This window comes from Canis lupus, chromosome 25, assembly GCF_011100685.1.
Source record: "Canis lupus familiaris isolate Mischka breed German Shepherd chromosome 25, alternate assembly UU_Cfam_GSD_1.0, whole genome shotgun sequence".
In the NCBI taxonomy this organism is placed as follows: Eukaryota; Metazoa; Chordata; class Mammalia; order Carnivora; family Canidae; genus Canis; species Canis lupus.
The window spans coordinates 16306015-16378103 of NC_049246.1; the positions used below are offsets into that span (position 1 = coordinate 16306015).

Genomic DNA, 72089 nt, shown 5'->3' on the forward strand with positions numbered 1-72089 from the left:
ATTCGTTACCTTTATACTAAGTCAGGCTTTTGAATATCAATTTTAAATAATCTAGTGCCTTTAAACTAATTTCCCCAATTATAACCTCTGTCCTCTAATCCCACAATAGCCAACCTGGCTGCACATTGTAATCCTCTGGCAATTCCTCACACATATGGATTTCTGGGACCCACTCTGAGCTAGCAAATAAAAGCCTCCAGGAACTAGACAGTACTCTTGTTCAAGGGTGCTTCATACAGAGCTGGCTTAGCTCCTGAATTAAAATGTGAAGCTCCCTGGGCTGTAGAACAATACTCTAGAACATTTCAGAGAGTCCGTATAACACCTTAGAGAGCCTAGCACAATGACGAAAACAAAACATGAACTTTGGTAGGTAGCAGAGGTAGGAATATAAATAAATACTTTACTTCTGGGTAGCATGAGTAGTAGAAGTAGTAGAAGTATTACAATAAAGAATTGTAATAATACAGTTCAAAAACTAAGTCATTAGAGGCAGGGTGAAGTTGGACCTGTGGGAGGGAGTGGTTGGCTCTACCTGGTACAGGTATATCAGGAAAGGCTTCCAAAGAAGATGACACGGCAGGGCTAGGAGAAGGAAGGCAGCATTTTCTAAACAGACAGGACTTATATATCTGCACCAGCACAAAGCATCACCATGAGTGTTTAGATGTTAGAGGGGGGCTTTTTGTTTACAGAGACCATGATTTATAGTCACTATATTTTTTAAAACTAATATGCAAATTTGTAAATTTATAAATGCAAAGCCCCAATATTCCATAAGCTTTAAGTTCCATTTACAAACCTTTTTTTTTAGGTTTATTTATTTTTTTTAATTTCTTTAACAATTTCTACACCCAATGTGGGGCTCAAACTCAAAAGCAAGAGTCGCATACTTTTCCAACTGAGCCAGCCCAGTGTCCTTCAACTTAGAAATCTTATAAGCAATTTATAACCAGTGCTTTAGAACTTAGTTCTATTCTTTCATGCATTTCAATATCAAGTCTAGAATCCATTGTTAAACCACACTCTTAAAATTTTCAACATAAGATACATTGGTCAAATGCTCTGAATATCAAATTCTCTGAAGTATTACATACACTTTGGATACCAGAAACATAGATTCTCTCAATGGTGGCAAATCGTCCTTACACTCAAGATAAATATATGAATTTCTAAAGGTAGTTTTACTTATTCAATTCTTAATTTACTTATTCAATTCCTTCTAGGAATTGGAAATCTACTCACCTATGAAGAGAAAAGTTTTGTATCTCTAACAGATGAGGAGTAAAATGGAGAACCTGGAGCCCCATATGCACCCAAAATGATTTTCCCAGGACCATAGAACTGCATGTTGAGCCCTCTTATAATGAAAACAGTAGATTGTTTCTAGACCTTTGCAAACAAATTTTTTGATTTCAGTCTCCAGCTCTATCCTGGTCACCACCAACTTCCTTCAACTAATCTCTTTTACTGCCTGAAGGAAGTTATATTCTTTTTATATGTTTACTGTCTGGCAAGACCACACCTTGACTGAGGTCGCAGTACTAAATCATGCTGATGACAAAAAAGACAAACACAGCTTCTGTTTCAGAGAGCTGGGCCAGGTAGGGGAATCGTATGCTAGACTTCAGGACCCTAAACCCCAGTCTCCCTGGGAGGAAAGATGCTTAAAACAACTAACTTAGAATAATGAGGCATATCTCAGGGTAATCGGTCTTATTATTCCATACCTACCAAAGTGGTGAAGTTAATGCCATACCCACTAATCCAACATACATGAAAAATTGTATTATTGCAATATTTTGAATAATACTAGATTTAGAACTCATATAAGAGAATATGTAGTCCCAAAGGATGCCTAAAATAGGAAAATTATTTTTAAAAACTCTATAAGATTAGTTCTCAGGGTGCCTGGGTGGCTCAGTCAGTTAAGCTCAGGTCATGATTCCCAGGGTCCTGCGATTGAGCCCTACATTGGGATTTCTGCTTGGCGGGGAGCCTGCTTGTCCCTCTCCCTCTGCCTGCTTGTGCCCTCTGTCTGTCTCTCTGTCTCCCTCTTTCTCTCTCTCTCATTCTCCGTAAAATAAATAAATAAATCTTAATTTAAAAAAGATTAGTTTTCCCACTTATATATGCAATAAAAAGAATATACTTCCTTCCTTGAAATCTGAAATTTAATGGGTTTTCGCAATGTCAATGATGGGATGTTAGCTTTGCCCATGAAAGATCTATTTTTCCAGGAGATCTAAATGAACTCAGCATTCACTTCTCAAAAAAGGAATTGATGCAGCTGCAGGGCTGTAGATAAAGAAAGTAGTCAAATTTCTCTTTTTTAAAAGGTTCATGGAAAATACTAATTAGAAATATCTTCAGATCCTAGATTAGTCATTACATAAGACTGCAAAGATTTTCAAATTATTATTGTCATGCCACAAGTTAATAAGTACTAGAGAAATGAGGATGATGATGATATGTGTGTGCTTACAAAATAATTACTCAAGGGCTGAATGGTGGAGTAGCTAAATATGATTACGAACTTTTCCACTGAGGGAAACTTCTCCAACCTCATAGATAGGTAGGGTATTAACCACACCTGGCAATGCAATTGGATTTTAACAACTATAACTTAACTTTATGCTACATTGAAATACCAACACAAGACATTGGAGGGTTCTTCTATGGTTATGGACTTGTTGAGTTTTTTTTTTTTTTTCTTTTGTTCTATCTTATTTCCCCTACAGTCACTAAAGACTCCAGGAGGAGTTCTCCTTCTGAGTCAACTGACCTAATATCTTATTTGGGATTGAAACCCAAAGTCACGAGTTTTAACAATGAGGGGCCCTGTTGTAATAGTCAAAGTATCTGGAAAGGAATATCTTTAAAGTTGTAATAACAATTATGATATTGATAATTCAAAAAATAATTCCACTTGCCAGAGTTAAGGAATTCCTTGGTTACTGACCACCACCTAGGGAGGAAAAACTTGGAAACTAGAAATAAGTAGCAAGTGGAAAAATCCAGAAAATAAATAGAACCTCCAATGATCTGAGGGAAGTAATGAGAATGCACCTTTCCAATCCACCTGAAAAAGATTTTAATTCACCCAGTTTCCTGCTATCATACACTAGATAAAAGTGGTGCCAACCAGAACCTGGGCTCTCTAACTATTTTCATTGTGCACATTCTTATCCTTTCAAATAGGATAGCCTCCCCCGATTTCCTCACCTCACATAACCTGAAGCCAATATATTTCCTTTCTTATCTACTGGAAAAGAAACTGTATTTATTTAAAAAGAAAGAAGAGTTTTGTGACCTAGTGAAATCACCTCTTGGGGCCATTTTAAATTTAGCAAAGAGAAAAGTTACAGTGACATGTACCTTGCTGTATAAAACTGTGTCATAGCATGCATTCCAACTCATCCCTTTTTCTGAGTGCTTCATTGCAAATGCAGTACAATTATTTCAGTTGACTCTATGTTGAGTGCCACAAAACAGAGATTGGAAAGTCATAATGTTCTGGGAGCATTTATTGAGGTACTGTTAGCTCCATCACACTATATAATAAGTGCTAAGATGTTGTTTATAGTTTGAGATAGGGATTGTCTCTACATACAGAGTCCCAGTAATCCAGAGTGAGGCAAGATGGATGGATAAATATTAGCACTAACAAAGGCAGTCTATCTATATAAGTCCATTTCCATTTCTTGCCAAATCCTCATTTTTATACATATGTACATATAAACACACATTAGTAGGGAAACACATTTGCCACATGAGAGATAAGAATATTGGGACCAAAAGTGCTTAGTCAGGGAACGTTTCCAGGATATAAAGTGAGTTCTGGATGGTGTGCCACAGGACAAAAATGTTTGGCAGGATGGAAGATGTTCATGGCACCAGAGATGGTTTCTATCCAGCCAGCTGCCGCTATCTAGCAGATTATTTACTGTTGAAAGTTCAAATTCTTTTTACATCATTAGCCCCAAAGAGTTCATAGTATATAGCAAGTGCCCTGGACAAATGATGTGAGGGCTGACAGGTGGACAATTGGAAAGTAGTGTAATGAAATTATTTCAATCCTCTGAGTCTGTCAACATCTTTTAGAAACTGGTTGCTTATCAAAAATGTGCAAACATTAAAAATACGGGTTAAGACTAATAAGACTATCCTGTTCTAAGACTAATGGTAGTGGCCAAAGCTACATGAAAAGGTATAATGGCCACTGTTCATGACATGGACACAAAAAAATTGTACGGTCTCTGTAAATGTCCCTGACCTCACAGAGTCATTTGTCACCAACCCAGCCTCCATGGCTTTCATCCCTTCTTGGGCTTATTCACATTTTCATCTTGTTCACATTATTTCAGTTGACTCTGTTGAGTGCCACAAAACAGAGATTGGTTTGGTTTTGGTATAATGCCTTTTAGAAGATGACTAGTCATCCTGTAAAATATAAAATATCAGTTTCCCTAAATGTCCTGAAGCTTCTTCTTTCAAGCTTCTAGAGAATCTCTCACTTAGGGGACTTACGGCACACACTTACAGCCACGATGAGAGGCACACTGATTACCAGCACTGGCTTTGGATTTCAATGGGTTCAAATCTCACTCCTGTGCTAACAACTTGGGAACCTCTAAAAGCTTCAATAATCCATCTCACAGGACTGTAAAAGAAATGATGTGCCCAGTGCTTGTTAGGGTGCTTAGCACATGTAGGTTCCAAGAAATGGTACCATCTGTTGTCATGGCTTATTATACAAACCTATTCTATCCTCTCTAAGTTGGGAGACCACACATCCTGGTTTACCCTCAACAGTCCTATTGTCCCAACATACTATTAGTAGTGCCCCCAAACTTACTCTCAAAAATATCCAGGTTTGTTTGGGTTTTTTTTTAAGATTTTATTTATTTATGAGAGACACACACAGAGAGAGGCAGAGACACAGGCAGAGGAAGAAGCAGGCCACATGCAGGGAGCCTGATGTGGGACTTGATCCCGGGACTCCAGGATCACACCTTGGGCCAAAGGCAGACACTCAGCCTCTAAGCCACCCAGGCTTCCCCTCTGAGTTTGAACAATATATTCACTCTAAACTTCCTAGGCTTAGGAGACTTTCTTCCACCGTGTTGTCCCTGTCTGTGTACAAGGTAAGTGTCCTAAGAGCAGAGTTTTTTGTTTTTTGTTTTTTTGTTTTGTTTTGTTTTGTTTTTGTTCTCTACTGGATGGATGCCCAATGCCTTGTATATGCTGTTACACTACCATTGTCATTTCATATCTTCAAAAAGTTTAAACTTCAGCAATCTTATATGGGCTCATGCAATAAATGAAAGAAAATATCCCTTGGTTGGGAACACACAGGACAATGAGCGATGGGAATAGATGATCACATGTGCAGAGTAAGAACAATGTTTTATTAAACATAAAAAGTAAAAAAACAAAACAAAACAAAAAAAAACATAAAAAGTTATTTTCTACTTGAACAGGTTAAATTTCCAACATACATCTTGATCTTGTCCATTGGCTTTCTTGATCACTGAGCTTTCAGGATCAAGAAAGAAAAAAAATAGTTCCCAGATTTTCTTCCTATCATGATCATAACTAATTATCCAAAGGCATCATCATCTTAGGAGTCTAGTGTGATTAATTTTCAGTGACTCTCACCCGTGCTCCTAGCTTGCACCTTACTACCTGCCACAGAGATTTTCAATTGTGAAATTTAGAAGAATTGTAGAAAACATAAGGAAAGCCAGACTGGGGATGGGTAACAGTTGCAATGTTCAAAAAGAGAGATAGTCGGTACTACGAACTATAGAAGCTGATAAATTTGATGTTCAGCTTAGGAAATATTTTGAACAAATTAGTAAATAAATAATGCTCAATAATTTTAAAATAAAGAGATATTCATTGGGAGTCAGGAAGCATTCAAAATAACCATTTCCTAGAAATTCTCCTCACCTTTCTTCCTCTCCTTTTCTTGCTCCTCCTTCTCCTTTATTTTGAAAATTGCCTGGAACATAAAAGAGAATGCTATAGATAGCACAAATCTGTATTTAAGGGTCACTTGACAGAATGATACCAATGATGCCTTACTATGTCATAAGAAGAATTATTGCTTGAGTTGTTTTTTTTTAAGATTTTATTTATTTGTTCATAAGAGAGAGAGACAGAGACATAGGCGGAGGGAGAGGCAGGCTCCCTATAGGGAGCCCGATGTGAGACTCCATCCCAGAAGCCCAGGATCACAACGTGGGCCAAAGGCAGATGCTCAACTCCTGAGCCACCTAGGTACCCCTATTGCCTGAGTTTTAATGTTTTTGTGTCATGATGGAATACCTGCTCCAGGATTATCAATTAATAAATTGATTTAACAGAGGGAGGTCTTTGAAGTCTTATGACCCTTGGTCTTGGTTCAGTCCCCTTCAACATTGTCACCCATGACTTGAATGAAAACATGAGTATAGGCTGATTGAATGTGTTTTTATTATTCCTTATTTTCTGAGGAAAATGTATTTAAAGCTATAAATCTCCTTCTAAGAACTGCACTACCTGTGTCACAGCTGTGCTATTTGTTCTATCCTGAAATTTCCCTTATAATTTCTTCCTCAAGTATTCAGATTTTCTCAAGTTGCCAACATATGAGACTTCTCAGCTATTTTTGTTATTGATTCCTTATTCTCCTACTTGTGTAATCAGAGTTTATATTATGTGTGATCATGTTTCTCTAAAAATTGTTGAGGTTTGAGAAGGTATGTTCTCTATTTGACGAAAGTAATTTATACCGATTATGCATTCAACTCCACCACCTGTTAATTTTTTCCAATTGATATATCCATTCCTAATTGTTGATTCATCTATTTCTCCCCATAGTTCCTTCAGTTGTTTATTTCCCCAAGGTAATTTTTTAATGCACACATATACATATTTATTATCCTTTTTTTTTTTTTTATGATAGGCACACAGTGAGAGAGAGAGAGGCAGAGACACAGGCAGAGGGAGAAGCAGGCTCCATGCACCGGGAGCCTGAAGTGGGATTCGATCCCGGATCTCCAGGATCGCGCCCTGGGCCAAAGGCAGGCGCTAAACCACTGCGCCACCCAGGGATCCCTTATTATCCTTTCTTAAAAATGATTGCTTTTTATTAATATATATTTCCTTTACTTTGTACTGATCTCATCATCTTTTTCTATCCCTCTAACTTTACTGTTTTTTGTATAAGTATTAAATTTTGTTTATCCAATCTGTACATTTTTACCTTTTGATTCCTAGCCATCTTCGTTCTTATTTCATTATTTGTCATATTTTGCTCATTTTCTCCTATCAGTTTCTTAGGCTTCTCCATAACTAAAGCTCCACCTTCCACCCCATTCCTTGATGAAGTGGTAACATAATAGCTCCAGTCCCCACTTGACTCTTCCACTCCTTCTACTCACCCAGCCATGTTGATATTGTTTCAAAAATCATTATAACTTTGGATTTTTAAAAAGATTTTATTTATTTATTCATGAGAGACACAGGCAGAGGGAGAAACAGGCTCCCTGTAGTGAGCCCGTTGTGGGAGTCGATCCCGGAACTCCAGGATCACCACCTGAGCCCAAGACAGATGCTCAACCATGAGTCACCCAGGTACCCGCCCCCTCCCTTTTTAAGATTGCGTTGGTTTTGGTTTTGGTTTTTGTTTTTGTTTTTGTTTTAATTTTAACAGTAATCTTAACTTTACTTCCCATCTAATAGTGCCTTCAGGGACCTACTTTTTTTTTTTTTTTAAGTGTTTCCTCAAGGAAGATTCTTAAAAAGGGTAGTTGGTAAAATTTCTGAAGCCTTGCTTATCTAAGACTGTGCATTTAAATTGATAGTTTATTTAATATAGAACTCTAATTAGATGTTAAAGTTTTTTAACATTTTAAACACTTTAACGTTGCCTTTCTCACAGAACTTTGATATGAATCTGATCCTTGTTTCCTTTCTACTACAAGTGTTGCTTTTTATCTCTGGAAGTTTTTAAAAACTACTTATTGTCTTTGATAGTCTCACACTTCATTACAATGTATCTAAGTGTGCGTTTTTTCTTAGTTTACGGCGTTCTAACAGTATTTACAACTTGAGGTCTTCCAGACTTCTGTTACAGTAGGAAATAATCTGTTTCTATAATTTCATTTTTTTCTCACTTTCATGACCTCTATTATATTATGGCATTTTTATGTCTATTCTTCATTTTTTTTAGCAATCCTTTTATGTTTTGCCTTTCTCTGTCCTGTCGTGATGCCTACTGAAAGGATTCCTTGACAAAATATCCCAGCCAATTAATTCATTTTTATGCCTTATTCACATTCTTCCATTTGATTCATCTACCATGTGCTTTATTTCAACCATTATATGTTTATACTCAGTGACTCTAAATGACTCATTTTCTAATTCTTTTTTTATTCTTGCTTCATGTTCCTCATATAATCTCTTATCTCTTTTAAGGTACTCATTATCCTTAGTTTCTGTTCTTGTTCTTTCTGATTTCTTAATTCTGCTTAATAACTAAGTTTGTTCTATTTGTTGTCTTTTTTTACAGAGATTTTAATCCTAAACTATTTCATTATTATCTCCTGTGAGCATGTATTTCCTGAGGGTGTTAGGCATCTCTTAAGGTAATGTGTACCTGGAGGAAGGAGATAAATTCCAGGCTCCAGCCGATGCACTTCTGATGACTTTGAGAAGGAAGGAATTCTCCAGGAAGGAGAGCCTCCTGTGTTTCAATCTAAATGTTCATGCTGACTCCACTCTATTTCAGCATCATCTCTTTAGCGTCCATAGTTGCCCAGCCCACAGGGAGTAGAGAGGTGAGGGTGGAGGAAATTGCATAGAATTATGAATTAGCCCGAGCCTGATAGCACTCCTGTACACTCTGACACCGGTCTTCTCCCCAGCTGTCCTTTCCATTTTACAGTGCTGATGGGTAGGCAGCTGTCTACCCAGAGAAATTTAAAATGTACCTGCTGAAACTATTTTGCCTCAGTGAAAACTACTTTGGGCTGATTTTTATCTCTCTCATACCAGGGCTTCGTTTTTGTCAAGTTTCTATTGTTACTTGGCAGAACCATTGGGCTCCCTCTCACCTGTACCTACTGCATGCTGGACTAGACTCAAAGAAGTGAGTCAGCAGCCTGTGATAGTTTGCTCTTCTGTAGGAAACACATAATCAAACTTGCAAATTATGGATAAGAATAACAAACAGAAAGGATATCAGAAACAGAATCCCAAATTATCTTAGCAGTATGGAGAAAGGAGTTAAATTGTACCAGATGGAATATAATAGAGATAAATCCTGACCAGCACTTAGCTTCAGCAAAAAAGAAATAGAAAAAAGGAAGGAAGGAAGGAAGGAAGGAAGGAAGGAAGGAAGGAAGGAAGGAAGGAAGGGAGGGAGGGAGGGAGGGAGGGAGGGAGGAGGAAGGAAGGAAGGAAGGAAGGAAGGAAGGAAGGGAAGAGGGAGGGAGGAAAGAAAGAAAGAAGAAAGGAAGGATGTAGATGGGAATAAAACAAATTTTACAAATACAGGAGCATGGAGACAAGATTAATCATAAAAAAACTTAAGAGATTGAAATTACCAATAACTTTGACAAGGGTCAATATTTTCTAGTGGTCAAACAATCCTCAAAGTCTTAAGCAACATATTTTACAGTGACATCCATAGGTTGCTCTGACCTTATCAGTAGAGGTCATTCTGGAGAGTTGTATTCAGCTCTGAAAAAATAGGCTTTAAAAGGTATGCCAACAAGATGGAAAGTGAATAGTGGCCATTTTTTTTAAGGTTTCAAAACCAGATGACCTGTGAAGAAAGTTTTGAAAGAATAAGAATGATCAGTCTGAAGAAAAATTTTAGGGAACATATCATGGCCAAATCTGAAAGAGTCATTAGAAATTGAATGTGCCTTCGGTGGATTGAAAAAAGAAGGATAAATGAAGCTATTGAATATAGATTTTACTCAATCTAAGAAAGTATTTTTCTAGCCTTTAAGTCACCTGGAAGCTATAACTTTTCTGTGTGTAATGGTAAGTTTTCTACTGCTATAGAGCAAAGAGGTTTTTTGTTTGTTTGTGTGTGTGTGTTTGTGTTTTAAAGAAACCTCAAAATGAGGTCAGAAAAAAAAAAAAACTAGGTAAAAGCACAGGTAGAGAGCTAAGCAAAAGATATTTAAGATTGCTTCTAACTCAAGAGTCTATTATGCTTGTGCCCCACAATTAATCGTCAATAATAGCTAATTTTGTTGAGTACTCACTCTGTGTTGGGAGCTGCTTTCAAGACCTTACACTTATTAACTCATTTGATCTTTGTGATAGCCTGATTAGGCATGGTCTATTATTATTCCCTTTTACAGATGAGGAAACTATGATGAAGAAGGGTTCAGAGACTCACTCATGTTTGTGTGGCTGCTATAGGTTGCAGCCACATGTCTACCCAGGCAACCCACACCCTCCAGCTTCATAAGCACCTCATACTTTGTCTTGGTAATGTGCATTATGTATTGACTGCTCATGGTAGGCCCTCAATTAACTAATTCTTTTTATAACCCTCAACTCCATCCCTTCCTTGGGATAATTGTCAATTAATTCTTTTAAAGATTTTATTTATTTATGAGAGAGAGAGAGAGAGAGAGCACAAACAGGGAGAGTGGGAGAGGGGAAAGCAGGCTCCGCTAAGCGGGGAGCCCAATGCTGGACTGATTCCAGGACCCTTGGATCATGACCTGAGCCAAAGGCAAACACTTAACTGACTGAGCCACTCAGGCGCCCAGTCAATTAATTTTTAAAAGTATATTTCAATGTAAACAAAATGGAGCTGTAATGCTTTCTTAATGTCATATTACCACACATTTCCCTGGAGCTCCCTCAAAGTGCTTTGTGCTTTGCAGTATCCACTTGACTAGCTTAGGACTTTGTCAGAATCCTTCTCAGCGCTTTGCCTTTTCTGAGCCTCTGCTTGCCAAGCATCTCAGAATGAAAATTTCCAGGTGTTTGGGTAATTTAATAGTCAAATTTCTTAATATTCTTAATCCAATTCTGGAGAGATGAAATGTTTCTATTCCATTTCCCTAGCATCAGCTCCCATGGCCTACTTGAAAATATGGCATTCCCTTAACTTTCTCCTTTCTCAATTAATGAGATGCAGTACATAATGGGACTGACATTGTGTCTAGGCACAAAGACACACATCTCAACCAAACTGGTCGTCCTGTTTATTACAATTCAGTGGCTTCCTCTGCAGTAAGAAAGCCATGCAATTCACAACTCAAGCCTGGTTCTCTTATAATTTTTGAATAGACTTTTCTAAGCATTAATAAAATTCTATTTAAATAATATTTAATATTATTAGATTCTTCTAGAGCATGCAAAAGAGATGCTGACAGGAAATCACTGATGAGATGACGATGCGTTAGTTTAAGATTTCAATTAACAAAAAGGCTGATGATTTTAGAAGAAAAAAAATTACCCAAGTGTAAACAGTGAAACCCACACAGGCTAAAATGCCGAATTCAAACTAGAAATTAGGTATGCCAAAGATTAATTCAAGGAGCACCTTACAAGGGACTCTGAAGCCAATAATAAAAGGTTCTTAAAGTAACGAAGGCAGAAGTCCAACAAGAGAATCATTGCAACTACTTTTGATCCTAAGTGCAAAGGATTTGCTCAAGGATTAAAAGGAAAGGACAGAGGTAATTAATTCTCAATTTTGGTTTATTTTGAGGAAGGTATTAACACATCTCCATATCTAAAAGGAGGAAGTATTGTTTTGAGGGAAGAGCAAGGATTTGGGATTCAGACCACCTGAGTTCCGATCTTTGCTCACTCGCTGTGATTTTAGGCATTTTATTTAACCTCTATACACCTCACTGTTTTCATTTGTACAGTGGATAGAATAATGCCTTTGTCATTGCTAAAGTTTGTTATATAAGTTGTTATAATTTGTAGAGTACACATAGGAAATATCTGGGATGCTGTAGGTGCTAAATGTCTGGTATGCTGTAGGAATGAGTAAATATTTCTGGAACTAAGATTTAAAAAAAATTGTTGAGTTCTGGAACATTTTTTATTTTGAATAATGTTAATTTTTCTATTCATGGTAGGGAGTGTGGAGGGGGGGGATGTGCGGGGAAAATTTACATGATGGTATAAAAAGATCAAAGACCCGAAAGCAAGAATGAGAGAGCATATTTAGACAGAAGAAGGTAATCAGCCTGCTCCATGTATATTGGAGAAAAATGAACCTACTTTTGATATTTAAGATTGGCCTACACCATAGAGAACTTTGAAAGAAATTGAGATACATAGTATTCTGAGGCTGAAGCAGCATCTGTAACATGAGGAGTACATGTTGTACACCTTAAAGTAATGTAACATTCTGTTTCACTACACTCAAATAAAAAAACTAACTAATTTTAAAAAGAACTGCAGTCACTGGGATGTTAGAAAACTAAACCGTGCTAAAAAAGAAAGGTATCACATATCATTACAAAAATCTCACAACCAGAAGATGGTCAGAGTAACTTTCTGCCTGTGAAAGGTGTCCTGAAGACTCAGAGACTTACACATACAGAAATCAAAATCTGAACATGGATGGTTGGCCTGAGAAGTAGACAACATGCCTATGAAACATTTAAAGAAGCATTTCTACTAGGTGATAGCAGCATAATCTGCATAAAAATTTATATGATGCCATATTAATCAAGAACCCTTGAAGAGATAACTATCTTTGAAGGCAGGGAGGGTTTGTGTACTTAATTTACTTCAGCTTTCAAGATACCCTCAATATGCTTCTCATCAAGAAGTTTGGGAGTTTTTTCCTTGTTGTTGTTAATATTATCACACATAGGTGTCACTGACGTGGCTAATTGATTGAACCAAGGTATTCATTATCTAGTGCAAAGTAGCACTTCAGCTTAGGAGGTAGCCACTTAAAATGGTAAACAGCTTTTGTATGCAGGCATCAAATGTGGCTGACCTGAGTGTCTGGCTCACATCTTTTCAGGAGGAGGCAGTCAAGCTGTCGGCCAGCACTGCAGTCATCCTGGGGCTCCACTGGGGTTGGAAGGTCCTGTCCTGGCCCCTCACATGTTCTAGCTCCATGCCCGTGCTCACTCCTGTGGGCCTTGTCCAAGCTTCCCTCACCATGTGGCAACTGGTCACTCCAAGTCAAGCAATCCAAATGGAGAGCAAGAGAACGCAAGAGAAGCAAGACAGAAGTCAGCTCCATGAAACCTAATCTTGGAAGTGACATGTCATTCCTCGTGCTATAGTCTTCCCATTAGAGGTGAGGCTCTAGGTATAACACACCCTAAAAGAAAAGACCTGCACATAGGTATGAGCAGGAGGAGGTGGGATCATGGGGGCCTAGGGAGACGCCCGTCACACCCAACTTCCATTCACAGCTCCCTTCCTTCAAAGCTACATCCTAACTGCGATGGGTTCTGGGTTAAAATTCCGGCTGTTGAGGGATCCCTGGGTGGCGCAGCGGTTTGGCGCCTGCCTTTGGCCCGGGGCGTGATCCTGGAGACCCGGGATCGAATCCCACGTCGGGCCCCCGGTGCATGGAGCCTGCTTCTCCCTCTGCCTATGTCTCTGCTTCTCTCTCTCTCTGTGTGACTATCATAAATAAATAGAAATTAACAAAAAAAAAAATTAAAAAAAAAAATTCCGGCTGTTGAGACATTAGCAGTAGCCTCCCTGTGTCCCTGAGAAGCTTTTGCTTTGCTGATTAAATCCCTTGCTCTTTCCCTTACTCTAGCTCCTCTTTCTGCTGACATGGTGGCTGAATATGCAGCAGCGACCTGGCAACCGTGAGAAAAAAAGACCAGAAAAATGAAATCATCATTGGCCTTGATGTCACTAAGCTGCTGAACAAACGCCAGCAGCCACTTACCTCTGGTCTGCTTGTTTGGTGAGAAAAGCTTCTATTTATTGAAGTCACTCTAATTCGATTTTCTGTTATTGAAGCAGAAAAGCCCTGCTGATTTATATGCTAGGAAACTGTCTTATGTTAGAAAACAACACTTAGGTATACAACGGGACTTTGCAGAGAAGTGAAGCACATGGGTTATAACTTTTATACAACCAGGAAATTTAAGTTCTAATTATTTATTGCAATAAATGTTTATATGGGCATTCTCTGCCCTTTTCTTCCTTGCTGGGCTCATAGGGTTATAATGCTCCCTTCACCTCTGAATGAATCTTCAGTCCACCCCTCTGTCTGACAAATGGATCCCACCCAACCTCCCAGAGCTGATGAACAGAAAAGAAAAGAAATATGGAATAAAACTGACTTAGCTGTCATGCTGGACAGATGTTTCCAATTCTTTGCTGCTTCCCATCCACAGGTGGAATCTTTGACCCAGCCCCTTGAATCCGGGCTAGTCTCGTGCCTTCTCCTGACCAAAGGGATGGGTGGAGGGCACAGTGTACCAACCTAAGGCAAACAGCAATCGTACAGGCCTGGTTGGATGCTGCACAAACCACATGCTTAAGGTAGTTCACAGTTTCGGCATTAAACAATACCACATGTCTTTCAATAATGTCACAGCTCTGTAGAGCTGGATTTCTACTGTTGGTGTGATGAAAAAACAAGCACAGTATGAAAATCAGTGTATAGAATGGCAGAGTCCAATATGAGTCTGAGGTCTGAATGGTTGTGGCAGTGCCCAGCAGGCAAGCCCATCCCATTAGCAACTGGCCATGGCTATTTAAGAGTGAAGTAAAAATGTTATTATTTCTTTTGATTTATGGGCAGCATTTGGCAAATGGCTACTTTCAGGACATAAATATTTATTACATTATTTGGACTGAACTACTTAACAAACAGAACTGTTGGGTATTTCTTTTGGTTCAGGAATGTGTTCTGAAAAAAAAAAGAACAAAACTACTAAGACACTAAGGTGCTGCAAATCAAGAAAGTTTATAAACCTCTACATTAATGAATGAGGATATAAGGATGGCAGCCTTTTATTCGTGAGATCAAGTCATTACATATGGCAAAAAAGGAATCTCAAAGAAATGTTTTTAAAATCATCTAATCAACTTCCTCTTCTATCAATACCCAAACAGAATCTTGTACAGCCCAGGTGCTTGATAAGTGTTTCTTAAAGAAATGCTTTAGTTGAACAGATCATTAGAAATCTATAATTATCAAAGACAGCCAAATACTCATTTTTCTGACAACACAGTGCTTGAGTATTTAAGTGCTTAGGGCTATGTTCTCCCTTACTCCTTCTCTGTAAAACCCACATCGACTCAACTTGCTTGAATTCAATTCCTAGTGTCAAATCTCAGCCAAAGATGTTGAAAGCTGTGAATCGTGCCGTAAAGCTCTTGGGAAGACATCTTCGCATATTGTTTCTGAAATGCCCAAGGTTTACGAGTCGTATGTAAAATGCCCTGACCCTCAAGCCCTTCTGTCTTCTGGTTCTGTTGTTCAATATTACCCATCAGGGACACCTGGGTGGCTCAGTCAGCATTTGCCTTCTGGCCGGGTCATGATCTCAGGGTCCTGGGATCAAGCCACACATCCACACATTGGGCTCTCTGCTCATCAGGGAGCCTGCTTCTTCCTCTCCCTCTGCCTACCACTCTGTCTACTTGTGTTATCTCTCTCTCTCTCTCTCTGTCTCTCTCTCTCTCTGTCAAATAAATAAATAAAATCTTTAAAATAAAAAGATATCCATCAAAGCTTATCAGAATTTCAAACCCAAATGATTTTGTTCCATAGGTAAAAGGAAACACATACTTGGGTGAAACTGATTCCACTCTATATCTAAAAATTTTACCTAAATTGATTACCCAGGAGTTCATTCTATCACATGTGTCTCTATTTACTATCATTATGATATTGCACGTATTACACAACTGCTGTCCATTTTCCATCTTGATTGTTCCTTGTGACATGGAGAAAGTGAAAGAACTCTGACCTAACAATCAGTAAGGGCAGCATGGCACATATTTTTTGGATGAGTCAAAAAAGTACATACAGTTTCTGAATCTGACACTTAATCCTGTTCACAGGCTTTCCTCACTCATCCATCGAAACCTGTCCCAAGGAATCGAAAACACCCTCGAGGAAACAGGTAAGTCCAATGCTATTTACTCCCACAGTTAAGCTCCTATAGAGGACTTGAGATGTCTAATTTTTCAGGGATGCTCCTAACCCATCACCCATCACCTAGGCACACCTTCTCTGTGACATTTTGTGGGACTTTCTATGGCATCTATCTGGTGGCTTTGACATCGAATTCAGAACCCAACACTAGGTTATCCCAACAAACTTCAGTTCTCCCATTCCATTCATCCAGCCAGTCCAGTTCTATCTGGTCATCACTCATGGAGAAGCTAAATGCTACATCTTTACTTCCTTACTTCTATCATGCAAGCTCCTAAAAGCCCATTTCCTTTGGCTTTCTCCCCAGACTGTTTGAAAGATGTCAATTATTTTAACTCTACCACATTTACTCGTGAAGCATTTAACCCACTCTGAAAGTGTTCTGAATTTGGCCTCGGCCTGCGCACACATTAAATATGTAATTCATGTAGTCTTAGTAATCTGGTGTTTATTATCCAATTGTAGGTGCATCTTCTACCACTTAACCTATCAATTTTTGATTCCCTTTTCCACAGAAAAGGGAGGTGAAAAACTGATTTTTTTATTGGCTTAATGAATACTTTTCAGAAAATAAATAAATAAATAAATAAATAAATAAATAAATAAATACTTTTCAGTACTGTTAACCACAATGACAAGACAGTATAAATTCTGATTGAGCTCTCTACATTAAAAAAGGGGGAGAGGGATGGCAATTGGGGAAACTATCCAAATAACTAAGGATGAAAATTCTGCACCATGGAGTGCACAAATTTGCCATCCAAACACATTTTAACAAAACACTTTGATCCAACTATCTGACTATTCACAGGTGGTGCTGGCATCCATAAACTACCAGTAAAATAATTTAAATATTTTACTTTTGACCCTTTCTCTTGGCATTCTGACTTTTCTTCCCATTTGAAACGAGTGGATTTTTGTGGCCCCTTCTGCTTTCCGTTCCTCATTCCGCCTCCCTCTCTTTCCCATAATGAGATGGAGAGTGAGCTGGGAGTTCTACACACTTCTCCAAATGGCTCAGTCTTAACTCCAGCAGGTCCTGGACTTCACCTGTGTGGCTTTGATCTTGACCTGATTTCTCTGAAGTAGAGGAAAAAATTTTTGTTTCTGACAATGGAGATTTGAACTGCATGAAAATAATATGTCTCAGAAGTTCTTGCTCAAAAAAGTGCTATAAAGATGCTTTTTTTTACATAAGTGGAGGTCTTACCCTATGTATTTTGTATGTACTCTTCACATACCTCCTATGCTGCCCTAATCTGTGTTCATACTCATCAAATTCTCTACCTCCTTGCTTTTGAAATCTAGCGGCCCTTGACAAAATTCTTTCTACTCAGATTATAAGGTTCCTTGAAAAAATATCAGCATCTATCCGAACCTTCTTGGCACCTGGGTGCCGGCTTAGGGAGGGTGGGGGCAGGTGGACATTTCCTTTGCTTCTCTCTCCTCTCCAGGCCCAGCCCCCAGGCCAGTTGTCCCTCTGAGAGTTGTACTTCCCAGTGGCCATGCATGCTGGGACAGCCATCCCGAAATACAAAGAGAAAAACCCATGTCTCTGGGCAGGGGAAACAGGAAAAGAGATCCCTATGGTTTGAAGAACTTGGGGAAAATGCTCATTACTTTTTTTTTCCTTTTTCCTTTCTTTCTTCACTGTGCTGAGGGCAGCCTGAGACAACTCAATCTGAGGAAGGACAAGGCAAAAGATTTGAAGGGAACTGGAATTTCTGGACATAAACTGACAAAACACCCTGAAAGTCCAAGAGTGTGGAGAAACCCCTGGGAGGGAAGGGCTATTAAAAGTGTCCCCAAAGAGAACCTGGGTGGCTCACTCTTGAGCATCTGCCTTTGGCTCAGGTCATGATGCCAGGGTCCTGGGATCGAGTCCCCCATCAAGCTCCCCAGGGGGAGCCTGCTTCTCCCTATGCTGTGTCTCTGCCTTTCTCTTTCTGTATCTCTCATGAATAAATAAATAAAATCTTTTAAAAATAATAAAAATAATAAAATAAATAAAAGCATCTCCAAATCCTGTGCATGATCCAACAGCTACCCCAGGCTCCTCCAAGCCATATGCACACAGAGCAGACTCCTCAATGCATAGCAAATGCTTTAAAAGCCAAGTACAATACAAGCCACCACCCAGATCCCAGACTAACCCCTGAGGGGAGCCGGCATGGGGTAAACCCAAATACCACAGAAAAGGTTTTGCAAACTGAACCAGTGTTTGAACCAAAGCCCAAGGAAGGTGAGACAAAACTTGTGGTCTCAACTGAAAGGGGCTGATTGCCTGCTAAAATAAATAATCAACAATCTCCAAAAGATATAAGTAACCAGAGTCTCACAGCACAATATTCAAATGCCCAGGAAGTGCTCCAAAATCATTCAGCATCCAAAAAAACAGAAAAAGCTGACAAATTCCTAGCAGGGAAAAAAAAAATCAGTGAAAACAAAAAACAATCAACAGATGCCCAGATGTTGGAATTATCAGACAAAGGTGTTAAAGCAGCTGTTATAATCATCTCCATGAGGTAAAAATGCATAGTCTTGAAATGAGGAAAAAAATAGAAAACCTCAGAAGGAAGTAGAAATTATATTTTTTTTTAAAAAAGGAAAATTCCAAACTAAAAAATAAAATATTTGAATAAACAACTCATAGGCTGGGTTTAATGGCAGAATGGAAATGACAGAGAAAAGGGTGAACTTGAGGATAGATTAATAGAAATAAAACAGAAAAAAGCTGGAAAAAAATAGACAGAGTATCAGGGTTCTGGGAGGGGCCTCCCAGATATTTTTTCCAAGTACATGAAAATCCCTGTTCACACAAAAACCTGTATGCCAATGTTTACAGCAGCTATATTCATAATCACCCCAAACCAGAAACAAACCATCTGTGCCTCCGCTGGGGAGTAGATAGGTGTGCCGTGGATCCTGCCTGCAACAGAATACTCAGCAATGAAAAGGAACAAATAGTGAAGTCACAACCACTTTGATGAATTTCAAATGCCTTTAGTCTAGGAGAAAAAAGCCAGACTGAAAGGCTAGATGCTCTATGACTCCATCTATATGACATTTGAGAAAATATAAAATTATAGGAATAAAGAATAAGTCAGAGATCGCTAGGGGTTTGGGATGGGAGAAATGGCTTCCTAAAAGCATATATAAAGGAATTTAAGGGGTGAGAGAATTGTCCTCTCTTTTGACTCATGGTGGTTACACACCTCTGTAAATTTGTCAAAACTAATAGAGTTGTTACATATATATTGCATGTATATGAAAATTTTCTTATAGGAATTGGTTCATGCAATTATGAAGGCTGAGAAGGCCCATGATCTACCACCCACAAGCTGGAGATCCAAAATGGCAGGGATTAATTCAGCCTGAGTCCAAAGATTTGAGAACCAGGAATGCTGAGAACAGGAAAAGATGGATATCTTAGCCCAAGTATTCAAGCATGAAGGACAGAATTCTTCCTTCCTCAATTTTTTTGTTCTACTTGTACCCTCAAGGGACTGGATGATGCCCACTCACATTGAGGAAGGTAATCTGCTTTACCAAATTCACCAATTTAAAGGTTAATTTCATTTGGAAATACCTTCACAGAACACCCAGAAATTAATGGTTAGCCAAATTCTGGGCACCCTATGATCCAGTTAGGTTGACACATAAAATTAATCATCACAACTATACACCAAAAAAAAATGAACTTTACTATATATCAATTTTAAAAATAAATTGGAAGTCAATGGCCATGAGCTCATCACCCTGGAGTGGTTTCTTCTCTTGGCTGATGAAATCATTTAATGTCTTTTGTTCAAGATACGCTGATGAGCTGGCCATCATCTTCAGCATCTGCAATGCTAACACTGCACAAAGATCTGTAACAGATGAATTTCATCGTCATAGGAAAAATAGCTTGTGAAGTCGAGTACTTACCACAAGCCTCAAAGAGGCAAACCTCACGTGTCTGAATGAGGTTTGAAGAGCAAGTGGTTTATCTTCCCTGATTCCATTTTCTTGCTACAAAACAAGGATCAAAACCACAAGGTCATTGTGAAAATGAAATGCATGCAGAAAACCTAGCATAATATTTGACATGATTCGACTTAACTGAGTTTCATTGTTATTTTTGGTGAGATACCTTTCAACTCACTTCTCCCTATAGGCCCACTGAGGCCTTGCTCATTCCTAAAGGCCAAAGCATGAACTCATGGGTGTCTATTGATTATTTTGTATCGCTGAATGGTCCCAGAAACAGTATAGTCATCTCAGGACATCCTAGAGATCCCACAAGAGGCTAAAATAATTCTAAAGACCTTACTTCCTAGATCAGGTCAACAAAAATAATCAGATCCATCAGAACAGAAAACTTTTTTCTTTTTAGTTTATTTATGTGTTTATTTATTTATTTGAGAGAGAGAGAGAGAGAGAGAAAGCGCAGGAGAGCCTGAGAGGGGGGAGGAGCAGAGGAAGACGAAAAGGTACAAGCAGACTATGCTGAGCACAGAGCCTAAGAGGTGGGGCTGGATCTCAGGAGCCTGAGATCACAACCTGAGCTAAAACCAAGAGTCAGCCACTTAACTGACTGAGCCACCCAGGTGCCCTAGAACAGAAAACTCTTGAAGTCAAGGAGAGCTTCCATACTTTCTAGCATTCTTCATTTAGGTAGAATTAATGTATGAGAAGTTGCACATATTTAAGTGTCTGACTAGATGAATTTTGCATGTATAACATCGTCATCACACTCAAGATAACATCCCTTATGCCTTTACAAGTTCCCTCATGCCCTCTGTTATCCACCCCCACTCCTGTCCCCAGGAAATTACTGATCTCCTTTCTATTCTCTAGATCCATATTTGTTTGCATTTTCTAGAGTTTTATATATGGAATCATACATGATGCACATTTCTTTTCGGTCTGGCATTTTAGGATGTAATCCTTATGGTGGCACATGTCAGTTGACTTGGATGGCTACATGGTAGCTGTCTGCAGATTTAGCTGCTACAAATAAGGCTGCTGTGAACACTCCCATACAAATCTTAGTGTGGACATTTCCTTTCATTTCTCTTGGAGAACTCCCTGGAGTGCATAACTGGGTCATATGGTGGGTATATGTTTAACTTTTCACAGAACTGTCAAATCATTTTCCAAAATTGGACATACAGTTTTACACTCCTACCAGCTGTTTATGAGAGTTCTGGTTGCTCCACATCCCCAGCCATCGATATGGTCAATGTCTTTCCTTTTTAGCCATTCTAGTTCGTATAAGTTGGTATCTCATTGTGATTTTCATGTATATTCCCTTAATGGCTAATGATATAAAGCATCACTTCTTTGGCAAAGAATTTGCTCCAACCTTTTGTTCATTTCCCCCCTAGATTCTTCATATTCTTTTTATTTTTATGTTTTTCAAAACAAGTCCTTTGTCAGAAAAGCTTTATGATATTTTCTCCCAGTCTCTAGCCTCATTTGTTATGTTCTTAATAGGGTTTTTGAAGAGCAAAAGCTTTTGTTTTGTCTTTTAATTTTTATGAAGTTCAATTTATAGATATTTTTTCTTTTGTTTTTGGCTTTTTGAACTTCTTCAAGAAATCTTTGTATAACCCACCATCACAACCATTTTCTCCTTCATTCTCTCCTGGAAATTATATACTTCTACCTCTTAGACTTAGGTTCATAATATTTTGGGGGCCCCCACATTTATACACAGTCAAACATACTCAACAAAAGGTTGTTCAACTAAAAAGCTTGTAAGAGTTTTGGGGATAATGACCTAAAAAGAGATGAAAGACAGGATGGAAAAGTTAAGGGAAATGAAGGAAGGGGGAGAAGACAAATGTCTGCTGTTACTAATACATTTCCAGCCAGAACAAGAATGATCCCCTGGGAGACTCCTAGACCAGGACCCCAGGAGGGCTGTGACCAAGAGGAGGAACAAGACACAGGCAGCCATGAGCCCAGGGAACGACCCTGTGGCATAAGCCTGCTCATTTACATACCCATACTGAAAGGACCAGAACTGCGCTTTTGAAGAGGTGGATGAGAAGTCTGAGTGCGTGGAATGATTGAAGGCTTCAGGACACCAAAGCTCCCTTCAGCTCCACCCTTCCTCTGCTGGGCAAACTTCCAGAAGGACACACTTGCCCTGCATTACAGCTCTGCCACTGGCAGGATGTTTTCCAGGAAGGACATGTTGTCTGGTATTCTTTTTTTTTTTTTTTTTTTTAATTTTTTTTATTTATTTATGATAGTCACAGAGAGAGAGAGGCACAGAGACACAGGCAGAGGGAGAAGCAGGCTCCATGCACCGGGAGCCCGATGTGGGATTCGATCCCGGGTCTCCAGGATCGCGCCCTGGGCCAAAGGCAGGCGCCAAACCGCTGCGCCACCCAGGGATCCCGTTGTCTGGTATTCTTTTATTGAGCACCTGAGGCCCCAACATGAAGGTCTCAGGAGACCAGGGGAAGGCTTCTTTTTGCCTTCAGGATGAAGTTTAAAATCCTTCCAGAGGTCATCAGGGTTCTAAACAATCTGGTTTACTGTGGCTGCTCCTTTCTTTCCTCAGCCCTCCACCCACCAGCCTGTCCTCTAGGTCCCAAGTTGGCCATACTTTCCTTCACCCCCAGTCCTTTCTCCTGTTCTTCCCTGAACCTGAAATGTCCTCCCCCACCCAAGAACTCTCAGGTTCCCTTCAGATCTCAGCTTGGTGTCATTTCTTCAGGATGATCTCTCTAGACATGTCCTCTTAGATTCTATCCACCCCAGCAACATGCCCTTGTAGCACCTTTTGTGTCTCCTTCATAGCACTTGTGACCATGCTTCATGCGAGGAGCTATTTGGTCACCATTAGACTGTAAGCTCCATGTGGGAAGAAAAACAATCCCCACTATCCTGCCTCCAACACACTTCTGGAGCCAATTTGTGCTCAATTATTTGTTGAATGAATATGTTGAATACAGAACCTAAAATAGTCAGACATAGTTAACAGGAAATAGTCAAAGTATTGCCACAATAATCTGTATTATTTTTTAAGATACTTACTATATTGTTATAAGTCTGAAACTCAAAGTACTTGAAAATCACTGGCTGCAAATATGGATGTCATAGAATCCTTGGATCAGCCAACTGTGCTGCAAAGCTTAGTCGTTACAAATTAGCATCGTGGGCACTGGTTCAAGGTCAACCATACATGACAGCTCGAGAGGTCCCCTAGGAACATAAAAGAGTGGATAAAAAAGGCTAAAAACCACAGAGAAATGTTGGCACAGACAGTGGGTCCAGAAGTAACATCACGGTGATGCCAGGATTCAGAAAAGCAGTAAATTTAACTATTCAATTCTTAAATGAAATCAGTTTGGGGGAGGGGGGTGTACTTCACAGAAAGATTGTGTTCTCTGAATCACCCCCCCCCCTTTTAAAATTATGAAGCCGCTTTTCTTTACTATAGAACATTCTGAAAATAGTCATGTTTGCACAGGCTTTCAGTAGGTAATTTCTTCACCATTGAGTCCAAGGGAAAAGAATTTTACCTGCATAAATCTCTACCAAAATCTAAGCCTTGAGTTGCAAACATGAGAGAGAGAAAGAAGAGTAAATGCTTTCTTTGTCGTTCTCCAGTTATTTAGGGAGAGGAAGGCAGCTCTTCTTGGCCTTTTATGTGAGAGAGGTAAATGTATGATGCCTCGTATAATGCTTAGCATTTTCTCTTGGGCAAGTGTTGAGTTTTGCTGCCTCTGAACTGAAAGTAAAGCCAACTGTCACAATATGGAGCTGAGAGGTGCAATCTGAAAGAGAAACGGGCTTATCATGAGCAACGGGAGTGGGCAGTGGCCACAGTCCACATCACAAAGGGAAGATAGCCTCTGGAGGATGAAAGAGAAACAGCGGAGCTTTTAAACAGAAGGAAGGAGGAAGGAATTTAACTGGAGTGTAATAACCTCACATGTGTGGTCTGATACCTCTTGGGGAGATTATCCTCAAAGCAGTGTCAGGGCACATTACTGCTCTTCCAGGGTAACTTCCAGCTGCCATCCGATGTCACAGGAAAATCATAAGCCTTTTTTATTCTTTCACAAATTGTACAGCAATGTGTTGAAAATGACATTCTCTCCTCCAGAGAAAGGAGAGTGTTCTCTCACGGCTGTCCAACTTCACAGCTTTCGAGACACGGATCCAACGTTTGGTGCCCGAGGGAGGCCACTTAGAAACATGACTCTCTACAGCCGATGGCAGATCCTGGGCAGAATAACAGAGGGCAATCATGTGGTTTAAATCAATCCAAGAGCAGTAATGTTTTCATTGTACACAGAATGGGTGAGTAAGGTGGCTGATAGGTGGGTTTTCCAGATAAATGAAGATCCCTCCTCTCTCCAACACCAACGCAGTTTTGTTCCATGCATCTTTGAGAGAAAACTCTCCAACATGCATCAGATACTTCTGGAAGTCTTAAAGAAAGGCAGGCAGAGACACATAAGAGAAAATTACGGGATTGGGGGTTTGGAGAATTTGCATTTCAGTATGAGCTCCACCACTCCCTGGCTGGAGGTACATGGGTATAGCGTTGCCACTATAAGAGGATGATAACATCTAATGTGTTTAATAATTAGCGATAGTGCACTTTTATTGAGCACCTCACTCCATGTTAAACATTCTTCTGTGTGCTATGCATGTGTATGACCCCATTACTGCTGAGAAGGTGCAGTTAGCAACTGAGGCTGAGAGGAGGGGCATAAGACCCAAAGAACACCAAGAGGTTTGCAGCTTAACCAGGCAGTAGGATCCCAGAGCCTGTGACTTTAGCCAGAACACCATCTTCAGCTACCTTAAGTGACCACAGTTTACATAATATATGGAAGGTCAGAATCTTTTCATCTGTAAAATGGGGATGGCAGTAGAATCTAAGCTACTTAGGGAATTAAGTAAGTGGGTCATGCTTAATATCAATCACACCCTAGAGGGCACCCAGCACATACTAGCTAGTTCTGTTCCCTTTCCTTGGGAGTTAGACAAAGCTGCTCTTGAGCCCCAAACCTTACATGTCACTTAACCCAAGCACCTGTTACACCCCGTGTGCTATGAGTTGTCACAAGATAAATAAAATAATGCATGTGAAACACATGCCATGAGCATTCGATGACCGTAAGTCTTTCCCACTGCTGACTGATATCCCTGAATGACACATGTGTAAATTTCAGATTTCAAGAAGTCTCAAAAGTTTTCAAGAACTTTTCAAAATTTTTCAAAAAAATTTAAAAAATAAAAAGTCAGAGAAGTGAAACTCTCTTTTCTCCAAAGTTTCATCATTTCTCTGTATTTCTTGTCTTAATTAATAGCACCACCCTTCTCCATTATCAAAACTAGGAGGACTGTTCCATGAATTTCTAGTGGTGTCCATGCCTCATATTCAGCTCATCACCAGGTCCGGTCCTACCCACCACAGCTCCTTCAGGTCCTTCATCCTCCCTAACCTGCATCATTGCACATTCTAAAGTGCCTGCCTACCTAAAATGTTTTCCAGCTCCATTCATCCTTCAGATGGCTTCTTTTGCTCTTTCTAGAACCCAGATTATTTTGTTTTGAGACTTCTGTGGCTCCCCACTGCCCATGAGATAAAATCCAAGAGATTTAGCATCTCAATCCAGAATTTCAGAACCTCTAATCATCTGTCCCAAACCCAGTCCTTGCATCTAAATTTCCACCAATCTCTTACCAACAGCTGCAGATGTCCTGCTCTTTCCCACCTTCTTGCCCTGGTTCACACAGCCTCTTAATCTGGACGCTCCTCTTTCCCTGCTAACCTCCTAAGAAGGTGTTACTTATCCTCAACAGTCAGCTAGACTTGAGACTTTTCTCTCATACCCTTTTTTATACAGGCCAATACATAGGCAATTTTAATTTATAATACAGGTCCTTTGTTTCAAATAAGATGAGAAAATGGCATAAAACATGCTCTGCCCTCCATCCACTTTTAACAGTTAACACTTATAAAAGTTAATGCTTTTTAACACAATTTATCATGTTGGTATTAGATCTCTTTAAAGAAAAATATTACAGATTCAGCACAAAGATCCCCCCTCTACCTTTTCCTTCCCTCCTTACAGATACAAACTGTTCTGAAGTGTGTATGTATCATCCCTATGCATGCTTCTGTACATTTTTTATTTGAATATACCCATTTACATGAATTAAATAATTATTTACCACTTTGGGGAACAGATCATGCCTCAGAAAATTAGAGATGCTCATTTTGGAGACTTAATTCTATTGGCTGATTTTATCCAGAATAACTCTCCTTGTGAACACAAAAAAAATCTGTAAAAGCATTTATTGAATTATTGCTTGTAACAGTGAAAAAAACTTTAAAGCATAACTGCCTCTAAGTGAGGGCAATGAATGGATAAAATGTTATTTTCTCATACAATGTATTCCTTAGAGCAATTAATTTCAGTAACCCAATTTTTATTATTATCAATCAACAAAGACATAAGCTGAAAACGTAATATCAAATGAAGTAAAACAAGTCATAAAAGATATATGATACAGGATGCCTTGTTCTTTTTAATGGACTTGCTCAAATTTAGATGATTAACTATATGCTAGCACCTTTCTGCCACAGTCTTGGGAGGTTAAGGATATTATTTTCTATCTACCATGTTTCCTTGTTATTTTTTTCCTTGACTTTTTATTTTTTTAATTATTTTTTAAAGATTTTCTTTTAATTTATTCGTGAAAAACACAGAGAGAATGGCAGAGACATAGAAGGAGAAGCAGGCTCGCCACAGCGAGTCCAATGCAGGACTCCATCCCATGACCCCAGAATCACAAAATGAGCCAAAGGCAGATGCTCAACCATTGACCCACCCAGGTGCTCCTCCTTGTCTTGTTAAATGTTGTTGAACTGATCAATTTTACCCTCAATTTACCAACAAATATTTAAGTTCAACTGGAACTTAGACTGATTTCTTGGTGTGCCACCTTTTTTTTTTTTACAGCCTACATCATATTTTTCATATCACATTTGCAAATCTCCTGAAATAATTATTTTATAAAATATCTGTAGTTGGTAAGTTTTGTAAGGCTTTTTATTACCTAAAATTGTTTTTATTTAGCCTTCACACTCAGATGACAAAGTAGGTATGTGATAGATATGTGATAATTCTGTATTTTGAATTGTTTTACCAAATTACTTTGAAGATATTGCTTCATTGTTAGCATCACTATTCTCTGGTATCAGTGATGAGAAGTCTGATGTTCATCTGATTCTCTTTAGTTTTCAGTTATCTAACTTTTCTTGGTGGAAAAATCTTAAAATTACTTCTTTGTAATTTCACTAGACTGTCTAGCTGTGCATCTTGCTTTGTTGATCTTGTTGGTTTCAAGTCCCCTTGCATCTCAAGAACCATGACCTTCTTCAGCTTCTAGAAATTTTCCAGTTCATTCTGTTTGTTCTCTTCTGGAACCCACAGCTGGATGTTTCACTTCTAGATCATCTACCATATCTTTTAACTGCCCCCCCCCATTTGTGACAACTCTCCAACTTCTTGTGAGAGTGAATGTGTCTTCAGAGGATTTCAGTCCATTCTTTGAACTACCCACATTGATACCAGGTGGAACAGAGATGACCATTGCTACTCTGCCCTGTCCAAACTGTAGATCCATGAGCAAAATAAATGTTGTGATTGTTTTAAGCCACTTACTTGTGGAATAATTTCTTAGGCAGACATAGTAAAAGAAGCAGTCTTCCTGGGTCTCCTCTCCTTAATTTCCAGATACTCAATGCACTCATGCTTTTCAAATATTTTCCAAATACCTGTCACACCAGTTGTTTCTTCATACGCCCCATGAGTAAACAATGCCCTTGCTTTTAAAATCAAAATGTGCATTACAAAAATCTTTGGCAAAATTTGAAGTCAAGATATCCTCAGGCAGAGTTTTGTCAGCTCCAAGTCACCACCTACCCCTTCCTTCCATCCTTCCTTATCTCATCCACAAACCAGGAAGCAGAAATCAAAAGCTTCACTCTCAGCATCTGAAAAGTCGATGACCTTTGACTTCAGCAGCCCATAGCCACTAGAAAGCCACAACTACAAAACCCTTCCAGAGCAAGGGCAAGTTACCGTTTTTTTCTTTTCAAATTGTAAAGTAAACTGTTTATGATACCTAATGAAATACCCACTGCAGTGTTAAGGAAACAGAATGTTTTTTGTGAGAGATAAATCCTGATGAAAATGTTTCTTTTAAGCATTTGGTAATTCAATCATGCTAAAAATTAAGTTCCTTTCATGACAAACACATTTTGTAGGGAAAAGGAGATGGGAACACAAGGGTCCACTTTCATAATTAAATCACCATTCTTTATGATATTGAGATGCCTATCTGAAAGAGCCAAACAATCAAACTAGCCCTCTGTGATCATGTAAATAAAAATAAGCACTTGATGGAATTCAACTGTCCTGTTCATCTTTAGGAGTTATTTTCCTTTATTTTTACTGAATTCAGTCAAATAGTTTGTGTATGTCATCACAACCAGAGAATGTGTCTTCACAAGACCAAAGTAAATCATGAATCACTAATTCAGAGGGAGAAAGAAAAAACCAGCTGTTCATCAGCATGATCATTGATCCACTGAATCAATTATACACTGAGGTAAAATCTCATAGGGCAGAGAGCATAAAAATTTTCTGCTATAGACATCCACAAGTCACTAGTAAGTCTTTCCCCTTACAAATACTTCCTATCGATGGGAGAATGATCTCAATGATAAAACTCTGAAGAATTGCTATCTCTGAAGCCTTAGATTGAGCATGCTCCAACTTTGAAACAGCTAGATTTTACGGCAGAATCAAAAGCAAGAAGCTTAGAATTCAATAGGTCATTATCATGTAATTATTTTATAAAACAATAAATGACCTGGTAAGATATTTGTTCTAATTTTCTAAAATTATGTAGAATTTGGGAACTTGAGAGTCTCCCCCAAAAAAGTATAACTTAACTCTAAGAGAAGCAGCAAATTCTCCTGGAAACCACCACTAGATTACAAATAGAGGTCTTGGCACAGTAGTCAACCACAGGACAAGAGGAAGCCACCATTATCTGGGCAAGTTTCCCCAACTGTGAAATAAAAATGATAGTATTTGTTCTACTAACCTTACAGTGATATGAGAAATAATGAAATTATTTTGAATTTGTTGGGAAAAAAAGATATTTTAAGATTTAAAAATAAAACCTTTTGCCCATTGTATGCAATATACTACAAATTATAGTCATTCACATTTTAAAATCAGCCCATGACCTGAGATCTCTCCTTGCCTGGGAAAAACCTTGGGATTTTCAGTATATCAGCTTATTTGTGTATGTGTGTGTGTGTGTGTGTGTGTGTGTGTGTGTGTGTGTGTGTTTGGCAGAGGTGGGAGGGTGCCCTATAAGAGTTTCAGTTTTCTTGGCTTGTAGAAGCTGCAGCAGCTGAAAACTGTCAAAATTGTTTAGATATGTGGATCATCACCAGAATTCAAAGAAAACATAGCTTTTCCTAATGAGCAGAGGTAACAAGAGCCTGAGATATGGAAAATGCTCTTTGATTTGGCCTACAGAGGAAGAAGAAAATTTTAAAAGCCTTTAATGCACTGGAAAAACTATTACTCACATGAAGTGCTCACTCTCAAAAACTGAAGGGATTCCCTATGCCTGGGTGGCTCAGTTGGTTGAGCATCCAACCGTTGGTTTCAGCTCAGGTTATGATCTCTGGATCATGAGATTAAGCCCCATGTTGTGCTCTGTGCTCAGCGGGGAGTCTACTTAAGCTTCTCTCTGTCTGCCCCTCCCTCTGCTCTCTCTTTCTCTTGTTCTCTCAAATAAATAAATAAGATTTTTAAAAAGCAAAAAACAAAAAAACTGAAGGAACTCACAAATACTCATCACTTTGCAGAAGGTTCCTCAAGGGCTCTCCAGAGTTTAGAAAGAAATGTGTCATCTTTCCTAAGACCCATCCTGAGGAGTTGAGCTAAGGAGTTGACTTGAAGAATGAAGCTTCTTCATTTCTCCCATCTGGGAAGACCCATAGTTTTCCAGCAATTGAGCACGCTTAGTTTTCCAAAGTTTAGGGTTCTGTAATCAATAAAAACGCAAAATATTTCTGCAGCGGAACAAAGGTAATTAAGCTGAGTGGGGGAGTGCCTGCCAGAATCAGGGATAAAGGAGAGTTGAAAGAGAGAGAAATAGAGAGAGAAAGAGAGAGCATAGTTTATCAAGCTAGCTCTACCATAGAAATGATGTTAACCTTGAACATCTTTGACCTAGAATCATTCCTCTCCTTCCTATTAATTAAAAAGATACCTCACTGAGGTGCTCAAAGTGCGTTGAAAGTGAAAAATGCTTTGTGAGATGTTAATAATGGTCACCACCAGCAGCAATTTTATAAATGAAGGGGTGCTTTGCTGTGTATCTGAAACTGACGGTTTCTGTTTGTATGACATTTTGACCTCATCAAATATCCAAATTTTACTTACTTTTCATTGAGTAAAGTGTTAGGTTCTGCTTCAAAGGGAAAATTCTGGGAACATATCAAATGTTGAGATGGATCCAAAACCCTTCAGAAATATTTTAAATCATGGAAATCCCATTAGAAAGCCTTCACTAAATACCATATTTTAATAGATTTCCCTTTCATTCTCTCAAATGTAGAACACTTTTGTTTTTCTTTACTGTTCTACTTTTTAAAAACTTGAATTATCTTCTTCATTGTTGTTTACCAATAATTATCAGTCTTTCCTGACAAATAACAGACTCCTGAGAGGCTGGTTGAATGCCTGCTTTGTTCATCATTTAACAGTGCCTCTCACAGGCATTGTGCATAGTAGATGCTTGATTAATTCCCATGGAATAAATATATGAAAGAATTCCTGATCAAGTCTTTGAATAGCAAAACTGGTCACTGGGGTCCAAAGCAAGTACTGAGGGGTTTCTTTCTTTTCTTTCCTTTACCTTGAAGAACCACTCTGGCTTGGGCAGTTACTGGAACCAGTGCTGGCTTCTGTGAATGAAACAGAATCCCCAGTTGGTCACATTTTCCCAGACATGACTGTTGAAAACCCACTACGCACAGAAGAGCAGCAAAAGAAAATGTGAAGTCCTTTGGCCTCAGATATCTAACCCCATCAAATCAAGAGTTTCTAGACATATGGAGAAAGGCGATATGCTAGACTTCTAGATGTAGAAGTTTGTGTGTTATGTTTTGAAACTTTACAGATTGGTGATTCTTTTCCCAGAAACTGTAACATGGGAACACCAATTACATTTGTGATATGATACTGAATATTAAAAGCTTGAAGCTAAAAATCATTATTTGTTCTAAGTCAGCCTCCTTCTCTCAATTTTATTTTTTTAAAGATTTATTTATTTATTTATTTATTTATTTATTTATTTATTTATTCATTCATTCATTCATTCATTCATGATAGACATAGGGAGAGAGAGAGGCAGAGATATAGGCATAGAGAGAAGCAGGCATGCCGGGAGCCCCATGCGGGACTCGATTCCAGGACTCCAGGATCACGCCCTGGGCCAAAGGCAAGTGCTAAACCACTGAGCCACCCAGGGATCCCCATCTTTCTTTCAATTTTAATAAAATGTTCTTTATTCTAGGTTTTTCCCTCAACCTGTCAGTAGGATCTTTTGTAGGACCCTAATGATGGTGGTATTCCAGATTCCTATTCCATAGGCCTTCAAGAGGGCCTGCCTATGTTCAAATGCTCTATTGTCCACTGGCCATAAAATATTTAACCACTATCGCCCTGCCAGACTACAGAGCTACCCAAGCAAGCACATTAAAGAATATTTTTCTTTCAGAGACCCAATTATTTGCTATTTTTACTGATGTGTTAAATCTTCTGTGAGTAGTAATGACATTTGTACCGAACACATCAAGAGAAATGCCTAATTGAATAATCATGCCCTTGGGGCAAATATTGTTGCAAATATCTTCTAACAAAAATTTTTAGTAAACATGTCTTGGACCTTTTCCATCTTGCAGTATTTCCTGGGCCAACCAGTTGTTACTTGAAATTATAAAAGAGATATGAAAAATTAAAAATGATAATTATAAAGCCACATAATCATATCCATCACAAAAGCTGTAAATCCTCCATTTTTCAAAGAGCATGGTGTGAACTAGACTCATTTTCTACCTCTTATGTGGTCATTTTGTCTCAGGTTTCTAAGATGTCTATCCCTGGATATCTGGAGCAAGGATTCTGAAATAAAAATAGCCTGAATTTTAACCCCAACTCTGCAACATGAACTACTCTCATCAATGAGACTGTGAGGTTTGAGTATTTCATTCAAACCTTGCGGAAGCCAGTCATTTATGGCCTCCACAACTCCTGCCTGGTTCTAAACTGTTTAGCTACAAATAAGATAAAATCACTTAAAGGAAAATAATGCAGACTCCCTAGAGTATAGTGGAATATAAAATACCATGGTTCAGCTTGCAGGTCGATACTGATGCACACCCCTTCACTGCTTGACCCCAGGTTTCCATGCTACAACGTTCTATATGTTGAGTGGCATGCCTTCCTAAAATATGTCAATGACTCCAAAACTAACCATTGCTTCTTCTAATCTGGCTGGAATTTCCATATTCAGCAAATAAAAATCCAATTGGATTTGAATTTCAGATAAACAACAGATAGGTTTTTAGTAATATCTTGTGCAATCTTTGTGACATATATTAGACAACTTTCTGTTATCTATCCAAAAGTCAAAATAAGTACATATCCTGTATTTTACCAGCAACCCTCAACTTGACACTTATACTTGGTTATTATACATTCAATGCTCAAAATAAGCTCGGTACATCTCAAACACGGAGGTTTTATCAACATAGAAATAGAAAAATTAATTGGAAAGTGAAACATTTAGTTACTATGTTCAAGTCTAAAGGATGCAGAATAGTATCAGAGTATCAGCTGCTATTTACTAAGCACTCAGGGTTGGACATTATTCTATTATTTTATTTTACTAACAGTGACTAATTTTATCAATAGTGACTCCTTGATCAATCCTGACTCTAAAGAGACTATCTAAAATACTGCACCTTTAAATCGAGTACTCAGGCAGTAGTACAACTCTGTGGACTGATTTAGCAGCAACACAGATGCCCCACTGATACCTGCTGGTGTCATCATACTAGACTCTATCATAGTTGGTTATGCCATCATGCCATTAAAATGTTTAATGTCACTCCTTGGGAAGTATCTATATGCGTAACACCCCACACATTCTTAAAACCATATTTAGAACCTCAAGCAACTGAATGAATTTTTACTTTTTTTATTATCTGACTCTAAATAATTATCACCTTTTGTGCTCAAAATCATTAGTTTCAAGGAAATATGAGATATCACTCTACACTCACGAGGGCCAATATAATTAAAAAAAAAAAAAAAAACACAGATGAAACTGACCATGATGTGAAGAGATTGGGACTGATAAACATTGCTAGTGGGAATGTAAAATGGTGCCAATTTGAAAAACATTTTACCAGTTCCAAGAAATGTTAGTTATAAAGTTACTTTCTAAGCCAGTAATTCCATTCCTAGGTATACACAGAAGTAGAACAAAAATGTATGTCCCTAGAAAAATGTGTACACAAAGTTTCACAGAAATATTATCCAAAAGGTAGAAACTCGAATGTCCACCAAAAGGCGAATGGATAAATAATATGTGGTATTTTCATACAATGGAATATTATTTAGCCCATAAATTGGAATGAAGAACTAACATATCTTACAACACAGATGAACTTTGAAGCTATAATGTTAAGTGAAAATATATGATCACAGAGGAGCATGTATCATTTCATTTATATGAAATCATGAGAATAGGCAAACCCATACAGAGGAAAGGTAGACTTGTATTTCCACAGAATATGGGGCAAAAGGATAAAGACAGTAATTTCTAGTGAGTTTGAGGGGGGAGTTGTGCAAATGATAGAAATGTTTTTAAATTGGTTATGCATACAGTTGTGTTATGGATACCTAAAATTGGTGAAATTTCTGTTATGTGAATTATATCTCAGCAAAAATGGAGTTTAAAAAAAAAGGAAGAAGAAGGCCTTGGATATTTGTAAATATTCTCAAATACAGATTCAAGTGGCATGCATATTTTTTAAAGCCATAATGTAAAAGGGACATGACAAAGCAATATATATGATTATTCAATCTCAAAAAAAATATATATCATCTTTCCCCTAGGGAAGTCTAGTGTTGAATTCCACACAGGTTGTGTTGGGACCACCCGCAGAGGAGACACAACATAACGTCATCTGTTAGAGGCTATGATTCCCACCACTCCACACATTCTCTCTCCTAGTATGACATCAAAAGGCAAACCACCAAGGTAAGGAACTGCCTCCTTCACCAGAGGAAAAGCTTCCCTTGGGTTACTCAGGTGCCTTACAAAAGACTGGGATGAATTTATTTGTGTATTTATTTGTTAAAGATTTTACTTATTTATTTACTTATTTATTTTTGAGAGAGAGAGAAAGCATGAGCAAGGGGAGAGGGTGGGGCAGAGGGAGAAGCTGACTGAGTGGGGAGCCAGCTGGGGACTTGAACCCAGGCCCCTGAGATCATGACTGAGCCATAGGCAGACACTTAACTGACTGAGCCACCCAGGTGCCCGGACTTGGATGAATTTAGAACTGAGCTGTGTCCTGTCTTGCAGAGTTCTCTACCATCAGAAGAAACAGCAGGTGGTGGATCCATCCAGCCCGTTAACAGCACACCGTATGCCAGTTCCGTCTTGCCCCAACTACGGCTGTGTCAGACAGCTTGGCCTCTTTCACACAGGGGACGTTTGTGGGATGAGTTGACATCGTTTCAAAACACTAGGAGGCTTCTGACAGGCCAGCGTGCAGGTCAGCCTTGCCTGGCCAGCAGGGCTTCCGTTGGGTGCACCGCTGTCTAAATGGAGAAGGGGAAAATTATAGGGGAGAGGTAAACAACCGGCTAAAAAAGAAAAAGAGGCCAATCCTTTCTCCCTGTTTATAGCACAGCCACCCTCCTTCAGTCCCAGGTAAGAGAAAGTACAGCTTAAAATTTTGTCATTTGCCAATGAGCAGGCAGTGTGGAAGGAAGTGCTTCTTTACCCCCTGCCACAGAATTGTTGACAGCTAAGTGCACTGTGAATTCATAATGGGGGAGGGCAGCATGCAGCCTGTCAGCTTAACTCTTTCTTGGAACATGCTTAATGGGGTTTTATGTTCAGCAACGTGAACTTCGGAATATTCGAGTTCAAGTTTAACCTGCAGAGTTCCCATCTGTTCTTACTTGACTCTCAGAATTTCCATCTGCTCTCCTTCAGACCTGTCTAATGGGATGCCCAGTTGGCCTCTATGGCTTTCCCAGGTGCTGAAGTCATGGAAATTTTATGACATTAAAAAAAAAAAAAAAACTTTGGTTCTACAAGTTACCTGTGTAAAATAATTCCATAGTGCAGCGGTGTTTCTGGAACAGTATTTCCCAGACTGTCTGTTAAGAGCTACTAAGGGCATGCACAGCGACTGTTGATTGCTGTCTCCACATTGTGATGTCAGGGACTGTAAGTAGCAGGATAGAATGAGACAGGGGGTCATGCCCCAGGCCTTCCTTCCCAGCTGACCAGCTCAGACCTTTACTAGTTCTGAGCCCAAATCTGTGGATCTCATCCCGATCTCGATTCTGGGCCCAATAAGAGCAGAGTGAACTTCTCTCTAATTCCAGTTGTTTGACAAGGCCTGACTCCAGAGCTCAGAGGAGCTGAACTTTGTGTTGGGGTCAGACAGTGACAGCACAGCCACTGAAGGCATGGAGTCCGAAGGTGGCCCGAGCCATAACACCAGTGTTTGAGACATGTTCATGTCAGTGAGTCATTCTCATTTCAGAGCCTCCAAAAAGAAGTCCACACTGGAAAAGCAGGTATGTTCCATATAAAGTCTGAGATGATTACTGGTGGGGACCAAGGGACAGAGGAACAAAGGAAGGAGCTAAATAAGGCCATAGGAGAGGATGTGAGGATTTGCAGAAAACATTTAGTGTACCAAACGGGATTTACTGACGACTCAGAAAGGTCTCTGGGTTAGACCTCTGGTTTATCCAACATATTTCTGAGATGCCGATTCATCTAACATATGATGTTTTACTATCAAGGGAGGCTTTGTACAGGCCACAGGGTCTGGGTCACTTAGGTAGAGATAGCAAAGAAGGCTGTGCTATGGTGTGATTTGGATGGACCCAAAAGGGACTCAGCCTCCTCTGATGATATGCCATCTGCAGACTCACTATCTGGGAGCAACAGGTGTGATGAAACTGCAAAATTTCACTCATTATGCATTTAAACTCAACTGTGCCTGAAAATGTGAAGCCTGGCCTTTAAATCAGATCATTGAAACATTCCTTTTAAAGCAATACCCAGCTTTTCTCAGATTAAAATGGCCCCATTCCTATCAGCTGCTCCCTCTTACTCAACCCCCTAATTTGGTACCCAAGTGTGAGGGATGGGAGATGACTGGCATATCTTCATTTTGGGAGGCCAGTTGCACTCGGACCGTGTGTTGGTCCTCAGATGTGTGTTGGTGACATCTACTGGTCTTCAGGGTCTCTTGTCCTGGCTTGGACTCTCCATGCCTAATGAACTCATGGTGAGTCTTAAGTTCCAGTCCTGTTCCTGGAAGCTTGGGCCCCCATTCTCCTCAGTAACTGGCTTCTTCTGCCCTCATTCTTGGGGAGCCCTGATCATACCTCAAGAGGACCCCCATCACCACTCAATTTTAAGTGCCTGAGGAGATGTGCTATTCTTTGGTTTCCTTTCATCACACCTTCCTCCTACCATTTGAAGGTACCTTTGTACCTTTCTCTACCGTTTTGTGTACCATTGAAGATCCTGCCTCCTGCTCTCCCTTCCATCAGCAGAAGAAACACAGTAGAAAGAAACACAGTAGAAAGCTCTCTGATATGAAATGTCTGTGCTGGGCCTTGAAGTGCTAAAGAAAGGGAGAAAAGAAGTTAGACAAATCCTTTGGGTCACAACAGAAATTGAAGTTTGGGAAGCTATATAAGCAGCCAGTGTGTGCAACAAAGGAAAAAACACTTTTTATGACTACGAACATAAAGTGTATCACTTTATTGAGTTTTTGTACCTTAGTCACTTATTAAATAACTTTATCCTATGTTACTGTCACCCTAAAACTTTAGCCATCTCAGATTATGTCTTTTCTCTCTATCTCTGATAAGAGATATTCTGGAGAATATGTTCTTTTTGTGGAACAAGAGATAGAATGAGATCATGGCAAAGCTATGTGCTGTTTCGAGAGGTCCATTCATTTTTGGACTTGTGGGTTCTCTTCTGCCAGAACAGTCCAAATGCTTTAGTGAAGCGTACTCTTGAAGGTTTATCTCTCTTAACCTCAGTGTTTGGAGGGAAAGTAACAGCACAGCAGCAACAGCAAGAAAATCAAAACAGAACATCTGATGGAATTGCAGCTGAGCGAACAGGGTTTTTCCAAAGTCTGAAACATGCCTTCACTTAAGAGAGTACAGCACCACGGCAAGTGTACACGTGGACTCTAAGAATTTCATCAGTTTGTCCCTTTGATGATAGGGTTAAAATGAAAAAAAAAATTTCTGGAGCCAGTCACAGTGACCCACAGGGCCTTAGGGAGCAGGGCTGTAAACAGCTGAGGCAGTGAGGGAAGAAGCAAGGTGTCGCCTCCTGATAAGATGCAAATATGATCTCTAGAACATTCTAGGTTTATATTAGGCTTCTGTGGTACACATAAAAAGAGAATTGTGAAATATTTATAAAAGTATCAAACCTGAAGAATGATTAGAAATGTTAATATCTTCATTACTCACTGTGCCTTTACTTCATCATTCCAAGAAAGAAAATATGTCCTCCAAGAGAGTTCCAAGAAGCTAAATATAGATCTGGTAAAAGATGACAAAGTATAGCTCAGGATTGACCATCACCTCCTAGCTTTGTGACCTAAGGTTTATCATCTCAATCAGTACCCACTTCATAGTGTTACTCTAAGGGTTAAGTAGGATGATAGTTGGAAGGTGCTTGATGTACATCATATAGGTTAAGTGCCTGGCATATAGAAAGCACTCAAAACAGAGCATCACTTATTTTATTATCTTATAAAAATATATCTTACATCTTAACTTATTCTTCATAAGTCTAGTTTATGCAGAAGGAAGCAAGAAGTTGGTGGCGTTAGCACTAAATGACATAATGTTTGTAAAAGTGCCAGCACCGTGCCGGGTACCACCCAGGACGCACCCAGGGTCCAGCAGATTAAGCAATCTTCTGTGGGCCGCAGAATCACTTGGTATTGCCTCCCAAAACTGAGACTCGGGTCTAGTGCTTCTGATTATAGGCCTAGGACCATTTCCAATTCACTATTCTGTAATTTAGGGGTAGGAAACAGAATTGAAACTTTTTTTCTTGTTCCTTTACTGAGAAAATGAATCCTTTAAGAAGGCCTCTGTTTATGATACATCAGGCCCACATGGGTTTTTTGTACTTGTCCATTCAATTTAATACACTTAAGTGAGAAATGAGCCTGAGCTACAGGAACCATCTAGAATACTGGAGACTGGAGTCAATTCAGTCACTATGTGTACATGGTCTTGGGATTGATGCTGTCAATTAGGATGGAATCATGTTACCAATTACTTCCAAATACAGGGAAAATTTTGGTGAGATGTCCATCTTACATGTTCATTAAGAGCTCAAATCAGTGACATGTACCCACATGCTCAAATTTCAAATTTGTCACAGAAAAACCATCCCAGCTGACACTGTTGAGCTCCTATAGTCCAAGAGGGATGAAATTTTCAGATCTCCATCCACAGCTTTCATCTCCAACAATTCACTGGCCACATACCTTTATACTTAGGACCACATGCCCTTGAAAAGCTGTTAAGAGAGAAGCTAGTTTGTTCAACAACCTGTTCTTAAAGCACTGTTTACCCTGAATCACCACTTCTAGATACTGTTTTGTAGTTTATTCTGCACAGATGAGGGACATTGCAATCTTCATGGTGAAAGCAAATAGATGATAGATAGATGATGATGATGATGATGATAGATAGATAGATAGATAGATAGATAGATAGATAGATAGATGATAGATAGATAGAAAGATTGCCTTCCAATATTTAAAAGTATATTATTAGAACTTTGATATTAAATAATATATTGAAACTAGAAAAATAGAGAGATTCTTAATATATTAACTCTAAGAAGTATTTGAACCCCAGGAATTAGATTTCAAAGGATTTAGAAAGAATTCTTCATAAAAGGCTTTAATACTGCATTTTTTGTTAAACTGAAATTTGGGCCACTTTTGGTTTCATTTTGTTCCTGAATTATTCCCATAATAAAAGTGTGCTCCAAAGCTTTCCCCAACTCACTGGAGGGGGTGATGTAGGAAATGGTAAGGGAGGGATGAGTTCCTGCACTATCACCCCCACTCCTGCCAGCAGCCTTATTCTATCACTAAAGAGCCAAACTGTGCCCAATTTCTAACATAAGTGCACTGCCTTAAAATCAGTTGGTGATTCTCTTTGTAACTGCACACTGGAGTCTTTGCAGGCACTCCCTGTCCCTTTTCAGAATTAGCTTATTTATAGTCCTTGTTCTCACTTCCACCCATAACTTTCTGGAGCCTTCCAAGCCTGGTGGGCAACTGCTTCTGCTCCCCATTATGTCTTCTTCCCACTCAAATCCTCGTCCATTTCCCAGGATTAGATAGAGGCTAAATGTCTCCTATTCTGAACAAATGCCTCCCATCTGAGAAGACCCAATCAAAGAGAAGACCCAATTCTCAAGTGTGCACTAATGTAATTGCTCACCCTCGCCCATAACCCATGATGTAAACCATTTTTACTATTATACCTTCAAAATGAGAATAAGGGAACTGGTGTTCTGATTTCTTTTATGTGATCAATACGTACAGGGCTTGAGTTGTAAGACCTGGTTGGGAAAACTTACTCTACTAGGTACAGAAGTTAAATGTCACTGATACAGAGATTGCCAGTGAAGTCACCAGAAAGAAAATGCCAGACACTAAAATGATGTGGGTGTTGAAAGCTCGTCATTGTTAACATTTTCTGGTGACCTTCATTGTTTACCAACTTACTGAGAAATGTAGCCTGATTATTTTCAGCAACAATGCAGTCATTTCTTTGGAAGCAATAATAATTGCCATTGCAAATGATTCACCTCTGTCAGAGAGGGAATAGCTTTTAAATCTATTTGAATAAGAATATTATAGCACAGTGTCTTGTAGGCAGCCACGAATTATTGAATTTCCATGACCCAAATCATAAGGAATCTTTATTTTAAGTATTCCATTTACAAAACACCTCAACTATGTTAAAAATCATAGGACTCTCGGTTTACACTTTAAAAGCAGGGAGAGCTCAGTGTCTCCCTTTTGTTCCTGGATAAAAATAGTCAAATGAGTTATGGTGAAGGGCAAAGAAAAAGGTATGCGTAACACCAGTAGCATTACTACTGTGGTAACAAAGTCAATGCAGTAGTGTCTACTGTTGCCAGTGCTCTGGCTGCGAGCATTAGAGCATCAGCATCACCGCTCCACTCACTGACTGCCCACAACCCATCAGGTGCTGTTTCAGGGGCTACACACACACTCTTTAAACCCGTAATGATTTTGCCCAATCGAAATTATTCTTCCCACTTCATCGATGAAGGAAAGAGCACCAGGAAGGCTAGCCAACCTGCCCTGCTAATAACGAGAGAAACAGATTTGATTCCAAAGTCCCTGTACTTTACACTAACATTTTCCAAATGAATAAATGCCTCAGTACAAAAACCTCAGGGAAAAAGTTTAACATCGATGAGAAACATCATAGCTCTCCATGATGTAGAACCAGAAAAAAAAGAAAATTAGTCATAATAACACTTTCTTATACATCTCTCCAATGAAACATTTTTTTTTTCACTGAAAAACTGAGAAAGAGGAAAGAAATACCACAAAGAAAATGAGTGTAAAGTGGAAATAGATTGGTGACCATGGCTCATCTTTCATAATGGACATACAACAGTAGCTCTATCCAGATAAAGAAGGGGTGTCCTGAGTTTATTTCCATCACCCCAAAGAATCAGCCAAAGATACTAATTCATTCATTTGAGGAAAATAAATCCCCTTCACACCCTCTCTCACCTATTAGAAAACGCAGCTCCAGTTGTTGAACTGTTTTTCACTTTCTTTATTTTTTTTTTTAAGGTTTTATTTATTTCTTCATGAGAGACAGGGAGAGAGAGAAAGGCAGAGACATAGAAGCAAGACTGCTTCTCCCTCTGGGGGCCCCGATGTGGAACTCAGTCCCAGGACCCCGGGATCATGACCTGAGCCAAAGGCAGACGCTCAACCACTGAGCCACCCAGGCATCTCAGTTTTTCACTTTCCATCCACTGTCACCATCTCATGAAAGTCAGATGACGCTTAACCTAACAAACAAACAAATCAGAGTCAGCATCCTTCTTCTAAAACCAAAGCTGTTCACAGTGTCCTGATGCAGAGGTACTTTGGTGATGACACTGGGGAAGGTCAGCACTCACTCGCACAGAATGATGACCTACTAAAATAATAGGAAGTGAAAACACACCCCCAGCTTCTGTGGAGAGAGTATATTCACAAAGGGGAACCAGAGGCCCCACCCAGGCTCAGATTTTCTATTCGCCCCCACTTCGACTGTGATTTCACCACCTTACCATCTGATCCTCTTGGTTGATTTTGATTGATTCCCAGTGATGGGAAAGCTCACACTTAATTCTGATGGCTGAGGACACTCCAGTGGTACGACTGATTTATGGGGGTTGTTGTTAGAAAGACAAACAACTCCTTGAAAACCTCCAGAGAGCTAGTGATTTGCACAATAGCTCTTGGTGACCTTACAAAGTGGAAGAGGGTTTCAGTTCTTACACTTAGGTTTGAATTACCACCCCAAAAATAGGCAGGGAGATTTCCTCCCATGATGTCAGTTGGATGGATGAGCAGTGTTTCTAAAGGAAGCAAGCCATTTTGGTCTTTGCTGCCTCTCCCTTCACTTCACCAAGAACAGAAAAAAAAAAAAAAAAAAGAAGAAGAAGAAGAAGAAAAAGAAGAAGAAGAGGAAGAGGGAGGAGGAAAGAAATATTAGAACTGGGGGGTATTCTCCCCATCTTTCCAGAACTTACCACCTGGTTTCTCTGTCTTCTACAGGCTTTTTTGTTGTTGTTGTTGTTAGAACAAGTCTGGTTTTGTTAAACCTGGCTCACTCAGCCCCTTCTCAAATTTAAGAAAATGTTCATCACTTGCAACTTCTACTTAAGAAAATGTTCATCACTTGCAACTTCTACTTAAGAAAATGTTCATCACTTGCAACTTCTACTTTTGAATTCACCACCTTTATACCCAAATACTCACCTACCCACCCATAAAATGAAGAAAAGTAACAAGACACTCTATGACATTTAGACTGATGACCTGAAAGTTAAGAATATGTATAACACCTATCAAAGCGATTTACAAATTACATAAAGAATCTATATCTATAAAAACACATTGAGAGAATTTAAAATTATGTTTTCTTTCATTGGAGATCTTCAGTTTTAAGCTCCAAAAAAAGAGAATTCCAAGAACCCACATTTAGACTGTGATCTCAGGGAGGCGATTGGAGTCTGGCTCTCACGTCATCAGAACCTCAAAGAATCTGGGGATTTACAGTGAGTGAAGACACACACACACACCAATTCAAGCCTCACAGAAACGCAATGAAGAAAAATATTTCTAAAGCCTGGGCAATCTTCAAAAAATAAAAACTTCTTAAAAAAACAAACCAGGAATCACCAAAATACATTTCGTCTAAGGAATGACTAGCTTCGTCAGTCATCTTTAGACCTGACTATGCTGAAACAACAGAAATGATTCTGAGCGCGGAGGAGTGAGAATGAAGTTCTTATTTGAGCAGCTCATTATTCTGTGTGAATTCCTGCTGACTGAGCCTTTTCCGCGACTACCATGACTGCAGGGCCCAGTGAGAGCCAAGGCTTATACTATAGGCCAAGTCTCATGCTAAATACTTTGCTTGAATTCACTGTGATAACCAGGAGAGTCCATGAGGTGGTAGAAGGATTCCAAAGGATAAGGAAGGAAGTGAAAGAGCGTTGTGAGCCTGGGGAGTGAAGTGGCCAAAGGTTCAGAGCTGGAAGGGAAAGGGGAGCGGATGAAGGAGGCTCTTATAGAAAGTTAATGGAAGCTGAGTCCCGAAAAGTGGTTGGAAGTCTAATTCTAGGGATCCTTTAGTGCTCATCCAGGAGCAGCTGTGTCCGAGGAGAGGCAGGACCTACAAACCAGAGCTTTCATAAAATCCCTGGGATAAACGAGGGTACTTGGTTCTTTCTCTTTCCTTACTATGGCTCCTGAAGAACTCCTGTTATCATTATGGTCATGCCTACCATTATAAGAACAGCAATTTTTAGCACACACACCCCCACATGCCTCTCCTGCAAGAGGGATGCAGAAAGAGAAAGTTTTTCATCTTTTTATTGAGTCAGTCAGTCAACCCATTACTGAGCCTGGTTTGTGGTCAGGGGTGGTCCTGTGAGAGGTGCTGAGTCATGGCTGAGAGCCCAGCCCAGCTCAGCTCCTGCCCCAGGCCACAGCTCACAGCAGGAAACCAGGCCCAGAGCTTGGGGACAGGCCTGCCTGGGTGCCAGCACACACAGGTCTTCAGCTTAGCCCAGGTCAAGAGAGATTGCCTCCCTGCCACAGATCCATTATCATCCATGCCAGCCATGCCAGCAGCTCCCTCAGCCTCCCTTCCCAGCCAGTCCAACCCAGAAAAATGATATATACTCATACAACAAAGCTGAAGAAGGGAAATCCTATAAAACTCACACAAAAAGAGATCAAGTGTTCCTATCCAAGAAATGAAACAAATTCTTTTATTTCTTTTCTTTTTTCTTTTTCCAGGGGGTTGGGGGTGGGGAGTTGTGGTACTTGTTGTTTAGTAATTAGTAAGTATAAAGTGTCCTGAATATTAAAAAAAAAAAAATACTGCATAAGTGCTTACTGTACTTGTGCTGACTGTGGAAAAAAAATATTTCTGGAAGAGACCATTGAGGTGGGTTGGTTGAACAGAAGATACTACTATTGCAACCTTTTTTTTTTTTTTCCTGCCTTGACTAAGGTTGGTGTATTAAAAATGACTCAAAGAGAGAAGGTCTTAAAAGACACTATCACTAACCATTAATACCTAGGATATAAAGAAATGTCTTGCCTCAATTTTAAGTAATTATCCTGCTTTTACTTCATATGTCTACTATCTTATTAAGCCTGCGTGAAATGCATAATTACCATTCAAGGGAGCTTGCTTTGCCCACATTGGCAGGAATGTCTCCCAGCAAGCCCCTGTGAGCCCCTTGAGGGCAGAACCAGGGCCTGAGCAGCACCAGTTCTCACCAGCACAGCACAGCACCTGCAATGTGGGCATTTCACAAACAATCACCAAATGGCAGAGGAAGATCCCAATCACAACAACTTCAGTCACTTTGCACAGGAAGCATAGGCAGTTGCCAGGTACCCCTGCTTCCAGCCTGCGCTTTAGGTCAGGCCCTGGGCATCCCTCCCAGGGATTACTGTATCACACTTCCTAATTGATCCCCCCACCCAAGTTCCAGTCTCATCCCCCTCTAATCACACCCCACTAGCATACCAGAGCAATAATCCTGTTATGCCATCTGCTGAGGTCTTCACATCACCTTCAGAATAAAATCCAGATTTCTTTATACACTGTTGAGAATCGTCTCTTTCCATGGAGGACAGGCTTACAGTATTAATGCTCCCAGGTGAGAAAACATGTTGAGTAAGGTGTTAGAGAAGGTGTGTAAAGATTCCCTCCTGTACTCACATCTTCATAGATCAGGAAAGGCGTGAACCCCGGGAACATACTGGGCAGGCACCCAGTAACTGCCAGACCTGAGGACCCCGGTAATGGTGGCAGGAAAGGGGCAACAGGGGGAGAAGACAGATGATGCAGTGCACCGAGGACCATGTTCCCATGTGGGCTTGCAGGTCACAGACAAGAGGCTATAAACTCCGGGGCTTCGCTGCCTTCCTCAGTTGTTCTTCCTGAGATGGCTTCACAGACTGACACAGGGCAGTAGTCAGATGGCTGGGTGGAAAACCCAAGCCTTGGCTCCCATCAGACCTCTCAGTGCCCTGGCCTCTTGGGCTACCACACAAACCACACAAACATGAACACATTCTATTGTTTGTGAGGACTTTCAAAATAGCCGCCCTTGTCTCAAAATACCCATCTTCTCTCCACTCTGCTGTCCTTTCTGACAGAGAGAAGCAGAAAAGCCATTCAGACACTACAGATGCATTTCGCTCAGCAAAGCCCGCAGTTGCTTCTGCTTCCTCCACCTCGTGACTCATGCAGGTCCTATCTCTTTTCATTTGCATCTGTCCATTCCCCAAATTTGATGAGAGCACAGCACCTCTAAATACCCATCGGTTGAACGCAGGTACACATTGGTTGAAGGTCAACACAAAGCTCATGTTGTCAAGTGTGGCGAGGGCTGTTCTGTCATAGCAGTTGTGCTCACAGGTTGGCCTACTCTGAGCAACAAGGGAGTGGTTGCTTGTATCCTTCTTCTCATGTATAACAATAGCAGGCCGAGAGGGGAATCCATTGCCCTGTGACAAATTTCCCCCAAGTAGCAGCTTAAAACAATGACATTCATTTATCCCAGTGCTGTGGGCCAGGAATCCAGAAACAACTTAGCCAGGTGGCTCTGGCTCAGTGTCCCTCATGAAACCGCAGCTAAGATACCAGTCAGAGCTGGGATCACATGAAGACACAAAAGGAAAAGGTAGCAAGTTCAGGAAATCACGAGTCTTGCATGGCTTGGTCACATGGTGTTGAGGAGGGAGTTGAAGATCAGGACAGGAGTCTAGAAAAGTAGGTCCTCCCTAGACTGCAGTGCTTCTCGAATGGCAGGGGCTGACTTCTGGTGTCCACTCTGTGGTCAGTGGGGAGCCCTTCTGGAACTGGACTACCTTGCCACCTGTGTAGAAATAAGTCTCTGGCACTGGATCAGGTGGGATTAAATAAAAAAAGAAATCAGGAGTCTCTACTAATGGCCCAGGGAGAAGTGCTGTTCTTCCCAATCAGGGCTGGGGAAGACAAGACAAAGCATCAGAACTCAGAGAAGGATCCGATGTTGCAAGGAAGGAAAGAGGATCACCTTAACAAAGCAGACACAATTTGACACACCCATAACAGTCCAGCACTTTCTTCAGTGTTGATCAAGGATAGTGTTTCCAGGGCCCAGGACTTTGTCCATCCACCAGGGAGGGATGCTACAGGCATGTCTTTTGCTCATGTCCATGAAATCTCACATAGTAAGAGTAGCATCCTCATGATTGAGCAAAAACATTTCTTCAAAATGACCTTAGGAAAGCACATTTGTCTATGGGCAAAATGACTTAAAATTAGTAAAGTCAATATTTAATTTGGACCTATTTAGGAAAGTGGAATTCTCCATGGAGAATCAGAACTGTCACCAGGATATGGTGAATTAGAACAACAGCCCTGACGCCTGCTTTTGAGAAGACAAGACTGCTGGTCCCAGGGAGTGATTCAGGGCAAGGAAAGGAATGGATTCACCAGCAAGAGCTGTGAGCCAAGAGTTTGGTTAGACAATCATTCTCTAAAGGTCATCCCACCACCATCGGTTCCTCCTGATTTTACTAAACCCTCCACCCTCCAGCCCAGCTCCAGATTTCTCTCTTCCACTGTAAGATTGCCTTCGATGTTTATGATTCCCTTTTTGTTCATAGAAGAATAACTGAGGTGTGATACATACTGTCTTATCTGACCTGTATTATGCAGCCTTGCGGGAATGACGTTGGACCCTCCACCACCCCCCATCTTCTAAGAGAATCCTACAAAGGCTCTCAGTTCCAGATGAATCAAGAGACCAGCCTGGTACCATCCAGTGCCTAAGAATGAAACAAGTCCCTGCCACTCTTATTTGCTCTCTCTCTCTCTCTCTCTTTATTGCTCTCTCTTTTTACTCACCTAGCTAAAGTTTCTCAACTTTATTGATCTTTCCAAAGAATCACCTAATAACCTAAAAACTAGGTTATTCATTTGAGATCTTTCTTCTTTTTTCATGAATGTGTGTACAGCTGTAATTTCCTGTGAGACTGCCCTCACTGCCTCTCTTTTGCTATGGGTTTTACTATGTAGTGTTCATCCCTCTCTTTTAGCCATAAAAATAATCACACTAAACTGGGAAAACAAAGGCATGAGGGAATACAAGTGGTCAGGAGTGTGGCTTCTCCCTAAATTAAACCTATCTGGAAAAGATTAATCCACTTGTAAATTGAGTTCTTGTTCTGCCTAAAGGAGAAGCTATTTTTGCTAATGAAATTGTGATCCAAAAAGAGGCTCTTCTAGATCTTCTTTGACATACTACGGCACATTGGTACACTGAAGCACAGAGTAGACTCAATGTTGATGAGTTTGTGGTAAATATCTCTGAAGTCAGAGAACATATTTTATAGTGACCAGGAAGAACTGGTCACAGCTTTCTCTTCTATCACCCTGGGCCATTAACAGTTCCAAATATTGTTGCAGGGGTCAGGTCACCATGATCCTCATCCAAGGCCACCTCTCCACACTGCCCAGCCTCTTCCATCAGCCAGTGTGGAAAACTGGCCACACTTCAGAGGAATGTCCATCATTTTGCGGTCTGGGATCTGGATGATTTAGCAGGTGACCATGAGCCAGCACTAAACAGAATGGAGCTGAATTTCCTAGGGAGACATAAAACTAATGTCCTGGCCTCTTGTGGTTACAAAAGATCCTTCCCAACACAGCACAACTCAGCCCAGGAAATTTCCCAGGTGATTTTAGTTGGATGCAAGTTTGCCCCTCATTTCCAAGCCTCGACTGTTTTGGAATGTTGCTATGCATTATTAAACAGCTGCCACATTTTGTCCAAGAGGTGGCCACATTTCAGTGGCTGGTGAAGTAATTCCTGTTTATATGCACAGTTGCAAAACATTTCGGAACCCTCTGGCATGAAAAGCATCTTATAATACATCATTACTTATTTTTAACAATAGTCGGAGAGGGATGAGGACTTTTTCCCACATACACATACTTTGAAAGGTGATAGTCAACCAGGAACAACTTCTGATGGCTTCTCTGCTTTTATCCAGTTGATTGGAGCACAGCTGGGAATGTCGCTTTAATGGTGAAACAAATCTTAAGGTAATTTCTTGGAATGCGTATCTGATGAGACAAGACCGAAAACAAAAGAAAAAAAAATAGTGAAGCTGAACACAGTCATCTACATATTTAGTTGCTTCGAACAATAAGAACCATCACACTGGAGAAGAATTTGTGTTCTGTTGAGTCACATAGCCATTGTGCTCATTCATCATGGGCTGGGCAGCCGATGTAATTGTGAAAATCAAATTATTTCTTTCAGAAAGCTGGCCAAAAAAATATTGCAAGAAACTTGGCATATTAGTATAAATCAAAAGCTATGTATTACTTAATCATGTCATAGTTTGATAGCTCTTTTTTTTTTCCTGAGGGGATAAAATTATTTCACAGCCCACAGTCCCAGGTATTATTAAAATTGTTTCACAAATGGGAAAACTATGGCAAAGAGAAAGTGAGTAACTCACTCATTCTCTTGGCTGAGTCATGGCCCAAGAAGCCTAAGGAAAGAAGCCCTCTCTCCTCACTTCTTTCCTCCTTGCCCCCTAGAAGGATTAGAGTGCCAGGCAACATTTCTCCTTAGCTTCATGTTTAGTAATTTCTTAGGTTTAGATCAACTCAAAATTCCATCCTGAAGTAGAAAAGAACGGAAAGGATACAAGCCAACAAAACAAGGAGCAGGCTAAGCCTTTGATACACTGCTGCAAGTCAAATTATCTGCTAGAAATAAATAGAAAGCAGTGTTCCAAAAAGAGGCATTTCTTTCCATGTTAATGTAAGTCACTTAACCTCCCAATCAGTCTTAACTCTGTGCCAATGCCTGGCTTCTGATTGTCATGAGTTCCATAAATCTGCAGTCATTTTCTTCAAAGCAGAAAAGCACGCAGTCTTTCTTTAATAAGGAAGCACACTTCTGAAGTTCTTCCAACCAAGAATAGACACCTATTTTAAAGACTGCTCCATTATGGGGTTTCTGTTTACAGCCTCTTTACAAATGCCGTGGAAGGCATTAACCAAAACACATCAGGGCAAAAGCATTTTTCGATGCAATTAAAACACAGTTCGTTGTGCATACGTCTGATATACCCTTTCTTATCGCAGCTGTCTATCTCTTAACCTCATCCACGACTCCAAAAACTGCAACTGGAAAGTTCTCAAACTGAAAACTGGGTGCAGGCCAACATGCAAACTTTATATTTGCTTAGCAAACATCAAAGAGTGAATAATGTCTTGTCATTCCCTGACCTTACAAGAAGGTTGGATATAAAGTAACAGCCTGAGTCACTATGCACAATGACAGCCCTGAAGCAATTTATCCCTCGGCCTGGATTCTTTCCTTCTTTGTCCAGAAGGGAACAGCCAGCTACTTTGCAGGGGCTAGGTGCTTCGTGTGTGCCTATTATTTCATTACCTACACAAAGCCACCAACTGAGGAAGAAGGTTGGGAGCTAGGAGGCAGAAAACCAGGTTCAAGTGCTGGCCTCCCTCCTAACCAGCTGTGTGGCCTTGGGTTTGGCACTCCACCTCTCCAACCTTTTCCATCTGTGAGAGGAAGAACAGATGACTTGCAAGGTCCACAAGTCTGGGATTCAAATGCAGCAAGCCAAGGTTTCTTTGGTCCCTGACAGGGAGATGCCAGGTCCCTTCAGGACAGCACTGCTTCCTGCCTGCTTCCTTTACTCCTTCAGGACCACGTACTCCACTCCATGAACCCACCAGTCTTCACTTGCTGCCGGGTTCATGGGAGCCAGCATCCTCCCTCTCTGAACCGTGTTTCCCATGCTCTCGAGGACTTAGCTCAGCCATCGCCCCCCCTGCTTCCTGGTAGCCTGTGTTCCCCTGCCATGACTCGGGGCACCTACAGGCTGGTCCTGAGTCCCCCTGGTCACAAGGCTACTGGTCCCACTGGGCCAAAACAGAGTGATGACACCAGTGATCACTTCCTTGGGCCTCATCACACTCTCACTCACGACCACTCCCAGAGGCAGGCGCATCTGGGAGCATCCTAGATAAGGAAAGGAAAGTAAAGAGAAGATAACATGTCCAAGATTCATATGATCAGTAAATACAGAGCTGGAATTTGGATTCAGGAGTCCTCCTCCATAGGTGGGCTCATACTGTCTGCTGCCCCTCTGCCAGATGCCCAGTATATGTGCCTCAGTGCCCCGACACCACCGACCACAGCCAAGTGGACCATCCCATCCTGAGCACCAACACCGTAGGGATGGGCACCACTGATCCCATACTGCCTAGACCGGCAGCTGCCTGCCCCCAGAGCTGTCTGCAACCCCCTCGGGTGACAAAGAGGCTCATACACCTCACTGCCTCCACTGGCATCTTACACGTGATAGACAATAAATGACTATTTATTGAATGAATAAAGGTATTAGTGAGACTTTAGTGTTCATCGAATTATGGATATGTTTCAAGACATATCCTGAAGACAGAGTAAAAATGCCCAAGAGAATGCAATTTCTTCTACGTTAAGAAAAGGTTTTTTTTTTTTTTCTGAAAATATCAACATCACACCAACTAAAATAAAAACCAATTCCACAACAACAAAATCAGAAATATTCGAACCAAATACCCAATGGGATGTCACATAGAAAAGAGACCAATTGGCTTGGGGACACATTTCTCCCTGGAGATTATGGTCATGGCCAGCCTCCAGGAGAAAAAAAACAGTCAGTGTTTACAGATTTCAGCCCATGGGACTAAAATTTATTGTTCCCTGAGAATTTATCTTTACCTGCTGGCTTCTAGCTGGATGTTATGCGTTACACTCAAATATATCCACGTCCATATCCATCAGCGGCTATGTATGTCTTTTTAATTCCACCCTCTTTTTGTTTGTACCACTTGTGGATGTTTTGTCTGTTTTGTTTTGTTTTTTTTAATAACATTTTATTTTTCCAGAGTCAGCTGTGTTCTTCCTTCTTATTTTCCCCTCATGCTCTTACTCAACCCAATGACATTGTTTGAAAGTTCTTGTTATTTGAATATTAAAATCTTCATTAACCCACAATTTGTTCTTTTTGTGGTCCTCAAATGCACATGTTCTTGGCCTCCTTCACATGACAGCCTCACTCAACGACACACCTTTATGGATTCTCACTATGATAGATTCACTCCACCAAATCATCCCTAGATCAAATCAGTTCTTTTGAAAATATCCTCATTTTGAGTATTTGCCTAGGTGAGGAATATTATGCAAAACAAGACTGGCCCTAGTTCATTGACAACAAGAGCTAGGTGATGGGCACACAGGGGTCCATTAGTCTATTCTCTCTAGCTTTGTTATGTTTGACGTTTAAAGTTCCCCAAAGTGGGAAGTTTAAATGATATTATTAAGCAACACTAAGAAAAATCTGTGCTAGGAAGCAAAAGGCATAGATATTCTCTAAACACATCTCACATGAGACTCAAATGTTTCCTCTCTTCCCCTGAAGGTCTGATCTAGGTGCTGCCCTGAATGCCCTGTCTGGCTGTGCCTGAGGATCTCCTTCCCCTGCCCTGCTGCACAAGCTTGGGATGGATGTTATAGGTAAACGAAGTGACAGTGGCCACTTTCCAAGCCAAGCAGCCAGGAGACAGAGCGCAGGCCAGAAAGTCTCAGCTGCTGCTGTGGGAGAGCCCTGCTCAGCTTGTAACTACAACAAGGCTGATGAGAGAGGGTTAGCAGAGCCAGCAGGGCTGTCCTCACCCGCGCTGGGGCTGTACTGGTGGCCCGACTCCGGGAAGGATGAGTGATCCTATGGCCAGACCGGTCCCTTCAGGCACCGGGTCTAAGTACTGATTCATACATAGGACCTCTTCAGAAGAATTGCTTCCATTTTTGCAAGTCTCCTTTCAGTAAAAGAAGTCCGCAATTCACCAGAAAAAAAAAAATATTCTGATAAGATCCACCATGACTTCATTTCAATAATGAGATAACTGAGACTCAAAAAAGTAGAAGAAAGTGGATTTTTCTTGTTAACCCAGAATCAATATCACATCAGTGAGACCTTTGTTAAAGGGCAGGTCAAAGATTTCAATGTTTTCTTTGGTTGTCCATCCCTCCCACTTAAGCCTGGACGCTGCTGAGAAAAATAACAATCATATCAGTCTATGTCATTTGGGAGGAAACCTAAAAACTAATCCCGGAATCAGAATTGGCTTAACATATCTCCCAGCAGTGGTGTTTAGCATTTAGCATACTTAGGCATGAAAAATGTCCTTGCCTGTATTGATGCCAGAAACAAAGCAGTGATTGCAACGGGCTTGATCCAAGTGGATCCATGCAGCTGGTAGGTGGTAGGAAGGCCGTACCAGGAGTGCACACCAGAGTACTGAAATGCTCCCATACTGACTAGTAACCAGCCACCGAGTCTGGATCAGAGTTTCCCAGTCCCTCTTCTCCTCTTGGAAATCCACATCCCCATTAGGGGCCTCCAGAGATGTGCCCCAACACTCAGGTCTGCATTTATAGCAAACAGTTGGTGCCATGCCGATCAACAAGTATTTTTGTCTTTTGGCCCTGGGCTCGACCTGAATGACTCTCTTCATAGTCACACGGCTTCACAAACACAGGCAACCACAGCAGCCACATCTCTGGGCAAAGGTGACTTCAGGGTAAAATTTTCAGAAGAAAATGCTGCCCAAGGGAGCATGAGCCTAATGAAGCAGGGCCCCCAGGGACTCGGCTGATAACCCCACAGACTGTAAGAGGATCCCCATGTGCTGTGAAGCGGACAGCAGAGATGAAGATGCCACAGATGTGACATCAAGCCAAAGTGTAAAATATAAAAAATCAAACCATAAAAAGAGTTTTGTCTGTTTGTGCTGGCATTAATCAAAATAAAAACTGGTGGTAGTGTTGGGTGGCTTGAAAATGTAAGATGAACCAAAATGGACTTGGGAATTTTATTCATTATAAACTTTTGGGCTACAGAGGCATTCAAAGTCATTTATTTCATCTTTGATTAGACTGAATTTCTATAATAGAGAGACAATCAATGTAAGTTATTGAAGATGATGATGGTGGTGATGATGGTGGTGATGACAATAATGATGGTCCTTGTTCTAACAAGCATGAAAGTTAACCCAATGTTTTCCCCCTTTATCATTCCATTACCTCTTACCTGCCTCCTACAATCAAAAACTATACACATTCTTGCAGATGATCATATACAACAACCAAAAAATGGTCCCTGAGAGCAAGAATGCTGCTTTGACATTGCTGATGGCTATCAATCTCATACTTCATCAGTAATATAGGAAAACATACTCAGTTGAGCTCTTACAGGAGCCCTAAGTAAAGCTTACAACAGTATTACTTATTGCTCATGCTTATTTTCTTGGCAGAAATGATAGGACAAATACCTATTAACTGTACAACTTCCCAGTATTGGCAGCTGGGTCACTGCTTGTCCTTTGGGAGCAGAGATGACCAGCAATGCTAGCCGGTGGGTGCTGGGGACCATGTGGGGCCCAAGCAGCAGCTGGAGTTGGAGCAACAACAGGTGAAGTGAACCATGGCTAGTAGCGAGGGCCTCTTTATCATCATCAAACCTGATGAAAGTCAGTGCGGACTCATGGTAAACATCATCTAGGATTTTCAGCATAAGGGATCCCACCACGTGGGTTTGAAATTCATGCAGACTTCTGAAGACTTTCTCAAAGAACACTGCATTGACCCGAAGGACCATCCTTTCCTTGCCATCTAGTAAAACACATGCACACGGGGCCAGTGGTTGTCATGGTGTAAGAGAGACTCCACATCGTGAAAACAAGTCTCTGTATGGGAGACTCACCTGCAGTTGCCAAAGCATCCATGGGCATGTTTGCATCCATGCTGGCAGGAAGACTATTAATGATAGCAATTCTTGGAGAAAGCATAGAACACTGGCTTGTGGCCCCTGTGCAGTGCTATGTGTTATCATCAGAGTAAAATGTTTTATCCCAATGCTAAATAAAAATTAAACAATGGCCTAAGAAATTAATGTTGGCATAATTCCAAAAATTCAGTGATGGAGCAGACAGGGTCACATAAAGCAACATAAAATTCTCTGAGGCCAAGTGTGGGTAATCAGAGAAAATGTCGGAGGTCCACTCATTCCAGAGGTCAATTCCAGCTAGCTAAAGTGCAGGGCAAAGGGCAGGTAGCAAGGAAACTGCAAACAATTAGACCAAAATTAAAAAAAAAAAAGACCAAAATTCAAGTTTTCAGTGGAGATGGCAGCAGAGTATGGAGTTGAGACTTTCTACTGCTCCATATTAGTGTATGGACAGACTCGGGGCAAGAACATGACCATGCAAAGGTTGTAACTCACTTCTGCAGGCAGAGAACATTTCTCATTTGGAGAAGTAGCATGGCCAAGGTAACTGTCTCATAAATGCACATGGCACTCGTGGGCTCCCCTGGAGAGCAGCTATCTCCTGCTGCTCATCATCAAAGGTTGCGCAGAGACACTTTCTTGAGTATAAAGGGGGCAGCAGGGCTTTAATGTCTCTTACTACGAGTCCAAGTGCATAACTGTGGTTGAACTCACAGAGAAGCAGCCCATGTTGACCAGTCTCTGCTACTCATGCCCCTACACAGTCTCTAGGGCTACTTGGTTAAACCAAGAGTTTCAACCCAAGCCATCAATACAGAGTGTAGAGTCAGGAAAAGAACATCTTTTGGAGGGTTCAAATTATGTATCATGGACTATTAGTAGGCTATGAAATCAAGTTAGTGCCTCATGGCAATGTCTCTTCAGTGCATTTGAAGAGAGTAAAATAGAAAATAGAATAATACTTAGTTAAGTATATTAAGTGTAAGTTTTTTGTAGGTAAAACTTGGTGTTTGGTTATGATGTTAGATGTACTTCTTTGAGCTTTCCTTTGAGAACTGCTGCTTTGGAGCTTCCTTCACACAGGTGTATTAGGGGATCTGTCCAAAATTAGGGGTAAAGTTGTTTCATCAAAATTGAACAGATGTAATTTGCACTAATAATCCAAATATGGAAAAGAGAGGCACTTAATTTTACTACCTCCGAAGTGTAATCATTTTATAACCAAGGAAATAGAGCTGGTCTCCTCTGTGATAATGCAAATGACCATAAAAAGCACATGAGCATAAATCACATCTGCCCCACTCATGTTGAACTCCAGTGTCTGTAATCTTCGCACAGCCCCACATCATCTCCAAATTTATAGGTTCCAATCCCTCATTCCCTAATTCTATGCAGAAAAAGAATGGTTGTAGTCTTTTAAACTCATATCCTAAAATCATTTTTTGCCATGTTTCTGAATAGAAAAAAGGCAATGATTTCCTGCATTGGGAAATGCATCTTAAATGTGCCCAGTAGCTAAATTCAAGTTGCTCTCTTCCTAGTTTCTAAAAGTCCCTTCTAAGTTACCTGTGCTCTGAGCAGCAGTTAATGTTAATTTTGAGCACAAAGGGAAGCCAAGCCAGAGTCCAGAGACCACTGATGCGGAGGAGGAAGCTGCTGTGGCTGCCACTCAGACCTCTCTTCAACCTTCCACCCTACCCCTGGGTATTAAACTCTCACTTACTCTTCCTACGAAGTCCCTGTAGGGTCTAAGTGCTCTGGGTCTATGGCTAATGCTGCCCCATACTTTGATGTGGAAAGATGTCTCTAGAATTCAAAACTAAGGATTTGATGTAAGAAACTATTTATGGATGTCTGGAGTTTCTACTGCTCAGAGGAAAGACACACTACAATTAAGGACACTGTTTTGAAAAAACAAAGTTCAGCTGACCCATCAGACCCCATGGATCTGAGTTTAGCACAGGAACTCAGATTAAATGTGTTTCAACGGCTAACACCTTCCACCGGTGTCCTGATGTGGGTCACTGCAAAGCCAGAGGCCACCACACACGACTCACAGGTGCTGACAACTCAAGCAACATGTGCCCTGAAAATTGAGATCCACTGGCCATTGTACCACCTGGACTTGGAAGAGGTGAAATTAACTTCTGTTGATTTGCATTCATTTAAAATTATCTTCACTGAAGGTTAGATTGTAGATTATAGAATGCAGGTCTAAGTTTAATTTATTTAATTTTAATTTAAAAAATAATTTTTATTTTTATTTTTAATAAATTTTATTAATTTATTTTATTTTTATTTTATTTTATTAAATTTTTATTTAATGATCATGATTTCACTCTCCCACATTAGATGTGAGAATATAATACAATTCAACATCAAATCTAAAAGAGTCAATGACAATTCAAGTCTTGGAAACCAGGAGGACAGTACTGTGCACAATATTGTATAGAGTACTGTTTTATAGAACAATTTTTATAAAATAGCAATGTTACTGGGTGGAATTGTCATCCTGGGTAGAGTGACAGTAAAAATTACGCAAGAACAAAACAGTTTATCATGAGCAGTAGTTGGTGGCTCCAAAAGCATTGGAGAATGCACTAACTTGGCTATGAAATCTAATATACTACATCCAAAATATTACGTTTTGTGTCAGGGTTTATATCAGTAGTTCTTCTGTTCCCTGACCACATTAAAACTTAGCTCATGAGGGCCACATTGGGTGCCTCAGTGGTTGAGCGTCGGCTTCAGCTCAGGATGTGCTCCTGGGGTCCTGGGATCACATCCTACATCAGGGTCCCTGCATGGAGCCTGCTTCTCCCTCTGCCTATGTCTCTGCCTCTCTCTGTGTCTCTCATGAATAAATAAATAAAATATTTAAAAATAAAAAACAAGGGCAGCCCCAGAGGCTCAGCAGTTTCAGCCTGGGGCGTGATCCTGGGGACCTGGGATCAAGTCCCAGGTCAGGCTCCCTGCATGGGGCCTGCTTCTCCCTCTGCCTGTGTCTCTGCCTCTGTGTGTGTGTGTGTGTCTCTCATGAACGGATGAATAAAATCTTAAAAAAAAAAAAAAAACTTAGCTCATGAAAGAAGCCATAACATGTGAGAGTCCTGGATATGGATAGGTAGACCCTGTACATATGCAGAGTAAGGAATAAATTGTTCAGTGGATTTCAGGAAATGCACTGGAAGGGCCAGAAATATTCTTTACTCCACCCCACCTCCACTATGTTTCAAAACACCTCCATCATACCAATGTAATAGACAAAGACACAATCTTAGACATTTTTTTCTCCCTATTAGTTGGATGTTTTTTAATGTTTTGGCAAATATGTAATTTCATATAACTTCATGTAAATAACATGTAATCCAAGTACATGATAGCGATATTTCTGAAAGCAGAAATTGACAGGAGGCAGGGAAGCACAGACAAGCATGACTACATCAGGCTCTTCCAGAAGGTGAGCGTGAGCCACTGGCAGGGAAGGAAAAGCACATGGTCTATGCTTCAAAATTTTGTATAAACTTGACTGTAATCTCAGATGTCATTGGTAGGAAGCACTGCCACTGGCCATACCGCAGGAGCTTACCAAAGACTTGCTGGCAGCGTGCTAAATGAATTGAGTAAATTTATTGAAAGGATAAGTCTTAGGGGCACCTGGGTGGCTCAGTCTGTTAAGCATCTGCCTTTGGCTCAGGTCATGATCTCAGGGTTCTAATCTGGAGCCTCAAGTCTGGGAGTCTGCTCAGTGGGGAGTCTGCTTCTTCCTCTCCCTCTGCTCCTCCCCCCACTCATGCTCTCCCTCTCAAGTATATATATATATACTTGGCGGTGTGTGTTTGGCTCTCGGTGGTATCCAAAGAATGGTCTTCAGAGCCCCATGGTGTTGTTGGAAGAGCAGTGGCACCAAGACGGAGAAACAGTAAAGAGCATTATTTAAAAGCAAATGGTGATTAAAAAAAAAAAAAAAAAAAAAGTTGCATTGTGCCTGCACCTAGCAGTTAAGCTAGAACCCGCACTCTCACAGAGCACGTGGAGGGGATGTCCCCTTCTTTATTCCAAACAAACCCTGGGGAGCATATGTTATCCTTTTGTTATGACTTTTCACTTCCAAAGTTGCCTTTAGTGTTCATTTTCTTTTCTTTTCTTTTCCTTTTTTTTTTTTTAAAGATTTTATTTATTTATTCATGAGAGACACAGAGAGAGGCAGAGACACAGGCAGAGGGAGAAGCAGGCTCCATGCAGGGAGCCTGACGTAGGACTCAATCCTGGGACTCCAGGATGACACCCTGGGCCGACAGCAGGTGCTAAACTATTGAGCCACCCAGGGATTCCCTTCTTTTCTTTTTTTTTTTTTAAGATTTTATTTATCCATCAGAGACGGAGAGAGAGGTAAGGGGAGGCAGAGAAAGAGGGAGAAGCAGACTCCTCATTGAACTGAGCAGGGAGCCTGAGGCCAAGCTTGAGGCCAGGCTTAATCCCAGAGTCCTGGGATCATGACCTGAGCTGAAGACAGCCGCTTAATCGACTGAGCCACTCAGGTGCCCAAATGTTCATTTTCAGTGCATTTTTATTTGATGAAAATCTTATGGAAGAGGGAGGTAGCATGATTTCTCCTGGTCCTTTAATCCCTCTGTCTGGCCTAGATCCTGAACACCCAGGGACCGGCAGTGGCTCAACTCGACAAGCATTTGTGGGTCACTTCTTATAAGTACTGTGTGTACCTTGGGACCATAGGAGACCTACGGAGGAGGCTGACCCACTGCCTTCCTGCAATCTGTCCATCCCTGTACCATTAGGTAGAGAAAGGTAGGTCCAGTAAGAAAAAAAGTGTCAAAGATGAAAAAATATCCTGTGACTGGGATCAAGGAAGGCTCTATGAAGGAGAAGTTTAGAAGCTCTCTAATTGAAAGCAGAATCATTGGGCAAATCAAAATAATACTTGCCAGAGACAGGGCACCTTTCCTCCAGGGCTCCATGTTGTGGGGCACGTCGCAGTCCTGATGTCCTGCTGCACCTCTCATCATGCCACGGGTCACATGCCCGCCAGCACCACCCTCTCTGCACCACCGCTGCCAGAAGGTCACATCTCACTCCTGCGGCCCATCTTCCAAGGAAGAGAGGCAAGAGGCAAACCTACTATTCTTTTGCACAGCCCACATCCCAAGTTAATATCCCTGCCACATCATTTCTTTTGAAGTGTCTCCCTGACCTAGGAACTCACTTGTACTCAGATATGAAGTTCTCAATGGCCTGAGTAATGGTTGGGGGGCAGGGGGACAGTCTCAGGAGGACTACCTTCCCTGAATTAGCAGCACTCTCTTTGTCTAAGCAAGCTGCGCGGAGGAAGTTTTACTCATAAGTTCCCGGTCACCACTCTTCTTTCTCATCCATCGTAACAAGAGACCCTGTCACAGCTAAAGAATCCAAAATATCAACTGGTGAAGAGTAGTAAGTCCTAGAAAGGCTAAGGAATAAGCCGTTTAAGTTGTTGCACATTTTCTAGGTCTACTGAGGACTTTCCCGAAATAATCTGACCTTCAAGAATCTCGAAGGTGCAGAAAATGGGCATTTTAAGTCACAGGCAACCAAAAGTAAGCTTCAGCAAAATTTGCTTCCAGGAACTCTTTCAAATCAGAGGAATCTTACATTTTGGATTGAACGACCAATTTTGGAAGTCTTCCACTTTCAGGGAACAAGAGGAACAAAGCAGTTGTGAATTCTGCAACAGAAAAAGATCTTGTCCATTACAAGTGTGAGCAGAATGAGGCAGGAGGTGCCCATGTTGTGAGGACCCAGGGTAGAGTCATCCAGGCTGCTCCACCTGCCCCCATATTATTGAGTTCCCGCAAGGCCATGCACAGAAGTGGGATCAACACGTGTGGGTTGACCATGGGAATGGTGTAATGCAGGAAAATATATCACCCCAAATGCCATAATGACTTAGAGCACCTTGTGCATAGCCTGGCTTAATGTTTGCCATCATATACTGAAAACATCATAATCCAAAGTCTGCCCTCCACTGGACCGTGAGCCCTCAAGGATGTGGCTTGCCTTTTATCCCTCAGCATGTCCTAGGTCTAGCTCAAAAAGGAACTTTGTTTTTTTTTTTTTTTTTAATTTTTATTTATTTATGATAGTCACACACAGATAGAGAGAGAGAGGCAGAGACACAGGCAGAGGGAGAAGCAGGCTCCATGCACCGGGAGCCCGACGTGGGACTCGATCCCGGGTCTCCAGGATCGCGCCCTGGGCCAAAGGCAGGCGCCAAACCGCTGCGCCACCCAGGGATCCCTCAAAAAGGAACTTTGAAATGACCCAATAGATACAGCTTTTCCAACAAAACAGGCCTAAGTCCCACACCTTGCGAAGTGTCTATGTTTCTAACTCTGTGTTACAAAAAAAGAAACTGAGGCATAGAAAGAGATCACGCACGTCCGTGAGGAACAGAGCTAAATCCAGGCTCCAGTTCCAGATCAGCCTAATCAAACAGCTACCAAAATAACATGATAGAATCCAGTCTTGGGAGAACTTTTTTAAGTTGGAAGAGTTGGTTGGTATCCAAAAGCAAGATAATTGGTTAATTCACATCTATTTCGTTATAATACATTGCCTCTGGAGATGCATCCCAATTATGGACGGCCTTCTCTTCCTGGAAGAGCTGAAAGTAAACAACAACAATAACAATAATGGAATGTGAAGAGTTTCTCTAGCTGTGCTGGAGAAATTCAGGGCCAGATTAGACGCTTATTAGTCAAAGAGGCATTTGAACTCTGGGAAATCAGGAGCGGAGTCCTCTGAAGAAAAATCGCCTTTCCTCTCAGCCTCCTCTCACTGATTCTACAAGTCTTTCCCAGTTGACAATGGCTCTGCCCCGAGGACATCTCTGGGAGGCGTGACTCTCCAAGGTCTTTATTGAAAGCCCCACCTGGAAGGAATGATTACCTAACAATTTGCCAAAGGGAGGGCTGCAGAACCTTTGGCATTTTTGAATTGCAACTGTTTTCTGTCATCGTAAAGAAAAAGCTAATCATTTTTTCCAACAAACCACCCCCTCTGTCTCCTGCACAGACTATTACGAAACTGCCAAAGACCACACACTTGGCTTTCTCTGTTTTCACAGTTTTTAAAGCCATCATCAAAAGGCAAGAGGAGCCCGAGACGAGGATTTCTTTCCAGCACAGCATCTGAAGTGGAATTCCATTGGTAGAATGCTATTCTCTTCTGGCTACCTTCCATAAGTTCCATCTTCTTATTAAGTGTTTATCATCTCGCTTAAAGAAAAAGGAGAAGAAAAAATCTCAAACTGTGTCCAATTGGGAAAATGCCATACAGCCCTTACAGTCATGCTATCGAATATTCTGGAAATGAACTTTAAAGACCAAAAATTTAGCTCATAATATAAAAGTTCAATTTATGATAACATTTATCTCCACGTTAATAAGGAATTTGCAAACAAAGATGATTATCCAGGTCTTTGAAGATGTATGCCATGAATCAATCCAGCTACATATTAGTGATACAAGGCAGTTGGTTTTAACAGAGTTGGCCCGATGTAAGATGTTTCTTTTTTATGTGAAATTATGTTGAGAGAATTTTGAAATGCACACCATCTGAGTCATAGGCACTGGCTTAGAAGCAGGAATTTAGCACAAACATTTTTTAGCGGCAGATCAATGATGTAAAGTTTGTTTTCAAGGGAGAATAAAATAAATGTTTCACTTCCAAAACCAACCTGACCTACAGGGCAGAGAAGAACATGTCATCGGGCCCAAAGTTTAGGAAAATCATCAGAACCATCGATTCATCAGGAACAGGCTTCCTGGGGCATGTCCTCTGTGAACCCTGATGCCCTAACAGGGAGCTTTCCTCTACCTGCCCCTCTCACCCTATCTCTGCAGACACGTATTCCAGAAACTGACATCCAGTTCCTCTGGGGTCTTAAAGTGTGATCCCCCTTCCCTGGTAACCCTGTGACAATGCTTCTTACCACCTCCCAAGATGAACCTGGCCTTAGCCTCACATACACACTTTTAGATTGATAAACGTGAGATATTCTCGAAGTTTCTGTTTATATTCCAATTTATATTTTTAATGGTCCAGGGAATTAGTATTATCTATTATAAATAACAGCATCTTTAACACCACAGGTTGCTTTATGACAGGGTGTACTTTTGCTTATTCTACTCCTGCTATGTGGATTTTCCATCCTACCTCTGACTTTCCAAACCTAACTCAATCTTGCAGACTTAATTCAAGCATTATCCCTATTATGAAACCTCTCCTACTTCTCCTACTGCCTGGAATTTTTCACTTCTTACTGTTTCTATTCTACCTCTTTAGAGTGTCAGCCATTTCAGTCCTGACCCTCCTAGAAAAAGAAGAGCTGAGACCAGAAGTGAAATCTTCATCTTTATCTTAGACAGGAAGATAATTTCAAACTCTCTCTTGGGCTTCATAGTCTAGATGTGTTCTGAGGTGCTCCTGGGTGGGAGGGCAGGAGAGGTGAGTGGGTGTCTGCCACAAAAGATAGGCTTAGAACTCTACCATAAGACTGCCTGCAAGGGACCCTATAAGATGGGTTGATACCTGAGGGTTTGAGAAGAACCACATTTGGCAGTAAGTTGCACATAATTTATCATGTAAGTTACTCCTTTCTATTGTTCTGGGAGTTTAGCAAAATCTTATGGATCTGATTTCATAGTAGGAAATGAAGGGGAAGGTCTGTATATATGCCTGGACCAACATGATAAAAGATAGACCAGAATGATGTTACTAACCTCCCACAGAAAAGGTAAGTCATGGGAAGAAAAAGAAAGAGTTGAAATCATTGGTTTTAGATTATCTAAAGAGTCTTTTTCCTCGTTCCACTAAAGTAAGTTGACAATTTTCCATATAAAAACATATTAGTTGAAAATGCCTACTGATGGAGCTTAATAATGCACGAGCCCACTGGTAGCAATTAAATATGTTAGTGAGGCTGCTATAACAAAGTCACTCAAAATTCAATGGCTTCAACAAGATGGTAAAAACCCACAAGTGAGTTGTCCATGGCTGACAGCCCCAAGTTATTAGTAAAAAGACAGAATCTGGATCCCTAGCATCATCATTCCTATCTCAGTTCAAGTCTTTATCAGCCATCTCTTCACTGGATTATTGCCATAGGTAGTATAGAAACATAGACTATTTCTTAGTGCTCTATGTATTCTCAATGTTAGGCTTCAGCATCCTGATCAAAGATGGTACTCCACTTCCCACCATGACAGTCCATGAAAAGATGAAACTAGGGAAGAGAAGACATGCTCCTCTTATTTAGAATTTGCCCACATTATGTCTGTTCCCATTGCCTAGAATCTAGAGCCAATGGGCAGACTAACATGTAAGAGGGACTGGAAAATGCAGTATTTAGCTGGGAAGCCACATACCCAGCTGGTACTCCTAATGCAATAGCCAGGAGGAGGCCAGATATTCGGGGGTCAGGTGGTTGTTTTTCCAGACCATCAAAGAGAAGTTGATCAGTAAAATGTCTTTCACCCTCCTCTAGAGAGCCTCTATGTAATCTACTGTGGAACAATGTATGCAAGGGGTATCCAACACATGAGCAATTGAGATCTTGGAGTAAATTAAAGAACAAATCCTAAGGGTTCTACCTGGATGATGGTTCCTTCATATACCAATATACCTTGGTGCATATACCTTGGTCAATGAAGGACATGCTTTTTCCCCCCCCAAGCATCTATGTGTTTTTCGCCAAAAGCAGCTATATACAAGATATCAGGCTTGGAAAGAAACAGACGAATAACATTCACTCCCTATCCTTGGAGGGTTTACGTCAGTGAAAGGAATAGTCATGGGAACAAGGAGGTAAGAGCTAAAGCCACAGCATGAATGCAACAATGAGACATTACTATGGTAGAGATGACTCATCTGGACTAAGGCGATAGGGCGGTTGGAAAAGTCTTCGCCAAAAAGGAGAGACTCTGCTTTCCTGTTAATGGATGAAAAGGGCAAGACTCATTCAGGAGGGCAAAAGATGGAGGACATTCAGTGTGACTATAGTGGAGGTTTATGAGGGAGTGGCGACAGAGTCATGTGAGGTACCAGAGAAGTAGGCCTGGGCCAGATGGCAAAGGTCTTATGCACTCCACTAAGAAGTTGACCCCTTTTTTTCTGATCAGTAGAGAGCTGATGTGGGGTACCAGCAAAGCAAAGCACATTTTAGGAGGATCAGGGTGATGACAATCTGAAGTTGGTGGAATTGTGGAAAAACAATAGTTAGGGAGATGGGTTTGGAGGCTCTTGCAGCCATTGCAGTAATCCACTGAAGAGATGATGGACCAAGGCAGCAGTGCTAATGCCAGAGAAGAAAAGGACTGGATGTCCTTTCAATGTGGATCCCCAAAAATGAATAAGGGGCAAAGGCAGGGAGGTACACAGAAGGATGAATCAGAGCTCTCTAGCTTAAAATATTGAGCACAGAGTGATAAACTAGTTAAGTATGAAAAATGGATCAGAGTATATTCTTGGTTCATGACAGGGGCTCCTATTTACAGGATTCACAGGAAGACGAAGGACAACCTCTAGTCACTATTACCAGATTCAGAAAGTTATTCCTCTACCCTCACATAAAAACCCTTTACTTGACACCCATTTCATTCAGCTCTACCACCTTTTTAGCCTTCCATATCACTATAGCTGATCAATCCTCCCAATTTTCCCATTAGAATTTTCACCTGCTTCCCAGTCTCCCTCTCTGCAATCATATTAATATAATTTAAGTCCACTGGACCATCCATATTAGCCTCTAGCCTCATGTTTTCATGACCTTTTCAAATTCACTGACCACCTCAGTTTCACTTGAACTCACACCTTTCTAGCAGAAAGAAGATGTCTATAAACTTCAGTCAGCCAGGAAACAATCAGTTATATAGTTATGCAAGACCATAAGATTAAAACAATTTCTAAGGAAAATCCTTCCATAAACCTTCCCATGTCTTCATATAAAAAAAGACACAAGGTAAAAAAAAAAAAAAAAAGGTTTTTAACTACATTTTTAATGTTTGTACAACAAACATCTATGAGGTTCATGAGTCTCTTTTATAAGCTTCTGTTAGCATGTGTCAAGAGCAAGCAAGCTCCTTCCTTCCTATCTTCTTTCCTACCTTCCTTCCTACCTTCCTTCCCCTTCTGTCATTCCTTTCTTCCTCCTCCTCTTTTTTCCTTCCTTCCCTCTTCCTCCCTTCCTCCCTTCCTTTCCTCCATAACATTTGGAGAGCATCTATAATGTGTTAGCCACCATGCTCAGCACTGAGAACAGAAATAAGAAAAGGTATTATCTCTACCCTCAAAGAGGTTACAGTCTAATAGTGAGCTCAAGATAATCAATAGCTCTGGTTATTAGTTGTATGTGTCTTTGCTAAAAGCAGAAATTAGGGAGGTGAATTAATTATTACTTAATGCATTCTATTCAGGAAGCAAACATCTTTCTAATTTGATATTAATAGGACAAACTCTAATAAAGTGGATTTTACTGGCAAAAATATCAGAAAATAGTGTGATTCCTAGGAAATCAAATACATACATAGTCATTAAATATCCATTTAGCAATTATTTGTTTAAATTTTTGTAGAAATCACTTCCTATTCTATTCATAAGAAAATTCGGATTCAAGTTATTTGTACTCTTAAAATATGTACACATAAATGCACATTTTTCTAAATAGGCTACATTAGTGTAATATACTTTAATATATAAATAATAAAATACATCCTTACATATTAAAAAAAAAAAGAAATGTTTACTAGTAGCTCTTGGTGAACATCCAAAGCTGCTTCTCCATGATCTTTAGTTCAGTTGATCTTTCCAAGAGAGATTGTGTGAAATCTGTCTGACAAGCCAGGGAAGAAGATATCAAAAAGTTTCCTCAGAACTTCTTCACTCCTCATTCAGAGACAGGACCCAGAGAGAGTCCTCTAACTGGATATCCTCTGTAGGGTGAGCTCATGCAAGGACAAGCCATCCAAGCAAATTACAGGGAGAAAGGTCAACACCTGCATTTTTATATATTTGAGGTCTTTGTCAAGAAAGGGACCACATGGAGATTCACGACAGATTCACAACAAGCGCACCATTGTAGCTCAGAAGTTTTTAGAAGTGCTTTGAAATTATCCTCAACTCCTGTGTGAAAGATGGCACATCTCTCTAACAAGCAAGCCACTTAGTGAAACCACATGGGACAGAAAGCAAGGAGAACATTGGCCAATATTACAAGAGTAATTTAAGAAGTCAGCAAGTCGTTACCCTAGTTGGAATCTGACCAGGAAACCAGGATTAACACCCCAAAGCCTTTAGGTAAAGTGCCAGGAACTCTTTAATGACCTAATCACTTAGGGTGTTAGAGAACTGATTACTAGGGGAGACTGAACAGCACTAGAACATCCTTTGGGATAAAAGCCACAACAAATTACTGTCACTACTTGTGAAAAATGTTGATATTTAATTCCTTAACTGTTTGTATGGAGTCCACATCAAGGAAAACATATTTTATCATCATTTATTTAATAATGAAGAAAAATTTAAAGTCAAGAGAGAAACACTTAAGTACAGGAAAAATAATTTTCTTCAGTCCAGCTTAGCTCTGAGTTGAACTCCAACTCATAGTTGAAAGCCAAGCTATGAGTGACAAAGGACACACTGGAAAATATTGATTAGCACACAACGTGCCGACTGGAAATAGTTATGGGTAAAAATTCCAAGAACTCTAAGAGGCTATTTGGCCTTATGTACACCAACACTTCTGAATCTCTAAAGCTGAATTTACTTGAGATTTCCACAAAATTGATTAAGAAGCCACATGACAACAGACAGGCAACATTGTATTATTTTTCAAATTATCTGTTCCCTTCCTTGTAAGATGATTTATCTCCTGCCTATTGTTCTGTGGTTCACGTGCCTCCGTGGAAACAGAATACATCTCCCCATGCCACTGTATGGCATGGCCATATGGCTTTTTTGAAGAAATGAAGTGGGAGCAAATGTGATTATGTGCAGAAGTATGGAAGATCTCCCCTAGCTTTCTTGTCTTTTTCTTCATCTATGAGGATGGCTGATCCCAAATGGATACTGTTCCTTCAGCTTAAATGCAAGAATAAAAAGATATTTGATGCAAACCCAAGCAGATCCAAGTAGTGCTATGGCAACCACAGCCAACTGTAATCACCCACATGAAATGACAAGAAGAAATAAACTTTATTGGAGACCATGGCAACTCGTGGACTACTAGTTACCACAGCAAGACTGCCTAATACATATTCTTCCCCAATATAGGATTGATAAAAATAATTTCATAGAAAATCATTGTTCAAGTAACAATTGACCATAAAGACCTGATGAGAAAAATGAGTCTTGTTCTGTGTACAAGGTAATAGATATTCCTCACTTACAGGTGGGAAGATCTTCTCTACCTTCATTTCTTTCTGATTCATACATAGCTGTATGATAAACACTTTCCCCAGCAGCTTGTGCTCATGGAACACAGAACAGTTACATAAGTCAGTTTTCTCTGGTGATCCTTTACTTCCCCTTAGTTGTTCTCAAACATCTTTCTAGCACATTCTTTTCCCCAAGAATCCCAGATGCTTCAGGTATCTTGGGATCCTCACTGCAGTATATAGACTCCAAACAACATCCTCACTTCCCATGTCCTACAACCTTAGGATTCATGTGACAATGCATAGGAAACTTTAAGACTCTAAAAAGAATCCCTAAAGTATCAAGATAAAATTTAAAAATTAAGACAGGGTTAAGAAGGAGTTATCCTGAGAAGAAGGGGTGGGGGAGATAGATGATAAAGATTGTTCCACTATCCCTACAATCATACTGAGATCACAGATTATTGGCTACTAGTTTTAAACAGAATATAAACCTGTCTAAAAGACTCAAAATGCTGGGGCAGTTCCATAGAAAATAAGAAAACCGTAGAATGAATCCAAAAGTCATAGAAACCCAATAGCCAGGTGGAAAGCGCCTCCAATCCTTTGAAGAAGTTAGTGGGGAAAGAAAGGGAATGAAGACATTCTTCCCTTCCTCAAGTCATATAAACATTTGCGATGGCTTTCTGAACAAAGAGGAGCAGCTGCTTTCCAGCCAGTGGATCAAAGTGTGAGCAGGTGACGATGACTGCTTTCTAAGAGAACCCCATCAGGCACCAAAGTGCAAAGGTGAAAATTTGAATGCATGGAGTGAGTAGGTGTTGAAATAGCCACACAATATTTCCAAAAGTTCAGAGGAGATTACCTTAGGTTATGTCCCAGAGCCGGGAAAATGTTTGAATTGGGAGGGTTTTTTCATTTTTGCCTGAAGTGATTCTTCAACTTTAAATTTATACCTTTATAGCTATGACATTTTCATAAAACAAAAGATCTCATTGTTCCTCCCATCCTCTGTGAACTTTTATTTAATTCACATAGCACACTGGAGTCCTTTCATTTGTCTCTAGTTTCCAGCACAAAACGCTGTGGTATCTTCTTAATTGACAGCCAAATGTTTATAAGCCCACCTTTCCAGGACAGGTACTTTTTATTTGAAATGCCATTGATAGATTTAATTATGTTCAACTTTCTCAAAAAAACAATCCCACTGGCGCAGTAAAATATATTGAGTTTGATGTGTTTGGCTGCAAGAACTTTCATTTGGCCAAGGCCACGTAGTCTGAAGTCTCCAAGTGTAAATTATAATGTTATTTGAGATGAAGTATAGAGTCATTTGTGGTGCTCAGGACGACACATGATGTAATCTTACACTCTATCTGCAGGTGTGATATTGGATTCTGCTAGGACAGGCACCTGGTATCAATGTTCAGTCTGGCCTTGTTTCAACACAGTCAACCATAGCTGAAGATGACTCGAATAAAATAGCACCCACCTATGGTAGATTTTTTTTTTTAAGAAGAGGAATGATGAGCAACAATTACAATGAGCTAAATGGTGTCTGATTACTCTCTTTCCCTGAACAACACAAAATTCTTGCTCTTTACAGTAATACTCTCAGTGCTATGTGAAGAAAAGCAAAACCATAACTTATGAATAGTAAAAACAACAATAATACTATAGGGACTTTAACATATGAAAATGATACAGGTACTGATGTCTTATTTTTTCAAAAACAGTTGATGGATATATCCTGGGCCATTCATTTTCCCTTTATAATTTCATCACACTGGTGTCTACTTCAGGAATGTCAGTCGCTACCTCTTCTCTGTAAGTCAAAGGAGGGAAGGGACCTAGCAGAGTGCACAGCACTCTCTTGTGCTTAATGCATATTTGCTGAAGGAATGAACAAATTCACATGTTCCTCTTTCTCATGGACTGATCTTTGCAGAGGCATTTCACCTACACACTAGACAGGTAGCATAATTGGTCTTTGGGGTATAGACCCTAATCATAAGATAGAGGAAATCAACTCTCATATTTAAAAACTGCGGTCTTAATCCCTCTGAGATCTCTGCTCTGATGCACAAACACCCTCAAAATGTACTGTGATGACCAGATGTATCAGCAGACAGAGATGATCATTGGAGTATTTGCAGGGAAAAGGGAAATGAGACATGCCAAAATTATATCTAATATCCTAACCACTTTGAGATTTTTACAGATTAGGAAAGTTTATTAAGTTGACCCTTTTTAACGCTAATGGGAACTTGAATTACAGAGCTTGACTGACATTAATCTAGGTATATGATTAATTGGCCTGGCAAATGTCATGGTCAGTTATATAACAGATCAGTTGGAATGTGAGACTGGATGGAAGAAAGAGATGAAATCTCAAGCCATATTTTGAATAGTTCTAGGAAAATGAAAACCATTTATTATTTAATTCTCCCTAAAGGAGAAGGGGGAAAATTATTTCAGTTGTTTAAAATTCAAAGGTCTCAATTTGCTTCTCTAGTTATTATCTCATTTGATTCTCATGACATCCCCAAAAAGCAAGTAAGGATTCTGAGTCACCATGTATAGATTGGGAAACAGGGCCAGCCTGGGTGGTGCTATTGAGCTGGACTCTATGTCCTGTGTTTCCTCCTCCACATCAGACTGCCTCTCTTGAATGTTCAAAGTCACTCAATTTGTCACCTAGTCATATTTAATCAGGCTGTATACTTTCAGAAGTGAAGTGATTTAGAATCTGACATTCCTTACCCCCGCACCCGGCCCTTCTTGTCTTCCTCACTGCTCTGTATGTTAGATGGCTCAATCTTGTGAAACATGTGAACTCAAAGTAACTTAATTTTTTCCATAAGCTCTACACTTTTGAAGATCAAAGCTGGCATCCCATCCACTCTAGTTTATGTGCCAGTGGCAAACAGAAGAAATTCCAAGGTCTTCCCTTTGAACAGACTATTTTGGCACACAGGAGCCTCCTTATGGCAGCATTCACTCAGCCAATCTGACGGTCACAGAGTAGACTAAAGCCACTGCCTCTAATCAGACTTCCTCTGAAGTGATAGTGAGTATCATATAACATCTCAAAGCTCACTTTAAAAAGAAAAAAAATCAGGGACTGTTGTCTCTTCCCATGTTTGAATTCACACCTTATTCCTTAGCTAATTCAGCTCTAGGAAAGCTTTCAACAACTTTTGAGAAATAATCTCAAAGCCATGTTACATATGTTTATTGAGGCTCCCCCCACCCTTTGTAACTTCTCTGGTGGAATAAAAATGGTATAAATCATTGAAAAATATACTTATTTATTCATTCACTAGTTAAAACTTTTAATTTCATATAATGGAAAACAGCTATTGAAATTTAGGGGAAAGACAGTAAGGGAGAGATAGAGAAATTTCCATTTCTGTCTAGGCCCTTAAAAGAAACCCGGGCATGCTCAAGATGAAGACACACTCGGGGTTGCCTGAGCTTGTTGGTGTCCATGTGAGTAAGCTAGGTCTGCTGCACTGAAAGCCACTGGAAGAGGGGAAAAGGTTAAGGAACATGAGAAGTAGTAGCAGGCTGCTTTCCTGGGTTTAGTTAATTCTCCAGACAAGGATAGCCATTTCCCAAAAGATTCAAGGGATATGAATGAAATAAGAGGTCAGTGGGAATCACAAAAATAGACACCAGAAAGACTTCAGAAAACTCATAAGTGTCCAAATTTTCAAATGAGGGAATGATGTCATCAACGCTCCTGATCTTTCATGAACAGAAATCTTACAGAGGAAGACATAGACATGGCCAACATGCACATGAGAAAATGCTCCGCATCACTTGCCATCAGGGAAATACAAATCAAAACCACAATGAGATACCACCTCACACCAGTGAGAATGGGGAAAATTAACAAGGCAGGAAACCACAAATGTTGGAGAGGATGCGGAGAAAAGGGAACCCTCTTACACTGTTGGTGGGAATGGGAACTGGTGCAGCCACTCTGGAGAACTGTGTGGAGGTTCCTCAAAGAGTTAAAAATAGACCTGCCCTACGACCCAGCAATTGCACTGTTGGGGATTTACCCCAAAGATACAGATGCAATGAAACGCCGGGACACCTGCACCCCGATGTTTATAGCAGCAATGGCCACGATAGCCAAACTGTGGAAGGAGCCTCGGTGTCCATCGAAAGATGAATGGATAAAGAAGATGTGGTCTATGTATACAATGGAATATTATTCAGCCATTAGAAATGACAAATACCCACCGTTTGCTTCAACGTGGATGGAACTGGAGGGTATTATGCTGAGTGAAGTAAGTCAATTGGAGAAGGACAAACATTATATGTTCTCATTCATTTGGGGAATATAAATAATAGTGAAAGGGAGTATAAGGGAAGGGAAAAGAAATGTGTGGGAAATATCAGAAAGGGAGACAGAACA

General features: G+C 40.4%; 3 long non-coding RNA genes across 7 annotated transcripts in view; 2 read left to right on the top strand and 1 right to left on the bottom strand.

Annotated features, from left to right (window-relative positions):
- Nucleotides 1-19838: 19838 nt before the first annotated feature.
- LOC102155807 lies at nt 19839-38140 on the bottom strand. Of its 5 annotated transcripts, none has more exons than XR_005378476.1 (9): nt 38014-38140; nt 35595-37142; nt 33216-35085; nt 31106-31154; nt 30631-30711; nt 30031-30229; nt 24085-24361; nt 23168-23335; nt 19839-20146 (listed from the first exon to the last, which is right to left on the bottom strand). It is a non-coding gene; the product is annotated as an uncharacterized LOC102155807 (long non-coding RNA). The 5 variants fall into 5 exon arrangements; XR_005378475.1 differs by lacking the exon at nt 30631-30711 and having other exon boundaries at nt 35595-35720; nt 37032-37142; nt 38014-38137; XR_005378474.1 differs by lacking the exon at nt 30631-30711 and having other exon boundaries at nt 35595-35720; nt 37010-37142; nt 38014-38137.
- On the top strand, nt 35729-52283 carry LOC111092322. Its single transcript, XR_005378472.1, has 2 exons — nt 35729-36078; nt 51864-52283. It is a non-coding gene; the product is annotated as an uncharacterized LOC111092322 (long non-coding RNA).
- Nucleotides 52284-71903: 19620 nt separating this feature from the next.
- The window catches only part of LOC119865920, a 1268-nt gene continuing 1082 nt past the window's right edge, over nt 71904-72089 (top strand). The window contains exon 1 of the long non-coding RNA XR_005378478.1: nt 71904-71961. This is a non-coding gene — a long non-coding RNA (uncharacterized LOC119865920). The remainder of the gene's footprint in view (nt 71962-72089) is intronic.